Genomic DNA, 72,089 nt, shown 5'->3' on the forward strand with positions numbered 1-72,089 from the left:
CTTAGAACAAAAGAAGAATTTAGGTAAATAGAAAATGAAAATCGAGTTTGTTGTATCCCCTCTCTCTTAGGTCTGATCTGAGTTAAATAGCAGAGGAGAGAAGGACACCAACGGACAGAAACAAACGATCTATTAATGGGCAAAAATCAACAGTCACAAACCCAACGATTGCAATTCGAATGGTCCATCAATGATAAAAAATAAACAACCAACAAAATAATAATAAACAGAGTTAATAATAATTTTATTAAAAAAATAAAAAGATAATTAATAAAAAATTAGTTCTTTTTCGTGCAAGTGCAGCTATCCAAACCTGACTGTCTGACTAGACGAACGACGATATACGTGTGGTGAAAGAGTTATACTTCCACTATCAACACAGTTTGGATTCTCAACTATAATGCCTTGAGCCTAAACCTTTAGGCAATTCTAAATCTATCTATGTGGGACAGAACTTCCCTCCCTTCTTAACTTTTCCTATGGGCCTAAGCTCAAAAGTCATTCCAACATAAAGTAAATTGTCTACTTTTTTTACATGGTTTTTTTTAATCAAAATATTTAAATGTAAAAAAATTTAATTTAAGAACATGCCATATTTATACAAAATTGGACTCTAAATGCAAGAATAAAAGTGTCACATTTTAAAACTTATGGGGTGTTTGAGGCATTGATTTAAGTCGAGTTGAGTTGGATTTGTAACTCAACTCAACGTTTAGTCCATCAACTAGGGGTGGTCATTCAAATCGCAAAAAGCGAACTGAATCGAATCGAAAACTTAGTGAAACTGAAAAATGTGGTTCTATCCGGTTTGAAGAAATTTTGAAACTGAATTAATTCGGTTCGGTTCGGTTTCACTTTCGAAAATCGAATTTGAAACTGAACCAAACGGCTTTTAACGTATATATATATATACTAAAAAGAAGAGTAAAACCGAATTTAAAACCGAATCGAACCGTTTTGAATTAAAAAAAATATATAACATGGTTTTTTTTATAAAAAAAATGCCAAAACTGAATTTGAAATCAAACCGAATCGCATGACCAATAAATCGGTTCGGTTCAGTTTCACATTTCAAAAAATTTTGTTCGGTTTGGTTTGGTGGTTCCACCCCTACCATCAATATTGAAGTTTACACATTAATCGAGAAACTCAATCTTTTCCTCTTCTTTCTCTTTCCTTTCATGCATTGTTTTCAATAACTCCACCCACTGCCCACTATCGACAACCAACTCTATGACAATCATTATCGATGATATGCTCCGACAACCACATCCAATGACCAACTCCTCGCGATCATCAGCATCTTCGACGATCAACTCCATGCCATTAGCATCTCCAACGACCACCTCTGACGCCCAACTTCATCAACAAACCACCGTGCCCATCATGCTTCTGTTGGGGTTGATGCCCTAAGTCTTGTAGGGTCCTGTAATTTGTAATTGTATTGTACAAACATTTTATTTATTGAATAAAATATGAGATATTTTATTTGATATTTAGTAGCATTAAACATACAAACCAATAAACTGTAAGAGTATATTAATGTGCAACGGAGGAAAACCATAATCAATAAGCACTCTAATCATATTTAATTTGAGTTTAAACATGCTTCAAAGTAACCTTTATAGAAGAGAGTTTGCTGAACACAATACCTTTGAAGTATCCTATTCTCTTGCAAGGACTGTGTGGTGGAAATACTAAACTGAACTGGAAGTATATAAGATATGAAGAGGATTGGTGATTTCTGCAGAGTTTCAATTGAAGTTCTTAGTGAGCATGAATCTTAATTCATTTCAGCACTTCAATTTATAGAGCTTAGACCATGCAAATGCATAGTTTGCACGAGGGGCGACTCCTACTTGATTGAGAAAATGGAGAAATGAATAAGGTAATTAATTGCATAGTGCACTTTGAAAACCAATTTCAAATTGATTTTCATAAAATGTTTTCCAAAAACAAATTTTGTAAATTAAACTTATTTAATTTTATTCATTAGTTTTATAAAATTAATTCAATTAATTAATTTTTAAATATAATTAATTAATTAATTAATTAAACCTTTTAATTAAAAAATAATTTAATATATAATATTAAATTAATAAAAACCAATTTCATCAAAATGAAATTAATTTAATTAGTGTTTAAATCATATTTAAACATTAATCATTTCTCCAATTTCTTTTAATTTCGATAAAATTAGACTTTTAATTGTATCGAATACAATAAATAGAAATCCTAATTGAATTTGAACATATCAAATTCTAAACCCTGATTTCATATCTTATCAAGATTACTCAATTTACTAATCCAAATTACGAGCTAGTAGAGGGACCGTATGGATCTACAGATCATGAGCTCCAACGACTTGTAATTAATTTGTTAATCTTTTTAACTGAATTAATCACTATTCGTTAACTATCAAGACATTCTACTATAGCTCGATAGTTTCACTCTCCTCACTGTAGATATATTTCTATCCATTTTAACCATAATCGGTAAGTCAATCCTTCACAGGTTGTTCGTATTTACAGATGGGTCAAAGATTACCGTTTTACCCACGTAAATACATCTTGCTCTCTAAGCTCCCACTGATCCTCCATTGAACAATTGATTTATAGTCCAACTTATAAATCATAACCCTCTTTTCCAAGAGAGGGCGGGGCCCCTTTGTTCAAGACAAGACATCAACGCTTAAGAGAACAACCCATCTGCTAACCCTAAATTGGGTAGAAGTGAATTCCATATTGCAAGGCTATGTCCTCAACTATCTATTCGGTCTTATCCCCAAAACAGGAGGCTTATTGAGCAATGTTGTTGGACTACTCTAACCTATGCAGATCAAAGGATACTCCCAAATAAACAGGAGTTCATAGTTAGCTCAGAATTAAGATTGAGTTACCTTAGGTCATTCAGTTTGAGATAGTCAGTTTTAACAGTAAACGGTTGTTATAAAGAAAAGTGATTATTTCGAGGTCCGGTCTTATGCAAACTCATTGCATAAGATGCCACCACTCACATGTCTCTACGTGAATGAGTTTTAGATCACATCATTTGTATTAGTATATAAAATGGGTCGCATCCAATAGTGTCATCAGGATGAGGTACCCATTCTCATCCGTATACTTATAAACAATTTTGGCTACATACTAAAATTTGATCCATTTTTATGTCACCACATAATAGTTAAAGTATTCATGTTATAGTCATGGATTCGTTTATTGGATTTTCGTTGAAGGATGCAATATCAATAGTAATTTATTGAATAAAAACTCAACAACATTTTTATTGATAAATAGAACATGTTAACAACATTTACGAACTGCGAGTTTAGGCCATTCCTAACATAAACTAACATTCAAGGTTATCATCTGCAACTTGAACATGTATGTAGAGACATACAGGTGGATCATGTTTAAGTGATAACCTAAATGGTCTGTAGTAGATGGATAAAGCTGGATACCTTATCCTAGTGACACTACAAGTACAAACCACTGTGTAGATATTATAATTGTTATAAAGTGCTACAAATGATCTGATCCTGATCATTCATGTGGAGACATGTGAGTGAAGGTATTCTATACAAAGGAATTTGTATAAGACTGGACCACGAAATGACTAGTCTCCTTATATAACGTCGTCCATAATAGAGACTTACATTTCACCAAGATGACCATAGGTGATATGACTTGAATCCTGAGAGAGTTGTAAACTCTTGTCTATGAAGGCAGTCATTTGATTTGTATGGGTAAGAGTGGCCAGATCACCTACTCAATAAGCCTACCATTTTAGGAATTTGTCTAATTGGGGAGCTAGGAACACAGTTACACAAGACAAAATTCACTCATTCCCCAATATCGGGCTAAGTAGATAAATTGCTCTCTTAAGAACTGATTCCGGGGCTTGAACAATGTGACGCCACACCCTCTCCTGGCCTAAGAGGGGTTTGGTCATAGTTGGACTATAACTTATTGTTCATTAGAGGGATTAGTGGTACTTAAGAAGTTAGATATAACTACAGGAGCAAAACGGTAATTTTGGCCTAGTTGTACTTACGAGCAATTTGCGAAAGGGTCATCATACTGTTGACTGATTATATTCGATAGACACAAAAATATATCTGTAGTGCAAAAAGTGCAACTGTTGGTCTTTAGTTGAATGCCCAGTAGTTAATGGATGTTGAATAATTTAATTAAAGGAGTTTAATTAATTATTCAAGTACAATTGGAGTTTTAAGCTACAGGTCCATGAGTCTCTTCTGTAGTTCAACAAGGATTTATGAAAACCAATTTTTTGAATTGTTCAAATTAAATGAGGGAATTAATTATATATGATATAATTAACTTAATTTAATTATATATGATATAATTAATATAATGTATTTGATACATTATAATATAAAGTTTATTTGAGAGGAAATAAATATTTGAATATGATTCAAATATTAATTATGTGAATTGGATTCATATAATTGAATTTAATATAAATGGGATTTATATTAAATACCATCAATGGGAGAATTAAAACTTTAACTCAAAATTAGAAATTATATAGTGACACATTTTTTTATTATTTTGATTCTAGAATTTCTAAGGTTATATTATATATGATACAATATTAAACCATAGGTTATATGATATATATATATATATATATATATATATATATAATATATATATATATATGTATGTATGTATGTATGTATGTATGTATATGTGTATGTATGTATGTATGTATGTATATTAAAATTAATTTATTTTTAGTTTGAATATTAAAGGAAGGGAAATAAGTTCCCTCCCCTTAATTCACAATTTAATCTCACGATCAAGGTGGGGGTTGAGAGGGATACGGTTCTTCTTCTTCTTCTTGGTTTTACGGAAAATAGAAAAAAAGTTCTCTGAGTGAACTCTCTGTAATTTTTCCTCTCAGTAAATTCTTCTCCTCTTAATCCCTCCCTTTCTTCCATATATCCAAGAGCCCAGAAACTCTTTAGTAATTCTCATCCCAATAGAGGATACAAGAGGTAGTCTCCTTCTCTAATCATTTTCTCAAATTTTTGGCATGTTGTAAATTTTAATTGAATTGCATAATTATTTATGTAATTTGTGTTCTATGAAAAGCCAAAAATTGGGACGATCTCCACGTTTTTCGCTCAGGACCTTCATATGTTTCTTCAATTGACACCAGAGCGTGGTTTTGGTCCCATTTTTTTTTTTAAATTTTCCAGAATTGAATTAGTTTTGGTGGATGTTCATTATGTAAAATTTATTCATGGGATGAATGTTTTGTTGAATGATAATTTGCAATTTTGGATGTCTGTAGGATTGGACTTTATAGATTTATTATTTATTTTACAAATTGGTTTGTAAGGGCCCTTTGTTTTTTTGGCATAATTTACGATATAGTCTGTATTTGAATGTATTGAATCGCTAATGATTATTCCTGGTGATTTTATGGAGAAAACGAGGCCCAAATTGAAGAAAATTTGATCAAGATCGTGTCTGTACAGTAGGCGACTGTACAACAGCGTTGCAATATTGTGTCCTAGCGTTACAACGATACGAAGGGCAGACAGATTATCTTTTCTATAGCATTGCAATACTAGGTCACAACATTGTAATGCTTCGAGATGGAAAGGATGAACTGGTTCATGCACGGTTCGGTTCGTGGCTCGACTAGTTCACGTCCGGTTTGCTTGGTTCAAGCGTTCGGGTGCTGGACGATTCGATTCGTGCGGTTCAAGACTTGGTTCACTTGTTTCGAACTAGTTTGGCTATTAACTTAATAGTTAACATTTTAATTAATTAATTTAACATAAGTGTTATATTAATTTAATTAATTGTTTATGAGTCTAATCCCGATCCAATAATTGTTATTTAAAATTATGTATTTGATGTATGATTTATTTTATTATTATATATCATAATGTATGCCATATAGTAAAAATCCCACCTTAGATTATGTATAATTCATGCATCATTTATATTATAAATGCTATAATATATAATTGCATGATTTTATTTTTATAGCATGCTCATGCATCATATAATATAAATGTTATAGTATATGCATGAAAAAACTCTTATCAAAGAGTATCTTGGAGCAGAAGTAAGATTGTTCCAAACTCATTGTGACAAAATTACCGCATTCACAATCAAACAAACTAGTTATGCATTAACAACACATTACGGGCATGCTTTGAACTTTAACAACAACAAGAGAACAAGATATACCAATTGAAGAACCTTTCTCCACCGAAATCTCGCTCTCTTCACACAAATTGCACCTCTCTTTCTCGCTGAGATTGTCCAAACCAGTCGTCCACTAAATCACCGTCGTCTACCCACGAACGGACTCCCACGAACAAGGTAGCAAGGAAGACACCACCAATTGGAACCCTCGATATTCTCGAAGTGAGAATCTAGGAGGGGTGGGCTCTGTTGGATTTGGTAGAGAGAATGAGGAAGAGACGATCGTTTACCACGACCAAGCAAGTGGGAGATATCGGGTATCTATCATATAGACGATGCTTGATCGTTTAGATAAAGGTAGACGATCGTGTAGTAAAAGAGGCGAGATCATATAGACGATCATTTAGTAAAATGCTCAGGTGCACGATCGTTTGGAAAGAGCTAGACGATCGTTTAGTAAACTGCTACGTTCGTTTAGAAACTTTGAGCTGTCGTGTATGCTTTCGCTTGCTATGCGATAGGCAATATACACAACTCAGTGAACGAATGTTTGATCACTTGTAAAATGAAAAAAAAAATTCATTTTATCCTTCAGTTATGAAAACTGAATGCAACCTCCCACTATCTCATTCGGTTACGGAGAAAAAACCAGCACAATTATCCCATAATTGTTAAATTAAAAAATAAATATAATCTCATTATATTTATAACCTATGGTTTAATATCACATCAAATGCAATATATGAACCATAATCTTTTTCTCCTCTACTAGATATAAATAATATTTATATTATTTTTCTCCAATTAATGTGTCTCATACATCATGTCAACTATATCATATATAATTGACCCGTTCAATCATATCATATATAATCGAACTCCCTCTTGTCAATTTGAACACTTCAAACTAACCAAAAAACTGATTCTCAACTTGAATCCATTGAGCTACCAAGGGGACCTTATAGACCTATGGCTCGAAGCTCCAACGGTACGTGAATAGCTGCCTAAACTCTTTAGCCATAAGACCCACCATCCGTTAATTGTCAGACATTCTACTAAAGACTGACAGTTGTACTATTCTCACCACAGATGTAATTCTGTGTCCATCGAATATAACCAATCAACACTACGATAACCCTTCACAAATGCTCGTAAGTACAACTAGGCCAATTTACCGTTTTGCCCCTATAGTTACATCTAACTCCTTAAGTACCACTGATCCCTCTAATGAACAATACAACATAGTCCTACTATGTGTGGACACCTCTCGGGACATGAGAAGATGTGTGGTGTCACATCATTCAAGTCCCGGAATCAGCCCTCAAGGGAGCAATCTATCTATTTACCCCTGCTTCGGAGAAGGAGTGAATTCCATCTTATCTAGTTGAGTTCCCAGCTCCAAAATTAGACGAATCCTCAAAGTGGTAGGTTTGAGTCGCCGATCTGGCCACTCGCACCCGTGCAAATCAAAGGACTTCCCTCAAAGGCAGAAGTTCCTAACTTACTCAAGATTGAGGTCATGTTACCTATGGTCATCCTAGTGAAATGAAGTCTCTGTCATGAACGACGTTATATAACAAGACTATAACACTTTGTGGTCCGATCTTATACAAACTCCTTTATATAGGATACCTCCACTCGCATGTTTCCACATGAATGATCAAAATCAGACCATCTGTAGCAAGTCACAACACTTGTAACTATTTTACAAAGTGGGCCGCATTCGTAGCGTTATCAGGATAAGGTTTCCCTCCTATATCCATATACTACAGACATTTTGGTTATCATTTAAGGTATAATCCACATGTATGTCTCCACATACATACTTAAGTTACAATGACAACCAGGGATCTTAGTTTACTGGTTTGTGGTAAAGTAATTAAAACATCAAATGTTCCATAGACAATAGTGAAGAAAAATATCATATATTATTACATCACAAGCGTTTGTTAAAAACTGTGTTTACAAACTACAGGACCCAACGAGAGTTTAGGGCATTATCCCCAACAATGTATGCATTAATAATATATCCATGTATCATTTATATTGTAAGAGTTATAATGTATAGTATGTATGTATGGATGGTTATATGTTATTAATTATTTCATTACTTTAATATATAAGTATTATGTATGTTTAGTAATGAAATAGAATTGCATGAGCCATGACACTATTTTAGGTAATTTTATAATTGTTATATTGTTACTAAGTGTGTCAATGAATGCAATAGTATGGTTTTAATTTATTTAATTTATTTTATAAAAGTTATAATTAAATGAAATTAGAAATTAAAATAAGTAATTCAGAATTGCATGTAAACCTTAGGTTAAAATCATCTTTTAAAATAGTTTTAAAATATGATTCACATAGACCTAAGATCACATTTCTAGTAAGATTAAAAATTAAGTTTAATCTTTTAATCAGTTTAATAAGATTAAATTGGATCTTAATTAAAAGATTAAATTGGTTCTTAATTAAAAGATTAAATTTGTAGCAAATGTATCTATAAGGGACCTTTTGTCAAGGCTAGTTCTGTCTAGGTTAGGGTATTTAAGCTAACGGAAACGTAACACCCCTACCTGGGAACTTACCTGGAAAGGTGAATTAGATAGATTTGGTACAAGCATGAAATGATTGATTGAGGTTTATTAAAGTATTTAATAAACACTAATTAAAGTTGTTTAACCATCCAAAGTAAATGTTACTTTTGGGTAAATTTAAATAATCACTTAGTTAAAATCAGTAACCAGATCTTCCTAAGTTTAATAACTAAAAGTAAAACGTTTAGTGGGAGGAAAATGGGGGTGTATGATACTTCATTTTTCCTTTTCACGTTTCTCCCTAAGAGTTCACATAGTGAGATCTACACTCGACCTCGAGACACCTAATTTGCTTGTGTCTCCCTACGGATGGTGTTTGTATAGGTCAATATCAAGGTGAATGGAGAGAGTGTTTATAGTAAGTGGGAGTAGGACGTGTGCCAACACAGCTCACGGTCTCTCTCATTAGTTTGTAGTAAAGTTTCATGCTTGGTCTTCAGGCACTTTTGCTTGTGTCCACCTACGGATGACATTTGCATGATTCTTTACTTCAAACTCCAGAAATGGATAGGGTTGTTTTGGTTTTTGCCCTAATCGATTTTTCCTACGGTTGGCTCATTGGGGTGGAACTCTAGAATCCAAAATGAGGGGTTACATTTACAAGAAAATGTTAAGTGAGTTTAATAATTTTTTGGACCGAACAATGGTGACTGATAGTTACAATAACAATGAGTTGTTCTGTCTATTAGTTGAGACAGTCTCATTTCAGTGAAAGGGGCACTCGATCACCCTACGGTGGCTTTTGTCCTATCTCATTGAAACATCCTTGCAAAATAGATGTCACTTAGGGTGCATTAGATTGTTTTGCTAAATTGGATTGGTTTTTGCAAACGAGTTAATGCATAGAGTACTAATATAAATAAATTGTATGGTTTCAGCAAATTTCATTATGCCTTCCGCTATATTGAATTTACTCGCTACCGACAAACTTACTAGCGAAAATTATACAACGTGGAAAAACAAAATCAATACAATTTTAATCATTGATGACTTTAGATTTGTCCTTATGGCGAATAGTCCTCCTGTACCAGCTTAAAATGCCACTCAAAACGTTTGAGAGGCGTATGAGCGTTGAGTATGAGCAAATGAAAAGGATCGAGCGTATATCTTGGCAAGCTTTTCTAAAGTCTTGGCCAAGAAGGATGAGGGGATACAAAATTTCTTCTTCTTCTTGGTTGTACAGAAAATTAAAAAAAAAAGTTCTTTGAATGAAATCTTTGTAATTTTTCCTCTCAATATATTCTTCTCCTCTCAATCTCCCTCTATATTCCAAATATCTAAGAGCCTACAAACTCCTTAGTGATTCTCATCCCAATAGAGAATACAAAAGGTTCTTTTCGTGGTGGTGGTCATTAAGGTTTCGTGTTCGTTGCAATATGTGGCCATTTTGAAGAAAAGGAAATACGCGAAGAAAAAGTTCTTCAAAGATAAGTCTCATTCTCTAATCTTTTTCTCAATTTTTTGACAAGTTGTAAATTTTAATTGAATTGTATAATTGTTTATGGAATTTGTGTTCTGTGAAAAACCAAAAATTGGGACGATCTCCACGTTTTTCGTTCAAGATCTTCACAAGTTCCTTCAACTTCGACAACCACCACCTGTGGCCAACCTACGACAACTACCTCAGCCAACAATCGCTTTTATGCAACTACCTCTAGCAATGACTACTTTCGGCAATAATCTCCAGTGACCACCTTCGACATCCAACTCCATGTGACTACCACCTCCACCGACCAACTTTGATTATCATCTTTGGTTACCAACTTTGACCATTAACTCCACAATCATCTCCAACAACAAACTCTAACAACCAACTCAACCGGTCATATACTCGAGAAAAAAAAACAAAAAACTTGGTCAGTGAAAGTGTTTTTAAATACAATATTGAAATTATTAGTACATAGTATTTAATAATCATCTTATATGGTAATTCATATCTCTGTGACTTTACTTTTGGTTTCACCTAAAAGTCCTCGTATGATTGGTGATAGTTGTTCTTTCTTATATACTCATGATCATTACTTTATCTAGCTAATGTGAGACTTTGATTGCATTATTAGCACCAACATATATGCATAATAAACTATAACTTACAATTCGATATAAGATGCCATAAAAGGCCCAAAAACCACTTGATAAACTACTTTTTGGTACACATTTCACTCATACATCTCACGAATGTGAAACATATTATAATTTTGTTGTTGCCATGAAGTAGTATTTTATCCACCTATAGTACAAATAGTTAAACATAAAAAAAATTATAAAATATAATGTGAAGATTTCAATTGAGTGTTAAAAAAACTGAAAAGATATATGTGCAATTTAAGGGTTAAACAAAAAGTTAAAACAAATATAACTACAAAGAAAATTATACTTTTTTATATTATAAAAAAAATGCACCAGATATCCTAATTTCGAGCCTTGGGATTACTTTTCCAATGGTAAAAGCTATTATATGAGAATCTTAACGGTCTAGATTATTTGGTAAAACAACTTGTTTATTAATCTACTTGAATCACTTTTAAATTTATTCTAACATGCTATATTCAATGGAGTTTCTAAATTTTAGCTTTCCTAAAAATTTGGTATCTTGTCTCAAATTTATCATTTCATTAATTTATTGTCTCACATTTTATTCCAAATTTTAATCGGTTTAGTTTCTTCTAAAGAAATGTTCAATTTCTTATAACAATTATTTTTTAAAAAATTCTTTTATAAAAAATTAGATCAAACAAAATTAATTGAAATTCAAATAATATATATTTTCAAATAATTATATTATAGTAAATTATAAATTAAATATGAATATAAAAATAATTTAATGATGATCTACTTTTGTTTATATAGCTACATTACACGAATTTAGCATTAAACTTTACCAAACTGTTATTCTCACAATTGATTTTTATAAAAGCGTAACAATTATTTTAAAAGCTACAATAATATCAAACTAAGTCTTAGTTTCATGACGGTTTAAATACTAGGGGTGAACATCGGTCAATCGAAGTCGATTTTTTGACCAAATCCCCATCGAACCAACTATGGTCGGTTTAGTAAATGTTCAAACACTATGGAGGAGTAAAAGTTGATTGGTTGATTTTGGTATGTTTTGTTCTATAATTTTTTCTTTTTGACATTAGTTTCAAATCGCACCAACTGACTCCCTCCTTATCCGATCGATCAAGCGATCAATTTTTTAATCTATCATGCTCATCCCTACTAAATACCTAATTAAAAACTAAGAGTAAAATATTTTGGGAGTAGAAGGGTAATAATGGTTTGTTTATTTATTTATTTTTGTAGATTATAGATTTAAAGATAAACAAATAAAACCCTAGATAATTCCCCACCTTCTTCTTTTCTTCTCCCTTCCAACTCCGGTGCAGCCCTTTGAAGTGTAGTTTTTTGCAAACAATCGAAGGAGACGAGCGAAGAATTGGTTTATCGGAGTTGCAGAGCAGCACGGCAAAGCTCGCGACGCTCAGAATGAGCAGAAAGCAGGGCCCTCCCAAGCACCAAAACAGATACGCTTGGAAACCCAACGCCGGCCAGAAAATCAACGAAACGGTACTCTGATTTCATCATTTTTCTTTTTTCTTTTCTGTAATCTAAGTGTTTACCTCCTTTTTACTTTGAAAATTTTAGTACAGGAGGTTGGAGGTAGGTTCCGCCCCTATTCTGATATCACCGGAGTTTGTCTCCGCTGCAAGGACCAAATTGATTGGAAACGCCGTTACGGCAAGTATAAACCCCTTTCTGAACCTGCCAAATGGTATACTCCTTTTGCTTTTTCTTCCATTTTAAATTTGTTTCTCTCTTTCTGAGTTTGGATTGGTAAATTTGTGTTGAATGTATTGCAGTCAACTGTGTTCGAAGCGGAATGTTCGTCAAGCCTATCATAATCTCTGTCCCGGTTAGTTTAAATTATCAGTATCTCAATTCAATTTCTGTGGATACTCCACCTTGTTCTGAAGAAATAAATTTCTAGGGGAAAATATGTCATTAAGAACAATGAGTTCAGCCGTAAGAGCTAAGAGTAACTTTAATGTTCATATAGGTTGTGCCAAGGAGCAAGGTGTATGTGCAAAGTGTCGGTGTCGGGTAGATCAAACTGTTGGAAGGTTTGTTTTATATTCATTGCTGAAGATTCATGTGTGATTATTGTGGACTAGGATTTTCTAAAGAATGAAATTCTAAAAAAAATGCAAAAGTTGCGATACCCAAGATGCCTTTGGGCGATAAGTTTTTGAAATTCTAAGGCTTTTCCATCTACCCTTTCTAGGGATTTGTCTGAAGTGGAGGCTGAGCAAAAGACGCTTCAAGAGGTATGATTCACCCGCATGTCAGAGTGATAAATTTTCAAATGTAGCTTACAGGTTTGGTGATTGCTGCAGGCCATAAAGAATGCTCGAGAAAGGGATCGCAGGACTCTATTACGTGCTGTAAGCTTCTGTTTTTTGTTTTTGTTTATTTTATTTATTATTTATTATTTTGTTTATTTGCATATTGAATGAAACGATGAAATATATTTGGCGAATAAAATAGAATTTTGGAAGTTATAGAGCGTTTGTCTAGTACTTGAGAATTGAGAGCATTATGTTCACTCTTTTGCCTCAATTGTTTTCTGTTTAGGGAATCTTTTTTCAACATTGCCTAACAAATATTTTCCATTCCAAGAGTTAGTCGTATTCATAAATAAAGTTAACCTTAGAAGTTGGGTGAGTTGTGTTGGTTGTAATTTGTAAATAAGCTAAGGAGTAATTACAAAAAGCTCCACGTTGAGCACTCCAACTAGAGGTTGTAAGCTGTGCAAGTTCACCAAAGAATAAAGAGAAGAGGACTTATCAACGAAAATCCTCAAGTTTCTTTCTTTCCAAAGGAGCCGTGGAATGACTCTAAATGACGTTTCTCCATAAAACTCTAGGCTTCTCCTTCAAAGGCTAACTCATGAGAGCTTCATCCATCCGCAAGCGCATCGAGACCGACATGCACCCTTGATCTTGAAGACCAAAAATCTTCCTAAAGCAACTCCAAACTTGAGCAGTAAATTCACAATGTTGGAGCAAATGGTTGATAGATTCACTACTTTTGCAGCACATAACACACATATTAGAGGAGCAACTTTAGGTAGGGAATCCTCTTTGAACCAAACCCATTGTATTGATACTATTTAACGCCATGGTCCACAAAAAGAATTTCACTCTTAGGGACAAGGCCAACCAAAATCCGCAAAGGTCTTCACTGGTCACTCTTCTTTTCTGAAGAACAACTTCCATATCTGATTTAATAGAAAACAATCCATAACTATCCACCTTCCAGACCAGCATGTCGTCCCTTTGGGGAGGAACAAAAATCTTGAATATTGAAGCCAATTGGAAGAATTTTATGGTGTAGTTTTCCTCTGGGGAGGGTTTTCTCTACCCCGACCCTTACGATGTTTTTGTTTTCTTTATGACATCAGGTCATAGTAAGTTTGTGTTGCATTCCAACTGTAGGAATTGAATTTATAGTGATTCAGGGACCTCTAGATTCTTTGGAAAGAAATCTCAAAATGTTTTCGCACTTCTTGTTTGTTATGTATTCTCTCAGTGGTGGCTGGAAGGATCCTTGGCTTTTGATAGTTCTATCCCATTGTTAATCTTAAGTTAGTATTATTTGTTCTCACAAAGAATCTTTTCTTATTTTGTTGATGGGCCATTTCTCGTCATTTTGGGATATGTTGAACCGTTTTCAATATGTGATGTATTACCAAAGAATTGCATTTGAATGAATGTAATTCTCTTCCTCAAAATGAGAGGAGATGCTTTATTTATAGATGAAATGATTACAAGCTTGTAGAATAACAAACAAACTAACTACCTATTTTAACTAGCTCACTCTTAGCTCACTTACAAACTCCCAGTACACCATATTCTACCCCCAAAATCAGACTCGACCTCGAGGATGACAATTAGGATGCCAACTGGTAGTCATTGGGGGGAAAATAAAGTTTGAGATCGACAATATTAAATATTGGATTAATATGTAGGTCAGGTAACTCAATGCGGTAACTTGGTTTGGCCATCAGTCTGCGAATGAGTAGGGCTTAAATGCAGTCTTCCACTCATCCCTCGACCTCATTTGAATCTGGTGGTATTCACTCTTCAAATCCTCTTTTGAAAAAAATCAAGGCTCCTCCAAGTTGATCTATTCTGGGGATTGGGAAGCTATACATCTAGTTTATCAACGTACATCCTCCAACTACCATCTTTTTTAGGGGTTAGTAGAGTTAGCACTACACATGTGCTAAGGCTTGGTTGAATGTGCCCCCTTTATTCTTCAATATGTTGGTGGAGGATCTCATACTCCTTATGACTCATCCTATGGTTAGGAAGATGAGGGGTTGTAGCACCCGGAACCAAGTCAATATGGTGCTGAATGTCTTCGTTCTTTTTTGTATTTTTTGCTTTTTTAACAACTACAAGACACAATATATCAGTCTCTCTCTCTTTAACAAACATTTTGCAATGTATTTGAGGATTGAAATCTCCTTTAGGAGCAATCGACACTGTTTGGAGAACACAAGACACTCTATCACCTTCATCCATGTCAATATAATTGGCTTCTTCCTCATTATCTTCATTGCATCCAACCAATGAACCCTCATCTTCATCCACATATGCTGCTGTTTTTTGTTGGGGACACTCATTAGATAAGTGTCCCTCTTGGCCACGCCTAAAACATTTTTCCAATGTAGGCAAGTTATAAGGATTTTGAACTTTCTGGTTGTAAACAACCTTTGTTTCCTTCTCACCAATCTTTTCTTGCTTTTCTTTATACTTTTCTTTGGATGAAATTGGTGGAGTAGGATGGTACAAGGTACTGTTTGCTATTATACTTACAGAAGCATCCCAAGGAGCTTTTCTTGAAGTTTTCTTGGAGTGTAAATCATTCAACTCCTCTATCGTTTCAACATAACAAATTGCACCATCCAAAAAATGAAAGTGTTGTAATTTTACCTTCTCTTTGATGTCCACTCGTAAGCCGTCAATGAATCTTGTAATTAGATGTTCATTCTCCACTAAATTTGTTTTTACTGCCAATTGGTGGAATTCTTCCACATAATCTGCCACTTGTCGAGGCCCTTGTCTACAGGTTTGGTATTGATTGTAAAGGGTTTGCTCATGATTGACGGGAAAGAACCTCTGTTTCATCAACCGCTTCATTTTTTCCCATGTTCGAATTGACCTCTTGCCTTGCCATTGTCGATTGATCTCTAATTGATCCCACCAAGTGGAAGCTCCCCCTTTCAACTTGAAGGCTACAAAACATATCTTTTTGTGATCCTGTGTATTCATATAATAAAAAAAATTGTTTGTTCTTGATCTAATTGAGGAATGTATCGATGTCATGCTTCCCATTGAAAGTCGGCAAGTCAATCTTCATTTTGTAATCATACGAGTCACCTTTTTCTCCATACCTCTCTTCTCGTCGCCTCCTTGGAGCATATAACTCTTCTTCTTGATCATACTCACTCGAAGAATCCCAATCTTGGAATTCTTGCTGCCATTCTTGCCTATTCAAACGTCTTCTTGGATCTTCTTGGAGCTGCCTATGCAATCTTGGAGCTCTTTCTTGATGAATTTCTTGCTGAAATTGGAAATTTCTTGGCTGTCCGACACCACTCTTACCTCTTCCCCATTCTTGCACGAATGATTGAGCGATCTCTCAATTTTGAGGTGCTGCTGTCAATCTCTCAACCCTATGAGTGAGGGTTCCCATACTTTCTTGAATGCTAGTCACCGTTCCATGAATTCCCTCTAGAGAGTTCTCAGCGGACAACAAGCGTCATGTTGTAGTTCTTGGAGAGAGGGTGGGGGTTTCTTCCACCTTTTGATCTTGCCACAAGTTGTCTCCTCCTCCTCTCGGGTGGGCAGCCCTTCTTCCTATCATCAGTTCAGATTCCTGGAGTGCTTTGATACCAATTTGATGTAATAACAAAGGACTGAATTTGAATGAATGTAATTCTCTTCCTCAAAATGAGGGGAGATGCTTTATTTATAGATGAAATGATTACAAACTTGTAGAATTGCTCACTCTTAGCTCACTCACAAACTCTCAGTACACCAATATGGTTAGATCGTGGACTTTTTTGGTGTGTGATTTTTCACATGTTTTCACCGATCTTAGAAAAAATTGGTTTTTTTTCCTCTCTTAATTTTCCCTGGGATTAGTTCCCACTTCTTGTGTATTTACATGACAATGCTTATGAAATTTCTACACCAGCTGCCTAATGAAATGACTGTCTGCCCGATTCAATATTAATTTCTTTGATTGAAACAGATGGAGAAAGGGAAAAGTAAGAGTTCAAATGAAAACAAATCATCAGTTAAAGAAGAAACCAAGGTTGGGGATTCAATTCCTTCATCAACAGAAGAGCAAGCTGAATCAGGTAAAAATGAGGATGACAACGAAATTACCGATGGCACAGATGACGATAATTACGAAGACGAAGAGGAATTTGAAAATGAAGAAAATGATGAAGATGAAGATTAGAAAGAATAGTAAATTAATCCTCGTTAGGGGCATGTTTTTCACAAGTTGATTATGTTTTTCACAAGTTGATCTGCACGAGTCGTATGAGGATGACCAATTGACCATAGAAGTTGTAACACTATTTTCTTCTCGAGAGGTTAAATTTTGATGAGTTCATTTGTTTAGTTCTTAAGGGGTGCTTCAATTACTGTGTAATAGAAATTTAGTTAATTTAGTTAAAATATCATTTTGGTTCTTACATTTTAATCCCTATATTTTTTAGGTATTTAGACTAAGATTTTATTGTTAAATCACACCATCACACCAATAACTTGAGGCATCTCATGGCAAGAAGACAGAGTATTAAATCTCAAAAGCTTTGTGTAAAACATAAAGCCTCATGTATGGAAATGATTCACTAAGATTAATATTTAGTTTTAGTTTTAGGATCAATAAAATTGTGTTTTGTAGTCAATATATAAAATGCTTCATCGGCAATACCTATAAGCAAATGAACCTGTAAGGTTCAAATTAGGGAAAATAAAAGTGAAATGAAATCATGACAATATATAAAATAGTACAATGGGTAATAATTTTCTCTCTTTTTCCAAATTTTATTTTAGGTTAAAAAACATTTTGGTTCTTAAATTAACAATTTAGTTGGTGACGATTTAGTCTCTTTATTATCAAATTTGCAACGATTCAGTCATTAAACTTTAATAATTAACAATTTAATTTCTATACTTTGAAATTTGTAACAATTTAGCTCATTTTATAAAAACTTCTCATCGAGATTAAGTATCCATATATAGCGTATAATTTTTTTTTTAATCTTGGATCAATTTTCGTTACGGATCGTAAAATAAATGAGTTAAGTCGTTATTTATTAAAGTTTGGAGACTAAGTTGTTTCAAATTTGAAAATATATGAACTAAATCGTTAGAGATTATAGATGCCCGACACCTTTAGATTACCATGTTTATTTTATAGGAATATTTTTATAGATACTTGGAAATATTTTACTTGGAAATGTTTTAAATTTATATAATGTTCCAAAAATGCCCTTATGACTATTTATTAATTTGTAATTAATTTGATATGATTTGAACTTATATAACATATTTGTTTTTATCGGTTTGAATTTCTTTTAAAATTAATACAATTTCTATTATTTTTGTATGTTATTTTTCTCAACAAATTAATATATCATAATTTAAGATTTTTTATAAAATAAATATTCATTTAAATTTAAAAATAAATATATTGCCAAAAAATAATAAAAATTAAGATATAGCTAAAATTATATGATATATGTGGTTGACAATATTTATTTTAATTATATAACGCAAATGAATATACATATATATATAATAAAAAGGAAGGACAAAAATGGAAAATGGGGATGTCTTCAACTCGGGAATCTAGAAAGCCCATTTTTTAGGAGGGCATCCAAAACTCTGTAAATGCCTTCCATCCAAGCATCCTAAGATACTCAGGAAGCTTCAGATGCTAGGACATCATACAATACCGCAAAACAAACACGGTAAGCCAGATGTCCACTCCATGGGAATCTATGATGCCCGTGAAACAAACTACCCTTGATTGTTGTCAACTATGCTTTATGAAAATCAGCGATGAAAATAAGTAAAATAGTGTTTGGTAAAATTTTAATTTTAAATTTGAAAAACTAATTATGGTGTTAGATAAATTAATACTGAATTGGTGTAATTCAATTATATGAACAAAAGTGGGTTTATTATTTTAATTATTTTCACTTTGAGAATTAATTATAATTTTTTTTAGTGTATATAGCATCTTACAATATCGCAAAACAAATATGGTAACCTAGATGGTCACTCCATGAGAATCTAAGATGTCCAGAAAACAAACGACCCAATTGTTGTCAGCTTTGCTTTATGGAAATTAGCGTTGAAAATAAGTAAAGTAGTGTTGGTAAAATTTTAATTTTAAATTGAAAAACTAATCATGGTGTTAGATAAGTTAGTACTCAATTGGTGTAATTCAATTATATGAACCAAAGTGAGCTTATTATTTTAATTATTTTAACATTGATAATTAATTTATAATTTATTAGGGTGTATATATATATATATATATATATATATATGTTGATTTATAATTTTATATAATTTGAATTTCAACTAATTTTGTTCCATCTAAATTATTTGATAAAAATTAAATAAAAGTAATTGTTATAAAATTGTAATTTCTTTCGGTTTTTGAAATCCCTAATAACCGGTAAATCCTCACCATCTCGATTTCTTGAAACTAAATCGAATTGCATTAGCTCGGAGTCGAAAGTTTGTCTTGTGTCACCTTCGTCATTGAGTTGGCCCAACCTTAAAAAGTGAAGACCCAAGTTCGACCTTGATCCAAGACCAAGGGTCTAATACATTGTTTGGGCTTGGATCAAATCGACCCAATGTTTAATAGCCAAGCCCATGACCCAACCCTTGTACTTGACTCTTTGGATCAAAGTTTGGGTCAAGCTTAGATTGGGTTTGGGTCGGCCCATTGAATATTGATAATTTAATCATTTAAAAATGTATATATGCATATTTTAGATTTTCTTAATGAAATATTATTAAATTTTATTGAACTTGTATTTGTATTTATTTTATTTTATTATTTTGTTTATAAAACTTTTGTAATAAATTTGTTATTATTTTATTGGCACGTAAATTTTCTTTTATTTGAATGATAGATCTCTTCCGATCAACTTTAGGTTAGACTGTTTGGTTTTGCTTTTGGAATGTTTCGTATGCTTACCTTTTTTGTATTGATGTTGGTTACCTTGTCTATCTCATCCTTTTAGATGTTGTTATAAAAGAAGTTTTAAAAATAGATTGAAGGTAGGTTTTTGGTCGATAGATATTGTAACTTTGTGTGCGGCTGTTGTAGAAAGAAGAAGAAAGAAACACTGTCCATTTTTAATAGATTGTGTATGATTCTTGAAAAGAAGCATTAAATTTGGGGGAGCCTAAACGTACAAGATCAAATAAGCTAAAAGCTTCTGACTCAGGGGGAGCCTGAGTTGTTAGAAGATCTTGAGATAGGTGATATCAAGTTTAGTAGTTTTATCAGACAAGTGGACATTTTTGTAAACCTTTTAATATTATTATCTCCTTTTCAGTTAGGTCCTGAGCCTCCTAGATGTAGGTAAAGTTATACCGAACCAGATTAACATATTGTGTGTTATTTCTTTCTCTACTTATCTCTATGTTGATCACATTGTTAGCATCATTGTGTTCATCAACAATCCTTTTATTTTGCCTGTATGTACATCTTTTTCAGAATTGGTATGTATTCTTGTAGTTAACTGTTGTTTTTAAGTATTTAGTTCAAATTTAAAATTTGTTTATTGTTGATATAGTCTTCTCCAAACTTCCCATGTCACATTTCCCCACCTGCAAGCTTGTTTGTCAAATTTGGAATATCTACTTTTAGATTACCTCTTCTTTTCTTTTCCTTGTTTATTCCAAACGTTTTCTCTCTCTACGTCTAATAAACTTCCAATTGCATTCGTTCTGAATCAATTGATCTATGCAATCCTAAGATCCAGTCTATCCAATGACTTCTGTCGTATTGTCACACTTGATCTGATGATGATTGGTTGTTTATCTCAATTCTCAATTCGTGCAATGGCGTGTTTCTTTACAAATCCACTTTTAACTCTGTATGAGAAGACATGTCTAATCCAATGACTAATGAGTTCTTCGAAGTTATTCACGACTTCAGATTTAGTTTCAGTCCTAAGACAAAACAATACAAATTATTCAGAGTTGCCTTGAAGACCCTCACGAACGAACACATGTAGTTACATAATGGAGATTTTCTCGTTTGGTAGAAGTGGAATCAATGGTAACCAATGATGATATTTTGAGTGTTTGCTTTTTATGGTATTCGATCATGGTTCTTACTTGAATGGAGTAATATACTAGATTGGAAAGAAAATGAGATTGTGATATATGCTCGAGAAAGGGACCTTTAAACTCTTTCATTACACCCTATAAAAGTCTTTTTATGTTGTTTGTTTGCCTATTTAATGAAAACATGAATGATATTTGGTGCATAAAATAGAATGTTGGAAGTTTTAGTACTTGTGTCTAGTATCTTTCTAGCCTTGATTGTTATTCATTTGGGGAAGTCTTTTTTCAACGACCTTACCTACACCTTACATTCTTTCAAGTAGATGTGAGGAGTCCATGTAAAATAAGGTTAAATTTAGAAGTAGACAATTCTTTTATTGATAGTTTCCCTTGAATTGTCAAGCTCTATGGCATCAGATCATACTACAGTTTGTGCTGCATTTCAATGCAGGAATTGGATTTTAAGTGATTTGGGCACCTCTATAATTCATTGGATAGGAATCTCATACGGTATTAAATAATTCGAACTCCACTAACTTCAATAATGTTTACTCTTGAAGAGTTTGTAAGTTCATCAATAAATTTTATCTTTCTATTGTCTTTCTTTTGCATATTTATCGAGAAACTTTATCTTCACAACTCTACACCTTAAATATAGATTTTCCAACTCGAACATATTCATTAATTCAATTTAGCGCTCCAAACACCCTCTAAAAATCTTTTTCATATATTATTTTGTTGATGACATTTTCATTTTGGGATCTGTTGAGCCAAATATAGTTAGATCATGGTCAATTAATTTCACAAAACGAAAACTAGCCCAATAAAAAATGAGTTTTAGAGGATTTTAAGTAAATAGTATATTGGGATATTCCTAAATTCGTCATATATTTTCAATAAATTAATATAGGAAAATTATATAATTTTTTGAGTTTGAGATATAACTAAAAGTTCTACTCAGAATCAAGTTTTAGATATAACTAAAACTTAATTAAATGTGATATAACTAAACCTGTAATTAAATGTAATTACAAAAATAAGGAAAAATTTGTATTTATACTGATAGACTTTAATATTTTGTTATGTTTGTAAATATTTTGGTTCATCTTACTATATTTGAAAATAACATTATTTTGAAAATAATGTTGTCTAAGAATCTAAATTAATTTATTTATGAAAATTTAGAGGTTTAATAAAATATAATCATAAGTTTGACACAAGATTTTTTTCAAACGGAATATAATAGATGGTGTAAGTTAGGTTTAAATCGATACAATTATTAGTGATCTAAACCGATACAATCTCCAAAATTTAAAATATAAATTTGAATTTTCCTTAACTGAAATTCTATTCAAAATGGTTAGCTAACGTGAGTTTAGCTCAATAATAATTGGCATATCCTTCCATCTTAAAGATGGGAGGTTCGCTCCCATCCCAAAAAATAACTGGAGAAGCTAGAAAATAAGAGGATTATGAACATTAATCTTTTGCCCTTACCTGAGGGAGATTTATTCAACTATTTTCTTCACGGGTATGCTATCTTGTCATGGAAAATTCATGGATTATAGAATATAGTATTGATGACGCACCAGTTGGTTGAATGAATCTATCATTTCGCCTCATTAAAACCTTTGAAGATGGAGAGATATCATTTCTGATTTGTGGTGAGTTACTTTATTTGGATGCAGATGGGAGGAAGAATTGAATTCAAAGGAGAAACCAGCTACAACATTTTAGCCGGAATCAACTAGAGTCGTTTTTCTTTGTTTTGAAGATGAGAAGATTATGCTTTGTTTTCTACCTGGGTTGGTCTAGAGCTCCTCCAAGGGACTTGGGACTGGATTAGAATGTTATTGATTCACCACTCCTTCAAATCTACTAAGATGCTTGTGGTTTTGTAGAAGATTTGAGAAGAAAGAAATGCAGAGACTTTTCATAGCAAAGATAGATCCTTCAAAGAAGTCTTAGAGATCTCAATTTTCATGCTCTTATGTTGGTGTCAAAATGTATACTAATAGTTTACAAGGTATGTTCGGTTTAACTTTTCAAGTGTTTAATTATGAAAATAAGCCATTTTAGAAAGAATTGAAGTGTTTGACAACCCATCAAAATAGTTTTTGAAACACTTTTAAATTGTATTTTCAATAACTTTTCTCAAAATAGTTTAAATGATACTATATTATTTGAAAAACACTTTTTTCTCTAGTTAATCCAAACGAGCCTATAGTTTTGGTTTCCTTTGTTGTAAATTGAAAACATCTTTTGTAATCCTTTAATGGGTCTTTTTTGTACCTATTTGATAATTCCATTCAATCAATGAAATAGTTTCAATTTATTCTCTCATGAGTTAATGTTGGCTAGAAAGGGATTAGGATCGGAAAGACGGATTTTAAATGCACAGTTACTTATTCCTTTATGAGCTTCTACCTTTCAGATTTTTTTTGGAAGAAAAAAGGATTGCAAACTTGGATTTTTAACACATAGTTCTTATGTTGTTGAGTGTTTTAGGTTATTATTTTGATTCTTATATCTGATTTCATTTTAGCAGTTTGATAGTCTTTCAATTGGGTTTAAATATTAAATCACATATAATAATTAAGAGGACGTTTGGTAGGTAGGTTTAGAATCTTAAACCTAGAATGTTAAGCTTGGAAAATTAAGCTGGGAGATTTAAGTAGCCTGATTTAAGACAACTGTGGTTAGAGAACAAGTTTTGGAAGTCTACAAAAATTAATAAATCTTAAAAGGCTAGTAAAAAAAATTAGACTCAATGTTGTGTACTGAAATGATTCATCAAGAATAATATATGTTAGTTTAAATACAACGTGAGAATACTAAGCTTACATTCTCTATTTTGATGATCTGAGTTTATTGTGATGAAATACTAAACATGTCTGTCTCAAAAATTAAGGAGCTATTCGAATTCTCCCAAAAAATGAATGTGGTTTTAGGATGAATGAAATTCTGCTCTGTAGTCAATACACAAATGCTTCAACACCAATATCTATCTGCAACCGAATCTGGCCTTGTTGTGTGGGCAAAAAAAAAGTTGACTAAGCTGCTTTGGTTCTAAAATCTTTGATGAGCTCAAGTCTGTTCATCTTTTGCACACAAGCGCTCTAAATTTTGAACAACAACAACATCAAATGAGAAGGGAAAAATATTCACAAAATACGAATAGAATGCAGGATAGTATTGTGAGAAGTCCATACTCAAGTACTCGTAAGCCAATATCATCGAGGTTCCCCAGGCCGACATGCTGAAGAACCGAGGACCCAGCCCCCTATAAAAACCTTTCCATCCATCCTCAGCAATTAAGCTTTCGACAATTTGTCTTGCCGTCTTCCCTTTATCACCCATCACCTATGAACAACCACAACTCATCAAAATATAGAACTCTAATGTAGTACCAGCAACAACTAGGGTCAGACACAAGTGACAGAGTCTGAGTCAGAAAGTCATGACATGGATGAAGTTAAGGCAGTACTAAGACCAGATAAGACCTTCCGATATTTACTTAGAATCTTTTATTTTATTTTATAAAACAAAAGGTTTCAGAACTTAAGTTCTAAATTTATGGCTATTTGATGTTTTATTAATAAAATATATATGCGGTCATCTCATCATGCTAACTTATGTGTATTTCGACTAATCTTACATAACGGCCAATTTTTATAATATTTTGTGGTCAAGATACTCAAATAACTTAAATAGGTGCTTACCTTGAGATTTTAGAGACTTTAGAATAATCATTACTCTATCAGCCTTCACAAAATCATATATAAAAGGTATTGTCTTTGACAATTAGGGAAGTTTTTGCATCTATAATTCCCTAGCCCCAAGGGGACTTTGCCTTTGTCAAAGCCAAATGGTTTTGGATTGAAGGCAAGGCCAAAGCTAAATGCTGACATTCAGACCTTTGCAGGATAATTTCAAGTTTCTCCATAGGCCGATCTACATGTACAACACGAAAAAGGTATGCAACAGTTTGCCAAACTTGAGTACAGCTTCTTTCATATAGTGAAAGAAATACACGACCATGGCTAATCATCAACAAACCCACCAATCCTCCCATTCTAAGATATATATAAAACTATAAAAGTTTACTTAATGATGGATCTTCATCAAATACCTAAAACACCTTACCTATATAAAGTAATAAAATTTTACAATATCCTATTTTAAATATCACTGCTCCCATGAGACTATTAGACTGAACTAACAATCAGGTGGGTGCCATGTACAATTTGCTTTTGAGATAGTCAAATAATAATGGGGACTTGACTTTCCTAGACTAATGAATTGAGGAAAGTTTACAAAATACAGAAATGGCTATTTCATAATTTTTAAGGAATGGTTTAGCCAATAGGGCAAAGAGTTTTAAGTTGGACAAGTAGTTTCAGTGGCAGTGTCAAATGATCAAAGTGTTAAAAGACAGCTACTTTCGAGAAATGAGAAGAGAAGTTAGTTACATTGGTGAAAAAAGAAACTTTTATCCCTGGATCATCAAACTTGGAACTCTTTGAGAAAGATTATTCTAACCCTTATCCTCAGGACTCTTGGTTCACTTGGGATTAGGAACATCAGAAGGGAATAATGAAGCTCTTTGGCTGAATGGGTATAGAGGTTTTTCACATGAAACTGGGGAGTTGTGGCAAAAAAAAATTTGTAGTGGAAAGAAAAGGTGGTTTTCAAACAAGAGTACGTTTGGTAGTTGTAGCACTGCTTGTCCTGAATACCCAAACTAAGAGCAGCTTTGATTTGGTACAGGTGATTTTTTTTTCTTTAACTGTTTTTTTTTAAAGGAAAATATGTTTTTCATTGAAATAAATGCTAAAAAATACAAAGAAACAAACAAAGCGGAGAAAAATTCAAAAGCAAGACAAAAGACATAATAACTAGGCTGGAAAAACAAAAGCATTCCTAATTAAACATAAAACTTAAATGGAGAAGGCAGCAATGAGCTTAGAAAACCAAGAGGAGGCAATAATCCAAACAACTTTGAAACGATTTTGAATAAGTGAATGAAAGTAGAATATGTGTTAATTCAAAGAAGAGGCTTGTTTCCATTAATAAATAATAATAATAATAATAATAATAATAAAAAGGGTAGAACAATATGTGCCACAAGAAACCCCCGAAATTTTTGGGGACCTCGGGTTGTTAAGCATAAAAAACATTGATTAATTACAAAAAAGCTCAGTCATAAACGCCCAAAAGGAAGGTAATAAAATATGTTCGAACTCCACATGTCAATCCGAAGACCTTCCTACACTATTTTAAGAACCTTCCAAGTTCCAAGTACTCCAAGGGTAAGAAACAATGGTCTATCAAAGGATTTCTCATTTATCACGAAACGGAAAGTGTAAAAGGACCTTCTCCACTCTTCTAGGATGTGTTCAAGATAGGTTTCTAACATTTTGTTCGGCAGATCAAAAACCAGCCAACATGGCAGTGTTAAAGCTCAAGGTTTCAACAAAATTTCAAGATGTCAAAATTTCAGACAGGAAATAGAGGCTCTCTCTCATAAGGTCCTGCCTTTGGAGCAGCATTCTCGACGCAATAAAAAAAAAGGACAACAGAGAATTTTAAATAATGTAACAAAGAGCATCTGCAGAATTTTCAATTATGGTTTGATAGCACAACTGAGCTGACAGTAGAAACAGAATATAATATTCGGTATCTGTTGAAATACGTTGAATTAGCCCTGAGGGCATTTTTGTAATTTTTGCTATATTTGCTAAATTAGGATTTCACCTCATTCTATTTATATTTGAGGTTGGGTCTATTGTAAATATGACATTAAATAATAAGTCCTTTTCTACCGTGGTTTTTCTTCCCTGAATTAGGGTTTTCCACGTAAACTCCTTGTGTCGTCTTCTTTTCTTCTATTTCAATATGGTATCAAAGCAAGGTGATGAAACCCTAGCCTTGATAGAAGAAACTCAGTCATCAAACTTGATAGGTGAAGGTACGCTGACTAATGATGAGGCTGTGATTCAAGCAGGGGTTGATCGCTATCTCCGAACCATCATCCCAAGTGGCTCAGCCGAACAGCAGGTGGTGGGCTTGCTCCAACCGGCGTGCCGATTAGCTTCCAGTCTCAGCCGTTCCAACCGAACACCATGAGGAAGGTCACGCTTTCCAGCCGGTGCACACGAGCGGGTCACAACCGATCGGACCCTCGACTTCGCTTCAGCCGGCGCACGCGAACGGGTCACAACCGATCGGACCCTCAACTTCGCATGCAATCGTCTCAGCCTCGCACGTTCCCCAGCCAGCGCACGCGATTGATCTACAGCCGATCGGTACCTCGGCGTTGCACAGAACCGGATCTGCACCAGACAGTCATGGGTTTGCTCCAGCTGCTGGGTCGGGTCAGATCGGCGCGATTTCTTCAACCTCGCAGCCGATCGCCGAGCCTTCTGTCTGTTACCCACCACCACAACCGTCTGGGAGCAGCGCCGGTCACGGGTTGCCGAACTTTGCCGCCGGTGAACTTCCGGCAGTAGCTTCTTCACAGTACCATGGTGGACAGCTTCTTCCTCATGTATATCCAGTTCAGCCCCAGTTTCAAATGGGTGATTCCATTGAAGAAAATCCCATGGTTTTTAGACAGAAAAATTCTAGATCTGAATCTCATGGGGAACTCCAACAACAATTGGTTAGTCTCCAGCAACAGATGGTCGCCCTGGGAGCCAGATTGAATGGCCATGATTCTTCCCCGATGTATTCAGAAAATCCGGTATCAATGTTTCCTACTCTTCCAACTTCTAATTTTTTATCTGGAACAATTGGAAATTCTGTAGGAATGATCACGGGAGAAAAGTTGAATGGGAAAATTACTTCTCTTGGTCCCAAACAATTAAAATGGTTCTTGAGGGACGCCATAAGTTCGGATATTTAACTGGAGAGATACCACGACCGAATCCTGGGGATCCTCAAGAGCGTGTCTGGAAGGCAGAGGATTCTTTGCTCCGCTCAATGTTAATCAGTAGCATGGAACCACAAATCGGGAAACCTTTACTCTATTCAGCCACGGCCCGAGATATTTGGGATGCAGTCCGACGGTTATATTCGAGGCGTCAGAACGCATCCTGCCTGTATACTCTACGTAAACAGGTTCACGAATGCAAACAAGGGAGCATGGATGTAACGTCATGCTTCAGCAAGATGTCATTGTTATGGCAAGAAATGGATCTACGTCGGGAGATCATCTGGAACTGCCCACAAGATGGAATTCAATACTCCAAGATAGAAGAGGTTGAGCGTGTGTATGATTTTCTTGCCAGGCTGCATCCCAAATTTGATACAGTTCGTAGTAGAATACTAGGCAGAAACCAATTCCGTCTCTGATGGAGATCTGTTCAGCGGTTAGATTGGAAGAAGATAGATCGAGTGCAATGAACGGGCCGGGTGTTACCACTGTAGAGTCAGCTGCCTTCGGGGTAAAGTCCGCTGGAGCTGATGGTGACAAGCAGAATAGTAAAACACCCTCAGTTTGTGAGCATTGCAAAAAACAGTGGCACACGAAGGATCAGTGCTGGAAATTGCATGGTCGCCCTCCAAATGACAAGTCGAAATCTGGGTGTGCTCTAGTGGGTGAATCAGTTGAGGGGGCTGCACAACCTCAGACACAGCCTCCAGTGACCAATCCTGGTGATTCAGGTACCATAGGGATCGGAACAGTTGCTCAATCAGGTAACCCTCAATCTTTTAGTTTCCTTGTTGAAGGGAATGAGCTATGGATTCTAGATTCAGGAGCGACCGATCACTTGACTGGCTCATCCGATCGGTTTCTCTCATACTATCCAAGTGCTGGAAATGAGAGGATTCGAATTGCGGATGGGTCCTTCGCTCCTGTTGCTGGAAAAGGTAGACTGTCACCATTTCAGGGATTAACTCTGCAAAATGTCTTACATGTGCCCAAAATTTCTTACAACTTATTATCAATAAGCAAAATAACAAAAGATTTGAACTATAGAGTTGTCTTCTCACCAGATACTGCTTTGTTTCAGGACTTGAGTTCGGGGAAGACGATTGGCACTGCCCGATATGACAGAGGCCTATATTTCCTTTCTGTAGATGCTTCCTCCAAAAGCTTGTTTAGGACTAGTCTTTTATCTTCGTTTACTATATCTGAAACAAATTATTTATTGTGGCATTTTCGTCTTGGACATCCTAGTTTTCAATATATGCGATATTTATTTCCTCATTTGTTCCATAATGTGAATGTTTCTTCATTATCTTGTGATGTCTGTATACGTGCTAAACAACCTCGTGTGTCGTTTGTTTCTTAGCCCTATAAACCTACCCAGCCTTTTCACCTGGTCCACAGTGATGTTTGGGGTCCCTCAAGCATCTCTACCTTGTCTGGTAAACAGTGGTTTATAACTTTCATCGATGACCATACCCGACTTACATGGGTATATCTCCTTGCTGATAAGTCCGAGGTTTTATCTACCTTCAAACAGTTCTATACCACTGTATTAACACAGTTCAACACAAAGATTGCCATCCTTCGAAGTGACAATGGTCGTGAGTTTGTCAACCACACCTTCCAGGAATTCCTAGTGTCAAAAGGGATCATCCATCAAAACTCGTGTGCATATACTCCACAACAAAATGGGGTGACTGAACAGAAAAATCGCCATCCCATTGAAGTTGCTCGTTCCTTGATAATTCCAGCGTCTCTCCCTTCGTACCTGTGGGGAGATGCGGTTCTTACCGCAACTCATCTAATTAATAGAATGCCTTCACGAGTTCTAAAGTTTCAAACCCCTCTTGAGTGCTTCAAAGAGTCCTATCAGTCTACCCATCTTATTCCTGAGGTTCCTCTTCGTGTGTTTGGGTGTACAACTTTTGTTCATACTCATGGTCCACACCGGACTAAGTTTGCTCCACGAGCTAAAACATGTGTGTTTGTCGGGTATCCCCTTCATCAGCGAGGCTATAAATGCTTTCATCCATCTTCCAGAAAATATTTTGTCACTATGGATGTCACGTTCCTTGAAGATAAACCGTTCTTTCTCGTTAGTCATCTTCAGGGGGAGACCACGAATGAAGAGACTAACAGTTCCACGTACTCCGTACCCATTAGCCTCAATCTTGAGCCTAGTCCTAATTTTCCTGAACCTGAGCCTAGCCCCAATGTTCCTGGACCTAGTCTACCTAGTCTTGAACCTAACTCTGCTCCTGTTGTTCCTAGTCTACCTAGTCTTGAACCTAATTCTGCTCCTGTTGTTCCCGTGTCGGTTCTTCCTACTAGACAAGTGCCCTGGATAACATACTATAGGAGGAATCTCAGAAAGGAAATTCAGGAAACCTCTGGTGTTCCATCGGAAAGTGTCTAAGCGTCGGAACCAGCTCAGGTTCAAGATCCCATTGTTTCAAAGGAGAGTCTTGAAGAAAAGTCTGGGAACATAGAAAATGATGAAATGAGCTCAGAGAAGGTTGAAACTTCAGGAAGTAATGAGATGTTGAAAGATCCTCAAGAAGATGCAGAATTGTCTCAAAAGTCTGATACTGAAGAGGGACAGACGAAAACTGACAACTATGATACCACTCTGGATATGCCAATTGCTCTGAGAAAGGGAACCAGGTCATGTACAAAATACCCTTTGCATAGTTTTCTGACCTATAGTAACTTATCTCCTGGTTTTAAGGCTTTTACCACTCAGCTGGATGCTCTAACAATACCTACCAGTGTACATGCGGCCATGGAAGTTCCCGAGTGGAAAGCAGCAGTAATGGAGGAAATGAGAGCTCTTGAGGCAAATAAGACTTGGGAGTTAGTAGCTCTCCCTAGAGGTCACAAAACAGTTGGTTGCAAATGGGTGTTCACAGTGAAGTATAAGTTTGACAGAACACTCGAGAGGTATAAAGCTAGGTTAGTTGCTAAAGGGTTCACTCAGACGTATGAGATTGATTATTCAGAAAATTTTTCCCCAGGGCTAAGTTAAACACGATTCGTGTTCTTTTGTCTGTCGTCGTGAATAAAGATTGGCCCCTACATCAACTAGATGTAAAGAACGCATTCCTAAATGGTGAGTTGGAAGAGGAAGTTTATATGAGTCCACCTTCAGGTTTCGAAGCTAAGTTTGGGAATCATGTTTGCAAACTCAGGAAGTCTTTATATGGGTTGAAGCAGTCTCCTAGGGCATGGTTTGACAGGTTCACCGTGTTTGTTAAGTCCCAAGGGTTTGTTCAGGGGCATTCTGATCATACCTTGTTTACCAAAAAATCACCCTTAGGAAAGATTGTTGTGTTGGTAGTGTATGTTGATGACATCATCCTATCAGGGGATGACACGGCAGAAATTGCTAAGCTAAAACAAAGGATGGCAAGTGAATTTGAAATCAAGGATCTTGGTAGTTTAAGGTATTTTCTAGGGATGGAAGTGGCAAGATCAAAAACAGGAATATCTGTATCTCAGCGGAAGTACACTTTGGACTTGTTAAAGGAAACAGGAATGACCGGATGCAAACCTATTGACACTCCTATTGAGGTCAGTAGCAAACTGAAAAGTATTTCGGAAGGAGTTCCTGTGAATAAGGAGAGGTATCAATGCTTAGTAGGAAAACTGATTTACTTGTCTCATACTAGGCCCGACATCTCCTATGCTGTGAGTGTAGTAAGTCAGTTCATGCAGAGTCCATATGAGGAGCACATGGAAGTTGTGACTCGAATTTTAAATTTTGAGATATCTAAAGTCCACCCCTGGGAAGGGCTTGGTTTTCAGGAAACATGACACATGAAGCATCGAGGCATATACTGACTCAGATTGGGCCGGATATGTGACTGATAGAAGGTCAACCTCAGGGTACTGTACCTTTGTATAGGGAAATTTGGTAACTTGGCGGAGTAAAAAAACAAGGTGTAGTGGCCAGAAGTAGTGCTGAGGCAGAGTATAAAGCTATGAATCTAGGAGTGTGTGAAGAAATCTGGTTGCAGAAAGTTTTATCTGATCTTCACGAGAGTAGTCCGGGGCCCATGAAGCTGTATTGTGATAATAAGGCTGCCATCAGTATTGCGAATAATCCTGTGTAACATGATAGAACCAAACATGTGGAAATTGACAGGCACTTTATTAAAGAAAAGTTAGACCGCGGAGCTATTTGTATTCCCTATGTACCTTCAGTCCAACAGGTTGCAGATGTTTTTACGAAAGGGTTATCGAGACAGATGTTTGAAGCTTGTATTAGCAAGTTGGGTCTTGCCGATATCTATGTCCCAACTTGAGGGGGAGTGTTGAAATACGTTGAATTAGCCCTAAGGGCATTTTTGTAATTTTTGCTATATTTGCTAAATTAGGGTTTCACCTCATTCTATTTATATCTGAGGTTGGGTCTATTGTAAATATGACATTAAATAATAAGTCCTTTTCTACCGTGGTTTTTCTTCCCTGAATTAGGGTTTTCCACGTAAACTCCTTGTGTCGTCTTCTTTTCTTCTATTTCAATAGTATCAAATAAAAGCTAATGACAAATGTATAGTGAGTCAATGAGAAGAATGGTTTGACATCGATTGAGCTGACCAGTAAGTACCTGTAAGCGAGTCTTTATGGTGTCCAATGGTGTGGTAATGCAGGAAGCTGTTGCACCTGCAATTATTCCACCCGCAGCTTGAACTGAAATAAGTTGGGTATGGCTAGGAGCAAATTTCTCAGAAGCAGAGTTTTGACCTAAGAACCTTCAATACCACAACACAAATATAATAATTCCAACATCAAAAAAGAGAAACCAATTTAAACAGAAAAAACCGCCACATTATGTATTTGTTCAAATAACAATTGTCCAGTTGGACCCTCTGCAATCTAAATATTAATACCTCTAAGATATAAATGGAAACAAAAAAACCTTATCCGATAAATTCCTATCATACGAGTAGCATTTCCATATTGCATCCTTTTGCCAGTATAGCCGTGCTTGTGCACTTATATATAAAGCTGAACAAATCCATACAGGGATGCACTTTACAGTGCCTAAACTACCGGAAGGAGAATAGTTCAAAACACAGTAATCAAGAAGCAAACTACAACCAAGGTATATAGTAAAGGACAATGTAAATTAACGTGAGACAAAAATAATATCGCAGTATCTATCCGGAATGTACTTCAGTGACAGAAATATTACTATTTACCATCAAGAGATAAATAATTTCTTTCATTCATTGTTTCTTGTCCAAAAGAGAAGAAAAAAAATCTTTCATTCAGGACCAAAGAAAGTGAAGATGAAAATTCTAACGTTTACTAGTTGAAGTGCATGTTATGCAATGACCCAAACTCAACGCTTAAACACAAATGAAGGGAAATTACCATGTCTCACCTCCAGATGACGCGTTGACTTGCACCATAACTTGCCCACCATACAGCACTAGATGGAGAGTAGGTCATAACAGATAACCCAAAACCTTTATACAATCCCCGGATCCCATTAGACTTTATCAGTTTACGAGCAACATCTAAACCCCCATTATATCTTGTATTTCCCGAGTATCCTTGAACCATTAGCTTTTGACTAATCTGTGTGACATGAAATATTCAAGCTTTTAAGTGAACAATAGATAAACAAAAACAAAATTTTATCAAAAACTAAACCAAGCCTACATACCACATCAATTGGAACGAACACAGCTTGAGAAAAAAGTGATGCAGTCATGCCAGCTAACCCATTTGCCAAAGCAGCCTGTGTAGGTTCAGAAAATTTAAATGGCTCAACCAGTTTATAGGCTCCCACTTTGGTCGTCTCCAAAGCAGTAAGAAAGATGATCCTTGCAGGAATTGCACCAGTGATTACTGTACCAAACCCTCTGTAAAGACCAGGAACCCCATCATTCTTCAGTAAGCCTTTAATAACAGACATGGCATTTTTCTCGGTCGAATCCTTAACAGCAACTTGCATCCTCGTTTTTACAACAGAAACAGGGTACAGTGCAACTGTAATCCCAGTAAAGAGACCAGCTCCTATGCCATAAAATTTTGCTTTATCGAGCCTGCAGGATGTGGCAGGACTGATAAATAAAAGTATCATACTAGATATTTCAACTTCTAGTTTGGACAAGCTCAAAAACTAAAAAGCACAGCTACGGGTATGCGAGACAGAGTTTGATGTATTTTGCACTCAAAATTTATATTTTTTTTCCCTCTATGTGTCTAATTAGAATACTTAACAAGTGTTTGATGCATGTCCAACAAATGTTTGCCCTACTTTGACTGTGTACAACTAGTGTCAAACACATCTATTGCATCAAAAAGTATCCGATATGTGTCTAACAAGTGTTTAAGCGTCCGACACAGACACACTAGCCAAACTAAAGTGTCTATGCTTCTTAGCTCATAAGTAATATACTTATTTGCAAAACCTTACAATTATGTGCTAATGCATAAACACAAGTATCCAGCCAATTCCATAGAGAATTTAGGTCAAAGAATATATGTAAATTATAATGCACCGAATGTTGAGAAAGAAAGGCACAAATATTGCAACTAGAATACTAAAAATCTCAATTTTCGATAACAAGTCAGTGTATACTTTAAAAGAAAAGGACCTAGTTTCAAAAGCATGAGCGACCACCAGAGGCTTTAAAATATCATCTAGTAGATTAGTAATGACTACAGAGAATATGAGTGAAACCTATGCATGGGTAATTGTCAGAAATAGCACATAAAGTTTTTCACAGATGACACTCTTTGTGCCAATTGTTTTAATGGGTAATCCTGGTGCTATCTTGGCTAGGAATTGACAGCGAGACCAAAACAAAATTTTTAACTTGTCATGATTAAACCACCATTTCCTTTCCTCGTGGGGGCTGTCTCCTTTGTCAAATGCTAAAGAACTTGTAACAATTTGGCTCACTCACTTGCAAGGGCTGCCATTTATTAGGTTTTCGATCACCCTCCCTCTTCCACTTCGGAGGAAGAGAATAGTGCCTTTTAGGCTTCCAAGTACTGCACTGATGGCATGTATTTTGGACAAACAAATACTGCATTTTTGTCATCCTCCAAAGAAAAGTGAAGGCAATTTCATATTTCCCCATCAGCTTAGTGGAAACCATCAGGAATTACCTGGAGAATATTGTGATCTCTGTTCTCATGAAACATTCATCTAATGAGTACCAGGTCCAACTCTCCACCAAAAGAAAGTGAGCACCGAAAAAGTAAACGAGGAGAAAAAAAAAACATCACACTTGCTCGCACTCATTCAAGTTTTTTTGTTCTTTCTGCTCTTCATCCTGGTCATGATTGCCACCAAGAAAGCATGGTTAAATGTGCCATAAAAAGAAGTTCAAGAAATTGTTTTGGTTTCGAGATGGCGCCCGGACGACCAATTAAAACTTGGCCAAATAGAGTCTTATTTGTGAAAGGTAAAAAACTTCCTGTGCTGTTTCTAACAATTACCCAAACCTATTCTCCATCATTTTCACAAACCAGGGTAAAGCATCAAACTGCCATGAGTATGTCAAAGCCAGAACCATCCCAAATTTCAAGTCCTATTTTAAACCCCAGGTTAATTCTTCAAGTATTTCAGAGATTTTTTTCCCCCAAGTCCTAATGGTGGATCTCTCTCTCTCTCTCACACACACACATTAAATACAACACAGTTACAAACTTCTATCTTCCCTCGATATTTCTTCTCTTGTATATCATCAATAACCAAAATAGAGCGCCCAATAACTCCCCGATCTACGCATGCATCAAAGTCATGCATAGGGAGAGAACAAACAACATAGCCAGAACGGTCAATTAATACTAGAGAGAGTCAGCAATATTTATCATTCAACAAATCAAAGTGCAGATATGATAGGCAAATACAAAAGAGACATGAAATGAAACGAATCGAAAGAAGTGGAAAATTTCCCAGAAAAGCAGAGGAAAGAAAAGGGAAGATGAAAATACTTGTCCCAGTTAATCTCAGTTTGACCAAACGATTGAAATCGCGAACTATTCGCATTCATGGCCTCCCTTATATGAATCGAACAAACAAGGTGGGCAAAGCAAATCAAGAACGCATTGATGATTCCAACTTCCAATAAGTGGGGAAACCAATTGATGTCGCCGAGAACGATGGGTGGCGTTCCGACGAGGTGAATCTTGTCGAGAAAAGCGAAAAACGATTTGAAAACGGAAGTGGGTCAGCGAGTTCTTCAGGATTCGCAGAGCTGTTGTTGGTTTTCTTTCAAATTGATTGCTTGGAGAGAAAACAATTTGGTGGGGAAGGGGCTGTTTTGGGTTTTCTCTCTCTTAATCGAAATTCTTCGTTGTTCCTCTTTGTTCGTCAAATAGAAAGCGCCTGCCCCCGGTTGGCACTGAAGAAAGGCGGCCTTTTGTATACAAATTCGGCCTTTGGTTGCAGTTGCAGTTGGCTGCTCCCAAATCACGCGGCGCTTTGTCTTTCTCTTCACGTTCTTACTTCATCTCACATATACATACATATACACATATATATCCATACATATACATGTACTTCCCCTTGAAACATTATGGGAGCCTTTTGAGCATGGAGTTATTATAATTCTAAGTTATAATAGTTTGTAAAAACACTATAATAACCACATTTTGCTACAGTAAATACTATTTTGTATTTTCCAATTAATTACAATCAACACAATTTCAAGACCCTCAATTTGCTACAGTTTTTACTATTCAATATTCATCATTTTTTTATTCTTTGCTATAGTATTTACTATTTCCTCCTCGAACTAAAATAGTTTACACTTTAAACACATACTATTATAACACAAACTAAAATAATCTACATCCCAAACACAAACTATTATAACTCAATTATAATAATCTATGACTATAATAACCAACTTCTTGCCCCCAAACGCCCCTAGTAGTTTATTCTTGTTTGAAGATTGGAAATTCATATTCCTAACGTGAGGATATTTTTATTAGCATAAAAGTATATATCTTTCGAAAAAAAGAAAGGTAGAAATTCAAACTTACCTTTTGAATAATCATTTGGCTAAATCTCAACACTTTATAAGGGACAATGGCATAAATTACTAGATACTTAATAGTCGTTGTGGTAACAAGAATAGAAATCAAATAATTTTTTTTATGGTATAGCGATAAATTGGTGGATTAGTTGACACTTACAATAGAACAAACTAAAGTACTATCAATACTAAGTAGAGGTGTTCAGGTTTGATTTAATTTAGGGTCACCAAATTGAACCAAAATTTTAAAAATTGTGTATATGAAACCAAATTGAATATATTTAGTTCGAATATCAGTTTAGTTGTCTAAGATCCGAGAGAGGGGAAGTGAGAGGTCATGAGAAGAGAATAAGAGGGGGAGATCAGAATTGATTAAATAGACAAAAACGAGGGAGATGAGTTAGAGAGAGAGATCAAAACTAATCAAAGAGATGAGTCGGGGAGGCAGATCATAGCTAAGGTGGTTGGTAGTGAGGTCTGAGAGCTGAGAGAAAGAGAAACATGGAATAAAGGAAGACGAGTCAGAGCGAGACATCTGATGTTGCCATGACTGGTCTTGAGATTTGAAAGTTGAAAGAGGATGACGAGGGACAGAGAGTGATGAAAAAAGCGGCAGCAATAGAAGCCCTTGAAAATTAATAATTAACATGCGCGTGCACACACAATTTTAGTTAACATCCATTATTAGGGAAGGTAATAGGGTAGGGCGATGCTAGGAAAGTGATGTTTATAAGCTTAATTTACAAAAACAAATTACCAAAAAAATCAAATGTCTACCAAACAGGCCCTAGTTATCACCCATTGGTCATCGTTCAATGTATAAATCATTATGTGTTCGATCTGAGCTCGTTGGCTCTTTCGCGCTCACACCCTACAGTTGTCACACTCAACTAGGTGTGCACCTATACCTACATGCACCCCATGACTTCCACCCTTGTCTGCCTTTCGTTGCTCAGGCCCACTCGTGTTCATACATCCTATCGTGTCTTCCATCAGTCGCGACTGCACACCATGTTGTGCTATCGATTGTGCCATTACAACAAATATAATTTTTAATTGCATCGATAGCCTTTCTTATAAAATACAATAGAAAGAAAAAAAAAAGAAATGCTAAAATGAAAAGTGTTCAAGGTCCTCTCCTAGAAATAACTTTATGTTTTTTAGGATGTTCCTCTGAGTCTTGAAGAGTGTGCAAGGTTCTCTCTAAAAAATAACATTATATTTTTTAAGATGTTCCTATGAGTCTTGAGCTCATTAGTACTCTCTCCATCTATTTTTCCTTGATTATCTCTCAATTTTCTACTTCATTGCTCTAATCGCTCCCTAGCTCCATATTTAGTCAAATAGAAAACAATCACAGAACATAAATTTCAGAGAAACCCCAACATCAAAGATGATTGAAAAAAAAATGTAAAGGATGTCCGAAGAAGCGGCAACTAAAGGGGGTTATTGCTCTCAATAGCACCCACAGAACAACCAATTCAAAGTTGAAAACTATAGGGCAGGAGAAAGGGTTGTATCTTGCAAAGGGAAGGCGGAAGAGGAAAAAGGTGAGGATATAGGTGAGGGTGGGCATGACTGGAGGTGGAAGGAAGGAGGTCTAGTTGCGACATTATTGAGGTGGTTGGATTATATGGGGGAACAGATGAGAACCCACATCCTTATGATTTTAGGTGTTGGGTTTTGGCAAAATATTAGAAGTGTAGTTGTCTCACATTGGAAAAGTTTAAGAAAGTCATTGACTCTGGACACTATAATAGGAGCCTATGTCTTTGATTTCAATTTGTCCTAATTAGAAAAACTTTAAGCTTAAATGTGCTTACTCTATTTAAATTTTCTTTCCTATACTCTAGTTTGAGAGTTGAGAAAAGGATGCGAGTAGTCAAAAACTTAGAGAGAGTGATTTTGCAATTGGTATTGGGGAGTGATTTATGTGTGATTGTAATAATTTTCATATAGTGGAATTTTTCTAGTTCGTGGTATTTTTCTTCAGTTTGGAGTTTTTCTTAGTTAATTCTTGTGTTTCTAGTTTTATTGCTTTATTTTAATTTCATGGTTATTTTTCTACTTATCCCTATTGATAGATGTCAAAAAGTGCATGTTTTTACCTTTTATTTTATTAATTTTCTCTAATAAACAGACACTTTTTGTGATATTTTGACCCAAGATAACCTAAATTGGGTAAAATGAGCAAGCACATGTCTTTGAACTCTCTAAAGTTAGATTTTCCTATTTTTAATTGATTTTATAGGTTTTTACTAAGGTCTTTTTACTGTCTTATAAAAATTTGTCTTGATGCGCTCACATTAATTTGGATGATGCAATCTCATAAAAAAATCTTAATTTACCAAATCATGCCCAGTCATTCAGGGATCTTCCTTTTTAGTCCAAAGTCGTTTTTAACGTCGAGATTTCTTGGGAGATGTTTAGAATGTGATTTTCAGCTATCCCTAGAAAGATTGCAGAAAATCACAGAAAAAGAAAGGTGCCACTGATGATAAGACAAGACAATTACTAAAGGAGGGGAAAAAACTTGTCATTAGCTATATTTAATATCATTCATACTTTCTCATTACCTTTTGTAGTTTCTATATATATATATATATATATATATATATATATATATATATATCAGTTTAAACCCAATGAAGGTAAAGAACAAAGAATAATAAAGGAATGGTAGGTACGATATACAAGGCCCAAAGCAAATAGGTAACTGGGCCAACCAAGAAATAATACCTCAAGTGAATATTTGTAAATGAAATTATTTCCTTATTGACACTACTTCAGCTGCTAACTTATCCACGTTGGATAATTCCTTTACATCCCCCCTCAAGCGAGAGGGTAGAATAGACACCCTGAGTTAGGACCTTAGATAGATAAATTGAGAGTGAGACAAGAGCTTAGTAAGGCAGTTAACAAGTTGATCAGTTGAGGGAATGTATTGAACTTCAAGAGCCCCTTGGAGAACTTAATCACGTACAAAATGTGCATCAATTTCGATGTGTTTCGTGCGAGCATGGAAGATAGGGTTGTAGCTAGTGCACTAACATTAGTGTTATCACATTAAACGACGGGTTTGACAAATGAAATGACACCAACTGTTGCTAATAGTTGTTGAACCTACTTTATCTTAGTAGAAGTATGTGCTAAGGCACGATATTCAGACTTGGTACTGGATCGTGCAACGACGGTTTATTTCTTGGAGGACTATGAGACTAAATTAGTACCGAGAAAAATATTATAACCAATAACTGATATTCTATCATCGATGTTAGAGGCCCAATCAGCATCGGTTGAAGGAAATCAGATTCGAGATTTCCATGAGCAGTAGAAGAAAGATAATTCCAAATCACAATCATGAATGAACAATACATTTACAGTCGACTTCAAACAAGCGGTTCTACAATTCATACAAAAATTACAGCATGAAAAACTCAAATGCACAAAGGGAAAAACTATACGAATAAATGCAGAAGTGTCTCCACGTTCCGTTGCACACGAACGCTCGAACAATAGCAACCTCGAATGCTCGATCTACACGACCGTAGCACATCACGAACTCTTCGCACTCATCCTATGATCGCCTTGACTACGAACTCCTCAACAACAACACGAACGACCTCCAGAAAACCTCGATGGTGTCTAGTTGAGTATGACACCACCAACAAGGCTACCTTTGTATTCTTGGTGTGAGAATCCAGAGGGTGGACTCTGTTCGGACTTGGTATGAGGCAGAAAAAGGAGGAAACACTGATCGTGTACAAGACTGGGCAAGTGGGAGATGGCTGAGACCTATCGTATAGGTTGATGCCCAATCATTTAGATAAAGCTAAGTCATCATCTAGCAAAAGCTATTTGATCGTTTAATTCATCGTTTAGCTCGGTCTCGCCTACAAACACTACACAATTGTTTACTTAGGGCAAACGATCGTCTAGCAAAACTATGCGATCGTTTGGTAAATATTGCACGATCATTTAACTCGTCACTGCACTATCGTTTAGCTCGTCCAACCATCATTTAGTAAATCCGTATTTACTTGACGACTACCGTGAGTTTCTTTACGCGAGAGAGAAAGCTCAAAAAACTTTTTATGAAAACTTTTCAGCGTTTGTAAATCATCTTTTTGAAAATAGGAAAAGCATTTTTCTTTTAAACTCACAGTTACCATGAATTCAATAATCACCCACTCACTTGGTTATTAGAGAAAAAGAATTAATTATCCAATAATTAATATTATTATAAATATAAATGATAACTAACTTATCATACTATATTTATAACCTATAGTTTCAATATTTCATCTCATGAAACATATAAACCATAGTTTTTTTTCTATTCTATGGTACTTAATGTAAATCTCATTTACATCAATTCTCCACTAGATATATCTTATACATCATACCGATTATATCATATATAATCAAAGTACCTCTTGTCAATTTGAACATTTCAAATCAACACCAAGAACTGATCCTTAACTGAATCCATTGAGCTATCAAGGAGACCTCATGAACCTGTAGCTCAAAGCTCCAATGGTACGTGAATAACTGACTAAACTCTTTAGTCACGGGATCCATCATTCGTTAACTTCCAGACACTCCACTAAAGATCAACGGCTAAACTCTCCTTACCACAGATATATTATGTGTCCATCTTAACCAATCAGCAGTGCGGCAACCCTTCGCAGATCGCTCTTAAGTACAGTTGGGCCAATAACCGTTATGCCCCTGTAGTTACATCTATCTTCTTAAGTATCACTGATCCCTCTAATGAACATAAGTCATAGTCCTACTATGACTGAGTCTTCTCTTCCAAAGAGAAGTTGTGGCCACTATGTTCAAGCCCCGAAATCAGCCCTTAAGAGAGCAATCTCTCTATTTATCCCTGCTTCGAGAAAGGAGTGGATTCCATCTTGTGGATTGAATTCCCAACTCCCAGATCAGACAAGTCCCCAAAAAGGTAGGCATGTTGAGTTGGCAATCTGGCCACTCTCACCCATACTAATTAAAAGACCGCCCTCAAAGGCAGGAGTTTCCAAAACACTCAGGATTGAGGTCGTATCACATATGGTCATTTAGATGAGATGCAAGTCTCTAGTATCAACGTAGTTATATACAGAGTCTAGTCATCTCGTGGTCCAGGTCTTATACAAACTTTTTGTATAGGACACCCCCGCTGGCACGTCTCCACATGAATGGTCAGGATCTACATCTGTAGGAGTTTACAACACTTGCAAACGTCTACAAAGCGGGCCGTATTCTTAATGTCACCAGGATCAGGTATCCCACCTTAATCCTTATATTACAGACCTATTTAGGTTATCACTTAAGTCATGATCCACTTGTATATCACATATACATGCTTTCACATAAGATAACAAAGAAGCTTTGTTTATTGGATATGAGTAAATGTCAGAATTAAATAACACTTATTCATTGAACAATGTGTATCTTTACAAAACAACGAGACTCTGGGAGAATTAGGACATCAATCCCAACAATCTCCCATTTGTCCTAATGACGCGGGAGAATAATGTACAATAGAATATAAAAATGTACAATATACAATAAACTAGGGCATACCCCAGTATCATCTCCCACTTGCCCTAGACAAGATACCGGCTATCCCGCAGACCCAAACTCTTCAGATGACCCTCGAACACTTTAGCCGTGAGGGCCTTTGTAAAGGGATCAACAATGTTGTACTCCAATACGATCTTCGTAACTATCACATCACCGTGATGTATAATCTCCCTGATTAGGTGATATTTCTGTTCTATGTGCTTACCCCGACGATGACTCCGAGGCTCCTTCGAATTGTCACAGCCCCGCTATTATCATAATACCGTGTGATTGACAAATCGATATTTGGAACAACTTCCAAATCTGAAAGGAACTTCCTCAGCTAAACAGCCTTCTTAGCTGCTTCACAAGTCACTACGTATTCGGCTTCTATAGTGGAGTCCGCGATGCATCCTTGTTTGATGCTTCGCTAGACTATAGCCCCTCCATTCAGAGTAAACACTGACCCCGATGTCAATTTCGAGAATCTCTATTGGTCTGAAAGTCAGAGTTCGTGTATCCTGTAAGGATCAAATCCTTATCTCCATACACAATCATGTAGTCCTTCGTTCTCCGAAGATCCTTAAGGATCATCTTGACCGCCGTCCAATGATCAAATCCTGGATTGGACTGATACCGACTGACAATCTCTACTGCATAGCAAAAATGTCAGGTCTGGTACACAACATTGAATACATCAAGCTTCCTACAGCAGAAGCATAGGGAATCCGTCTCATCTCCTCAACTTCTTGAGGTGTCTTAGGACATTGATCCTCAGACAGAATGATTCCATGCCTGAAGGATAACAAACCCCTCTTGGAATCCTGCATCCTGTACCTGATCAACATTTGATCAATGTACGATGCCTAAGACAGAGCTAACCGTTTGTTCTTGCAATCCCGAATAATCTGGATCCCTAGAACATACTGTGCCTCACCCAAATCTTTCATTTGGAATTGGGCAACTAGCCACTCCTTAATGTCAGTCAGTTACCCTACATCATTCCCAATGAGTAGGATATAATCCACATACAGTACCAGGAAAGCTACTGAGTTGTTGATGATCTTCTTGTAAACACAAGGCTCATCAACATTCTGGTCAAAGCCAAAAGACTTGATAGCAGTGTCAAATCTGATGTTCCAAGATCTAGATGCTTGTTTTAGCCCATAAATGGACCTATTAAGCTTACAAACTCTTTGCTCTTGATCTAGAACTATGAACCCTTCTGGTTGAGTCACATAGATGGTCACCTTAAGATTACCATTAAGAAAGGCAGTCTTGACGTCCATTTACCATATTTCATAATCATAAAATGTGGCTATGGATAGGAGAATCCTGATAGACTTCAGCATAACAACAAATGATAAAGTTTCCTCATAGTCAACTCTTTCAACTTGGGAATAACCCTTTGCCACAGAATGCAAAAAACACCAGTAAGTCTATCTCTAGCTGTACTAGGCGTTCTATTTGATGCAGCTTAGTTATTCTTTCGAACAATCTACGTGAAAGATGCTTTTACCAAGTTGTCAAGTTGGCTTAAGCGTTAGAATAAAATTATGCATAAAGTATTAATGTGTTCAACATAAACAAGAGATAAACAATAGTAAGTATGAAGGATCAAATATATGAATTTTATAAAGAACCAAGGAGTCTTTACAAACACAATATTCAATTGAATGGAATGAAAGCGATAAATAAGAGTGAAACTGAGTCAAGCCAAAGAATACAATCTCTTGTAGTTCTTTGGCTCAATCTCGTTGTGTACAATCACTTGTATAGGCAGTGGACAGAGTATCTTTCTCAAGAGTAGCTTCCTCCGCTCCCTGACCGACGGTGGTGGTGGTTCTCAACCCTTTTGATCGTCTCACACCACAGCACAGCTTCTACAGAACAAAGACTATAACTACAATTTACAGAGAGTAAGGATCTTGATGATTTTTCGAACTCTTTAACTTTGGAGGGACTCCATCTATTTATAGGCTTTGGTCATGTCCACTTGGTGAATGGGGACCATTAAAGTCCATGCCCTGGTCAACCGCCTGACTCTCGGAAGTTTTTCAGACGCCCCCTGCTGCTTGGAAGCTTTTCAGACGCCGCCTGCTGTAAGTGCCCATACTTGCAAGTGGTGATGTGATACAATCAGCCTGAAGCAATGAATCTTCTCTGCGTTGAACTCCCTCCGACGCATGGCTCATGCGTTAGAGCTTTTTCTGCAGCATTTGTCTAATGCGTTAATGTTAATTCTTGTGTTTAAATCTTGCAATACAGTGCGTTAGTGCCGCGATATTTAATAATAAAACTTCTTTTGCATAAGTTTGCTGATGTTTGAATAAATCCATGCGTTTCTACTAAAAATGAGGAGAGTTTATCATTAAAAACCTTAGTTGTTCCAACTTAAGAACAAAAATAACTTGTATTTCTACAAGTTATCAATGGGATCAAGATCAAGGTGAATGAAGGGAAGTTGTTCAATGTAAAATCAAATATACGATATATTAATTTCAACTCTCGAGATTCTTATGTTGCGCCTGTTTGTCGTCTTTATGTCGGCCTTGCTAGTCGTTTAACGACGGCTATCCCCTTGGAGGGTTGTAACATAGGATTCAGAACAACTCAAACTCCAAAAATGGATAGGATTTCTTAGGTCGTTTTCCAACCTTGACTTTCCAATTCAGTAGCATCGTTGGTGTCGACCTCTGAGGTTTGATAATGGAGGGTTATATTTACAAAATTACTAAAGTGTTAGTAAGTTCTGACAAAAAAATGGTAGCTAAATGACTATTAGAACATGAGTTATTCTGGAGATAGTATTTAGTCAAGAATGTCTTGCTTTAGTGAAGGAGTATTTGACTGCCCCTCAGTAGCACTTATTCTGAGTCACTATAGTATCGTTACAAAAATAATAAATTTTGGGTACATTATTACTTTACTAAAACGTTATTGGGTTTAAAAGTAATTCACTAATAAAATTTGTTTATATTTTCATAACGACAAGTTCTTGAGTATAACTATTGGCTTTTGATAAACTTATCGGGAATAACTATGCTACGTGAAAATCAAACTTAAATACAATACTAGTGATAGATGACCCGAGGTTCGTTTTAACAGAGGAATGTTGATGACATCAGTGGTTATGTGTTTGTTCTCATGCGTCAGTGGTCATGTGTTGGAATGGAAAGTATGCATTAATCTCATATGCAATGACCATGCATTCCTGTCACAAGTTTTCCTGTGCTCTCGGCAAGTATAACGAGATCGCAAGTTTCTTGAGTGATCCAAGGTCGAACTCAGGGACTTGTTGCTAAATGGTATGCGGTAACGTGTTTACAGTGAATAAATAAAAGAATGATAATAGTTATGGGCTATGCACTACTGCTACTCCTAACTAATAGATTAAGCGATGGAAGTATGACTGAGAGGTAGAGACACGACAACTATTAACGTGTAGTAAAATGTATGGAAAAATAGATGAAAAGGCGAGGATGTCTTCACTGCAACACTAACCTTGACTGCAAGGGTAACCCCAGCAAGTGTAAGCTATGCGATCATGCTATACACACGCTTGACAAAGACTCTCTCAAGCTATGCGATCATGCTATACACCCTAAGTTTCCATTCTTGCTTATGTGATTCTAATCCAGCTTTCTCAAGCCTAGATTCTAATCTAGCTCTCTCAAGTCTTAAGTTCTTTTAACCTAGCTCTTTTAAGTCTTAGGTTCTTTCTTTAGTCTCTCTCTCGAGTAGCTCTAAAGGGGTGATGGACGCATATATAAGATAAGGTAATCACATAAACCTTGTTGACATAAGATTATTCCTATCTCTAGTGAACACTTGTTTACATTGCTTAATGCGACCAACTACTTACCCTCCCGGGTAGTTAGTTGCTGCTGATTCTACTCATAGACAAGCATTGCATCTGCTTATAAACAAGCGTTGCTACAGCTTCACACTAAGCAAATAAGATTTTCTTACAACACTCGCGCAACGCATACCTCCCGGTGGTTTGCTATATGCTTCATATCCCTATGCCTCATGATTAAGTATGCGATACTCTAGCAGTATTACTTAGTGATGCAATGAAAGTAAAGGATGCTTGTAAATGAAGATGGAGATGAAATCGAAGGAAAATATAGAAATACATTGATCACAAAATGTATTAATTCCTTAAGCCAAATGTAATAAATTACAAGGATAGAAGAGATATGGGGGGCCAGATGGAAGCTATATCTTGCTTCCATCAGATGTGTGTCAAGGCTACCGGTGGTGCCATGGATGGGCGGTGGAGTAGAATCTCTTGAACTCTAACTCCGGTGAAGGCTCCGATTGTAACTCAGAATGGTTGAAGGGATAAAGAACTCTCAAGACTATCTTCTCACACTTTGATCTGGATCACAAGGATCCACCTGAAAGTAGAGAACCTTGGATGGAAAACCCTGGATCACGAGGACCTGCCCTCAGGTAATAAACCCTGAATCATTTGAAGTTCTGCTCAACAGCCTCTATTTATAAAGCTTGATCGCCGATAGCATTAATGGACCTACTCTGAATTTGACACTCGCGGTATTATGGTCATTTTCTGAATCTCGTCTACTAACAGCGTAGTAGGTGAAATGTCAACATCATCTTTTTGATAATCCCAGTGTATGCGTTCATGCTTGCATTCCATCAATCTTGCGATCACCCTTCTATTATGGTAATTATCTGTAGCCGCAATCTCCCTGCGATGATCGCATTCACTCGACAGCCACAACTTTTATGCGATGGACGCATGCAGTTAATAGCTGCAACATCCATGCGTCAAACGTATGCGTTTGCTTCTCCGATGGAGAGATTCCCCACATGCGATCATCTTTGCGATAGCCTGGCTTTTGCGAATGCGATTGCTTTCTGCGGTTGCTACAAAAATAAACAATTGAACGAATAATAACGCATAATAGTGGGTTAGCTGAGATTCTTAATATCGATAGACGCAAGCTTATTTTCTCATGAATTATAAGTATAATCGCCGCATCTTCTATTTAACAGCCCTCAAAATTCTAAATAAAAGGCCTATAATGACGTGCATTTCTGCCCGCCATCAAATGTTCTCCCATTCCTAGCTCAAATGCAAACCGAAATGTTCGGGATACATACGACAGATGGATCAGGCTAACGAGAAAGCTCGTGCCTATATTCTTGCCAGCATATCTGATGTATTGGCCAAAACATGACAGCATGAGTACTGCAAGGCAGATTATGAAATCGCTGCATGAAATGTTTGGACAACCGTCCTTCTCCCTGAGGCATGATGCAATCAAATATGTTTACAACTGCCGTATGAAAGAAGAGGCCTCTGTAAGAGAACATGTCCTGGATGATGTTCCATTTCAACGTGGCAGGAGTAAATGGTGTTGTCATTGATGAGAAAAGTCAAGTTGGTTTTATTCTTGAATTTCTTGAAAGAGTTTCTTGCAGTTTTGTACAAACACACTGATGAATAAAATAGAGTATGACTACACTTCTAAATGAGCTACATGCTTACCAAACCATGATGAGAGCAAAAGGACTAGAACCAGAGGTAAATGTTACTACTGCAGAAAAAAAAAAAGAGGATTTTCCTCTAAAAGGCTTGACAATTCTTCTTCTTCAAAGAATAAGAGTATTCTAGTAAAGAAAAACAAAGGAAAATGGAAAAAGAAACCTACTGGCAAAAAGGCAAGGCACAAGCTGTAGATAAAAGAAAATGTTTCCACTGCGGTGAAGAAGGGCACTGGAAATAGAACTACCCATAGTATCTTGCGAGAAAAGAGCAGAGAAAGCAAGACAAGGGAACTAGTTCCTTATAAACTCCAAGTTTTGAACAGAGGAGAATTTCTTAGAACAATCAGTGGGAGATACAGTTGCTATTGAAAGATAAACTTGTTTACTTTTATAATTGAAATGAAAGTTATTTTATCTTTTATAAAGAACATATTGTATAAACCTTTTGTTATAAATGAAATGTTCATTAGCAAAAGTTGTATATGTTCTACCCTATAGCAACTTCTATTAGTACCAACCAAGTGAAAAACATTTGCAAATATTTAGATATTTAAAAACGACTAGAAATCAATAAAGGCAAATAGTTATTTAACCTAAGTAATAAGTTTAGAACACTTGAATAGTTCAAGGTGTATAAAACTTATTAGGTAAATAGAATCCAAAAATACTTCGATTGGATCAAAGTAAAGAATATAGAGAGTTTGAGATTTCTAAGGCTATTTTGATAGAACATGAAATCCAGTGAAAAACTCTCTACACCTAGTTGCCTTAAATTTTTTGAACATCATTCCAGTTTTAAGGCTTTTTCTTAAACAACATATAAGTTGTGGAGAGCTCATAAAAGTTTTTTAATGATATGTAAAAGATGTTTACATAGTTAAGAAATCTTAAATAGATCGGCACAAGTATCGGAATACCGTTCAAAAGGCATGCTTATTTGTAGGCAATCCAAAAGTAGTATACTTTTCATGTAAAAGAAAATCAAGTATGTGTGTTGACAAATGCTAAAGTTTTCCTAGAAAAGTATACGAGATCACCATGTATTATTTAGTTTCCATAAAAAGCAAAATGTATATCAATAAAGAGTTATTGATTAAAGTTGAAACTGCAACAAAAGTTGTTTGGATAGGTCAATTGCATCTTACTTAAAGAATTGAGAGTACCTCGATGTAGTGGGAGGAATGTATGACAACCTAGCCATTATTTAGGTTTAGTGGAAACTCAAGTTATCAAGTCTTGGTGACAGTATGGAGAAACAAGAAGTTGTGGAAATAAGATGCATTCCCTATATTGTTTTGAATCGAAGTCCGATGTATACTAATATGTTTACAGAGATCCTCTCGGCTAAAGTATTTGATGATCACCTAGTGAGACTAGAACTACGGGTTGTATACCCTAGGGCAAGTGGGAGAAAAACCAATGGATATGTGATACCTAAGTTTGGGTATGTGATACCTAAACGAAAAACCATGGGTATGTGATGCCCTAGTTAATTGTATTTCTCCGTAAAACTCAAAACTCAGCATTATATATTCATATGTACGTTACCACTGAAGTTTTAGTTCAAGTGGGAGGTGTTGGGTTTTATGTCCTAAAACTCTTGGTTTGTAAACAATAAACTCATTCTGTAAATCAATAAAGTTGTTATTGAAGTTTGATTCAATAAAGTTGTATTGAATATATGAATTGCTTATTTTGTTTTAGAAATAAATCCAATAAACTAAAAGATCCTTGACTATTACATGAGTGTTGAAATTGGTGTCCTAAATCTCCTTGTAATCTTGTAATTTGTAAGCTTTGTATAAATATATTTTTGTTAATAAAATAAGTGTTATTTTATAAACATATACTCAATCTAATAAACTAAGGTCCGAGGTTATTTAATTTAAACAAGTATGTATAGATAAACAAGTGGATCTTGTTTAAATAATAACCTAAACGGTCTGTAGTAGATGGATAAGGCTGGGTACCTTATCCTGATGATAATATGGATACGGCTCGCTTTGTAGGTGTTACAAGTGTTGTAAAGTGCTACAAATGATCTGATCCTGATTATTCATGTGGAGACATGTGAGCAGGGATATCTTATACAAAGAGTTTGTATAAGATCGGAACACAAAATGACTAGACTCTTTATATAACGCCATTAAAAATAGAGACTTACATTTCACTAGAACGACCATAGGTAATATGACTTGAATCCTGAGTTAGTTGTGAACTCCTGCCCATAAAGGCAGTCCTTTGATTTGTATGAGTGAAAGTGGCCAGATTGTCAACTCAACAAGCCTACCATTTTGGGGATTTGTTTGACTGGGGAGCTGGGAGCATAGCTACACAAGACAGAATTCACACCTTCCTCGATGCAGGACAAATAGATAAATTGCTCTCTTAAGGGCTGATTGGACTATGACTTATTGTTCATTAGAGGAATTAGTGATACTTAAGGAGTTAGATGTAACTACAAGAGCAAACCGGTATTTTTGCTCCGCTGTACTTATGAGGAATTTGTGAAGGGTCATCGCGCTGTAAATTGGTTATATCCAATTGTCATAGAAATTTATTTGTAGTGCCATGAATGTAATTGTCGGTCTTTAATGGAGTGACCGATAATTAATAGATGTTAGATAATTTAACTAAAGAGTTTAATTAATTATCCGAGTGTCATTGGAGCTTCAATCTACAGGTCCATAAGGTCCTTCTGTAGCTCAACAGGGATTTGGTTGAGATGGGTTAATTTGAAGTGTTTAAATTAATTGAGGGAATTAATTATATATGATAAAATTAATTAAATTTGATATATATGTGATATAAAATAATGTATTTGATACATTATAATTTAAGGTAATATGAGAGAAATTTGAATATGATTCAATACTAATTATATGAATGAGATTCATGTAATTAAATTTAATATAAATATGATTTATATTGAGAGGAATTAAATATTTGGATATGATACAAATAAAAATTATATGGATGAGATTCATATAAGTGAACTTAATATAAATGTGATTTATATTAAATGTCATGTATTGTTGAGAAAAAATAAAATCTATACGTTATGTTGGATTTTATGCAATATAAAACTATAGGCTATATGTGTTGGGATTAGTGTCCTAATTCTCCCAAAGTCTCGTAGTTTGTAATTTGTACACATTGTTATGAATAAAATAAGAATTATTTTATTTTGGCATTTACTCATATCCAGATACATCAAATGAAGGATTAATGTAAATGTGATTTACATTAAGTAGCATAAAATAGAAAAAGAGCTATGGTTTATATGTTTCATGAGATGAAATATTAAAACTATAGGTTATAAATATAATATGGTAAGTTGGTTATCATATATATTTATAATAATATTAATTATTGGATAATTATCTCTTTTTCTCTAGTAACCAATTGAGTGAGAGGTTGTTGATGGTTTTATGGTAACCGTGAGATAAAAGAAAAAAATGTTTTCTTGGCCTTTTGGGATGGACCTCTAGGGCTTAAAATGGCGGGTCACACTTACAGGAGATTGTTAAGTAAGTTAATGATCTCTTGGCCTCATCAATGATAGCTAGTCGTTATAGGAGCAAGAGTTATTTTGAATTAATGACTAGTTGAGAACTTCTCAATTTAGGGGAGGGATAACTGACCTCCCTTAAGCGGTTTTTGTCTTAAACCTTTGAAGCTTCATTAGGAAACTAGATGTCATACGGGGTTCATGTTAGTTTTGCTAAAACCTTATTGGATGTTGTTTTGTTTTACAACGGGTATTTGCTTAAAACCTAATGTAGGTCAATGTGTTTTTCTTTTTAGTAACTCGTTAGTATTTCCATTTAAAGCTTTTAAAAATGACTGATTACTTACAGTGGAAAGAATCGTGTGAAACAAATTTAGTGGCAAACGACCTCCATCCCACTACTCTCCAAAAGAGGAGACAAGACAGTAAATATGATTTATTGGTCTTGGAGACATGTCTGGTAGAGAATGATGATTTTGCCTGGATCCTCAATTCAAGTGCTACCAATCATATCAGTTCCTCTTACCAAGGATTCAGTTCTTGGAAAACGTTGCCACAGGAAGAGATGACTTTTCGAGTCGATACTGATAAGGTTGTTTCAGTTATTGTTGTAGGCAGACTGAAGTTATTTGTTGACAAGAAACATTATCTGTTACTAGATAATGTTTTTGTAGTTCCTCATATTAAGAGGAACTTAATCTCGGTTTTTGTCTCATTGAACAAGGCTACACCATCTCGTTTTCTGAGAATAAAGTGTTTATTTTCAAGAATAGAATGGAGATTGGCTATAGTTCATTGAAAAATAACTTATATGTACTAAGGTCATTAGTCATAAAAGCCTTGTTTAACACTGAAATGTTCAGTACGACAACAACAGCTAAAAGATCAAAGGTTTCTCCAAAGAAAAACACCCATATTTGGGATCTTAGGTTAGGTCACATCAACCTCAATAGGATTGAGAAGTTGGTGCAAAGTAGACTTCTAAAGAGTTTAGAAGAAAACTCTTTGTCGATATGTGAATCATGCCTCGTAGGCAAGATGACCAAACGACCTTTTACTGGAAAAGGTTGTAGAGCCAAAGAAGCCTTGGAGCTTGTACATTCAAACATCTGTGGTCTGATGAAAGTTAGAGCTCGAGATGGGTATGAATATTTCATCTCTTCTATAGATGATTATTCAAGGTTTGGGTATCTCTTCCTAATGCAACGTAAGTCGGAAACCCTTGACAAGTTCAAGAAGTATAAGGTTGAAGTTGAAAATTTGTTAAGTAAAAAGATAAAAACACTACAATCTGATCGTGGTGGAGAGTATATGGACCTCAAATTCCAGAATTATATGATAGAACATGGGATTGCGTCCCAACTCTTGACCCCGGGTACACCTCAGCAGAATGATGTATCAAAAAGGAGAAACATAACCTAGTTGGACATGGTTCGGTTTATGATGAGTTATGCTCATCTTCCAGTCTCGTTTTGGGGTTATGTAATGCAGACTGCATGTTATATCCTGAACAACGTTCCCTCGAAAAGTGTTTCTGAAACACCTTTTGAGTTATGGAGAGGCCGTAAAGGTAGTTTACGCCATTTCAAGATTTGGGGCTGTCCGGCACATGTGCTAGCGACTAACCTAAAGAAGTTGGAACCACATTCGAAGGTTTTCCTCTTTGTAGGTAAATTAACCAAGGAAACGAGAGGAGGATACTTCTATGATCCAATTGAGAACAAAGTGTTTGTTTCCACTAATGCTATCTTCTTGGAAGAAGACCACATGAGGGATCACAAGCCACGAAGTAAGCTCGTTTTACATGAGACCTTAAGTGAGACTGAAATTGCTGAGGGTTCAACAAGAATTGTTGAACAGGCCGACATATCAACAAAAGTTGTTGAGGTCGGAACGTCTAGTCAACCAGCTCAAGAGTTGAGACTGCCTCAACGTAGTGAGAGGGTTATGAACCCATCGGATCGCTACATGGGTTTGACTGAAGCCCATACCATCATTACAAATGATGGGGTCGAGGATCCGTTGTCTTTTAAGAAAGCAATAGAGGATGTTGACAGAGATGAATGGGTTAAGGCCATGAACCAGTAAATAGAGTCTATGTACTTCAATAACATCTAGGAGCTTGTTGATCCACCTGATGGGGTAAGACCTATTGGGTGTAAGCGGATCTTTAAGCGAAAGAGAGGTGTAGATGGAAAGGTGCAATCCTTTAAGGCTAGAAGGGAAAAAATTCTATTAGGGAAAAACCTAAAGCGACCCTATCCATTTCTGGAGTTCACCTTAATATCGATCAACTGCACAAAACCCATCCGAAGAGGGACGCTCCGAAGGTGACACGAGGGCGTACAGAATGATCTCACGGTGTGAACCAATGACAGAAACCATAGGACGTGTTGACACACAACCTTCACCCACTTACTATAAACATTCTCTCCGTTCACCTTGATATTGACTCATGCAAACACCATCCGAAGGGGGATGCATCCTGGGCACCACGAGGCTAAGCATGAATCTCACGGTGTGAATATATAGGGAGAAACATGAATGGAATCATAGACATATCTGATACATCTCTTCCTCCCACTGAGTATTTTATAATCTAGGGTTTTGCTTACTTAGAAAAAACATGGCTAAGGATTTTAACTAAGTGACTTTTAGGTTTGCCCAAGAGTAACTTTTACCTTGGATAGTGAAATAACTTTCGATCATCATCCATTAAACTCTTAATGAAATCTTTGACCAAATCGTCGCATGCTTGTTGAATCTAATTCACCTTTCCAGGTAGGTTCCCAGGTAGGGGTGTTACGTTTCTGTCAACTTAAGAACCCCAGCCTAGCCAGAACCCGCCTTAGACAAAAGGCTCTTATAGATAGGTTTACAAAAAATTTAATCTTTTATTTCAACCAGTTTAATCCTATTAAATCGATTTTAAAAGATTAATCTAGTTAAACTCTTTAGAACCACTTGAACTTAGGTCTATCTCAATCCAATTTTAAAAACTTGAGTTCACATTAGGTCCGCATGCAACTTTGAATTATTGATTTTAGGTCTAATTTCCTTTATAACACTTATAAACGGGAACAACCACCATAATGCAAAGCTAACGCATGCAAGGCAATCATAACACTTATAAACAACCTAAGTATCATGCTCAATGCATTATCCATTCATTGCTACTTCTTTTATATAAAACTTATACAAAACGACAATGAAACAAGCAAACATGCTTCCATTCACCCTTAAACTATAACATTTATAATAAAAGGATGATGCATGATAATGCTTATTGCATGCAAAATATAACTCTTATATTTCATGATGCATGTGCATGCTTTCAAGTAATTTCTTCATGATCGATTATAACATTTATAATACATGATGCATGAATAATTGCACAACCTAAGGTGGGTTTTAACTATATGACAAACACTTTGGCATATAAGTACCATACATCACATGTATAAGCAATAAAAGTTGATGAACCGAGTGAAATTGCCTTAAAAACACAAAAGGAAAGCTAACTATTACAAAGACAAGGAGTCTCCGGTTCAAACAGGCGAACCGGGTCTTGAATCGCTTGGGGAAAGCATCGTTTCTCCAACCAACCTTCGTGTACTAAGCACCCTGCGATGTTCTACACGACAAAACAAACTCTTTGCTCTATTGCTTACCAACGCTCACAGAGCTAAACGATCGATTAGAATTTACTATACAATCGTCTAGAAAAATCCAAATGATCGTTTAGCTATTACTACACGATTGTGTACCTTTACTAAGCGATGAAGCCTGAAGTACGATCGCTTAGTGTGCTCCGCACAATGCCCGCCTTTCGCGATCATCTAAGCGACTACGATGCCGCAAAGCACCATGGCCTAAGCGATCTCTTAGTTAGTGCCTCTGTATCACATACGTGCAATCGCGTAGGTAGTAACTAGGCGATGAAGCTTGCTAACTACACGATCGTCTAGCACGCGCCTTCTACTAAACGACGAGCATCGCATGCTCCCACTACGATCGTCTACCTCTAGCGCCTACGTGATGGCGCAACCAATGCCATGCGATATGGTAAACGATTTACCTTATCGCTTAGCATTAGCTTAACGATCGTTTAGAATATACTATACGATCGTCTAGAAAAAAAATCTAAACGATTGCTTAGTTAAATCCCAACGATCGTTTACCTGAGGCTACACGATCCGACCAACGCTTGGTCTTCTTCTTCGTTGAGAACCGCATCGCCATGCGCCAAAGGTTCATCACGAATGACTCGATGAACTCAAACTTTTTGAATTACAGACTCGATTGTGATGTTAACTTTGCCCAAAAACATAGGGGCCCTTACAATTAACACTTTGTAATACCGAAAGCTTTAACAAAAAGGCAATTCAAACCTGAAATGTTCACCAATTCATCCACAAATGCGGAAAACGGTTAACCACAAATGCAGAAACCCACCGCGACTGAAAAATGCGTTCAATTCAGATCTTGAATTTGGAATATCAGAGAATCTGGCTCTGATATCAATTGAAGGAAATCAGATTCGATATTTTCATAAGCAACGGAAGAAAGATAATTCCAAATCATAATCATGAATGAACAATACATTTATAGTCGACTTCAAACAAGCGGTTCTACAATTCATACAAAAATTACAGCATGAAAAACTCAAATGCACAAAGGGAAAAACTGTACAAATAAATGCAGAAATGTCTCCACGCTCCGTTGCACATGAATGCTCGAACAATAGCAACCTCGAATGCTTGATCTACAAGGCCGCAACACAGCACGAACTCTTCGCACTCGTCCTCAACGATCCTCTCAGCCACGAACTCCTTAGCAACAACATGAACGACCTCTAGAAAACCTCGACGGCGTCGAGTTGAGTATGACACCACCAACAAGGCTACCTTGGTATTTTCAGTGTGAGAATCTAGAGGTTGGACTCTGTTTGGACTTGATATGAGGTAGATGAAGGAGGAAACACCGATCGTGTACATGATTAGGAGAGTGGGAGATGGTTGAGACCTATCGTATAGATCGATGCCCAATCATTTAGATAAAGCTAAGCGATTGTCTAGCAAAATCTATGCGATTTCTTAGCTCATCGTTTAGCTCGGTCTGTCGCCTACATACATTACACGATCGTTTACTTAGGATAAGAGATCGTCTAGCAAAACTTTTCGATCGTCTGGTAAATACTGTACGATCGTTTAGCTCACCACTGTACGATCGTTTAGCTCACCTAACCGTCGTTTAGTAAATTCATATTTACTTGACGACTACCGTGAGTTTCTTTGCGTGAGAGAGAAAACTCAAAAAACTTTTTACGAAAACTTTTCAGCGTTTGTAAATCATCTTTTTGAAAATAGGAAAACCATTTTCATTTTAAACTCACTGTTACCATGAATTCAATAACCACCCATTCACTTGGTTATTAAAGAAAAAGAATTAATTATCCAATAATTAATATTATTATAAATATAAATGATAACCAACTTATCATAGTATATTTATACCTATAGTTTTTGTTGAATATGGAAAATCTCCTCCTACCTTATACATATGATTTTATTCCCTGTAATTAGGTTTTATTTTTATTCTTACCATATGTACAATTTTTTACTGTTATAGGTTTTTCCATACTTAGCTATCATAGTTGTATATATAAGGGGTGCTCTCTCTTGTAAAATTATCACAAGAAATAAAAAGAAAGAGTTATGTATTTCAACATGGTATCAGAGCCATCTCTTTGAATCTTTTCTATTGGTTTCACGTCCGAAACCCTAGAAAAAAAAAAAACAGAATGTTGAAATCTCAAAAATACCGTTTTCCTTGAAGCAGTACATTAGATTCTTTGGAGCTTCACGTCCAAAGAAAATTCGTACTCCAACTCTCACAAACGACCAGTACTAATCGAAGCATTCCTGGCCGAAAACACATTCTTCGATCGATGACCATGAAGCTCGTTCATCAACTGTGGCTTAAAGTCGTCGACTGTGGGTGCCAATTCTCGTAAGCGTCATCTCCGATCGTGGGTCGCCGCTGATCGTGGATGCAAAGTGGCGATCGACTGCTGAACCGGGTCGGATCGTATTAAGGAAGACCGTGACGAGTCGAGCAGGCTTTAAACCTAATCGGGTCGGTAAGTTTTTGTCAACCTGATTGGGTCGGGTCTAGAGCAGAGTTTTTCGGGTTTGTCGGGTCGATAAACTGGGTCTGAAGCAATATTTGACAGAAACCGGGTCTGGAGAGGTTTTTTTTTATAAGTTTTCCTTTTTATTTTCCCTTATTTCATCCTTAATTTCTTGTTTTTCCAATCATCTATTTTTCTATGGCATCCATAAATTCTAACAATACTGAAGGGACCATTCTTCCAATCACTAATCACAAATTAAATGGAAGGAATTATCTACATTGGTCATAATCAGTCACGATGTTCATATGTGGAAAAGGAAAGGAAGACTACCTGTCAAGAATAATTCCTATCCCATACCAAACTGCTCAAAGATACAAGACATAGAAAGCAGAAAATAATATGGTTATGTCATGGCTAATCAACTCCATGACAATAGAGATTGGTGAAGGATTTTTATTCTTCTCAACTGCAAGCGAAATTTGGGAAGCAGCCCGTGAAACTTATTTTGACCAATAAAATACTGCAGAGTCATTTGAAATTGAAGGAAAAATCCATGAGCTACGGTAAAGGGATATGCAAGTCACTCACTATTTCACTCAACTATCTCGCCTTTGGCAGCAACTGGATGCTTTTGAAAGCCATAAGTGGGAGTGCACTGCAGATGAAGCTACATTCAAAAAGATAGTTGAAAAGAAACGAATGTTTAAATTCCTGCTTGGCCTTAATAAAAAACTCGATGAGGTACGTGGTAGAATCTTAGCTATTAAATGTTAGGAGTGACTGCAAGTTCTGAATCTGAAGGATCAACCTTACTTGCTCGAAACCTTGGTGATAAAGTACGTACAAATACTCATGATAACCGTTACAATCGAAACCAGAACTACACAGGAACTGAAAATTGGCAACGAAAACCAAGACCATGGTGTGAACACTGTAAAAAATCATGACACACTAAAGAAGTGTGTTGGGATATTCATGGAAAACCTCCAGATAGGAAGCCCAACAAAGGTACAGGAGACAGACGTGGAAAGGCATATCAAGCAAGTACATCATCAGAAGGTAACGTCAACCCTGAATATAATGTGTTTACTAAGAAGCAGTTGGACCTTCTCCAAAAATTATTCAGCTAACTGAAACCTACTTAAGACATCAGAAACCAGCGTAGCAACAATGGCACAATCAGGTAACTTTCTTTGGGCCCTTAATGCAACCAAAGAAAATTGTAGTACTTGGATTATTGACTCTGGTGCATCAGATCACATGATAGGTGACATCTCACTTTTAACTAACTACACACTGTAACAGTCAAATTACTGTAAAGATTGCCGATGGTACCTATTCTAAAGTAATGGGAATTGGCAATGTGTTTATATCTAAAGATCTAGTATTAGAGAATGTGTTGCATTTCCCAAATCTTAAATGCAAACTTCTTTCTATAAGCAAACTAACGTCTATGAAAAACTACAGTGCAACTTTCTACTCTCATAATTGCATATTTCAGGATTTGAATTCGAGGAAATGATTGGTAATGCTAAGGAAACCTCCGGTCTCTACATACTAAATGCTCTTAAGCCACAAGTCAAGGAGTTAAGTCTTAGCAAATCTCGTTTTATTTCTAAAGACTATTATGATAGTGCATCTAGTACATCTAACTTTGTTGTCTCTAAAGATAATTATGTTAGTACATCTACTTTTGTTGCTTCTAAAGAAAATTATGATAGTACAATAATGTTATGGCATAATTGTTTAGGACATCCCAATTTTCTATATTTGAAACGAATGTTTCCAGATGTTTTCAATAAAAGTTCTCAGGTGTTTCAATGTGAGTCTTGTGAAATGGCAAAGTTGGCTCGATCCTCATATCCGGTAAGCGCATATAAACCCTCTTATCCCTTTTCTATGATGCATAGTGATGTTTGGGTACCTAGTAGAGTTCAGAATGTAACAGGAGCTAAATTGTTTGTTTCATTTATCGATGATCACACTAGACTTACTTGGGTATTTTTAATGAAAGAAAAATCTGAAGTTACTTCTATATTCCAGAATCTGTTTGCTGTGATTCTCAATCTCTTTAACACAAAAATCCAAATCCTTCACACCGACAATGCTAAGGGTTATTTTAACACTTTCTTAAAAAAAAATTTTAAATGAAAAAGGTATTGCCCACCTGAATACATGTCCTTACACTCCCCAGCAAAATGGAATTGCGGAGAGAAAAAACAGACATCTCCTAGAAGTTTCTAGAGCTTTAATGTGTCACGCTAACACCCCCCATTTTTTTTTTGGGAGAAGCAGTTCTAACATCCACCTACCTTATTTATAGAATGCCTTCTCGAATATTAGGCTTCAAAACCCCCTTACAAAAACAAGGAAGTATTTCCTCATGATAGATTAGTTTCTCAAGTCCCTTTAAAAATATTTGGTTGCACAGTTTTTGTCCAAGATCATAGACCCAATAGGAGTAAGTTAGATCCTAAGGCAATAAAATGCATCTTTCTCGGTTATGCTCCAAGCCAAAAGGGATACAAATGCTATTCACCAACTACAAAAAGGTTCTATACATCCATGGATGTAACCTTCTTTGAAACCCAACCTTACTTCAAAAAACAATGTCAATCTGACCATACTCTCTTCGTCAAACATTCTTGCACAAGTAAAATAGCAATTATCATTGTCTATGTAAATGACATTATTCTTACAGGAGACCATGAAGAAGAAATAAGAAATCTAAAACTTCTCTTAGCCAAGGAATTCGAAGTAAAAGACTTAGGCAACCTTAAATGCTTCCTAGGAATGGAAGTAGCCCGCTCAAAAGCAGGCTTGAGCATTTCTCAAAGAAAATATGTCCTTGACTTGTTAAAGGAAACTGGAATGCTTGGATGCAAGCTTGCTAATACTCCAATTGACACAAATAATCACATAATCAAAGAAAACAAATGGTTAACAAAAATCAGTATCAAAGGCTAGTTTGAAAATTGATTTACCTAACTCACGCAAGACCTGATATCTGCTTTGCAGTTAGCTTTGTAAGTCAATTTATGAACAGTTCAACAGAAGACAATATGCAAGCTGTATACAGAATACTCCGGTACTTGAAAGGAAATCCAGGAGAGGGATTATTCTTCAAGAAATCTAAGAGAAGAAACATCGAAATCTTCACAGATGTTGATTGGGCAAGCTAAAAAATAGATAGAAGGTCAACTTCCGGATATTGCACCTTTGTTTAAGGGAATTTAGTCACCTGGTGAAGTAAGAAACAATTTGTAGTATCCACGAGCAATGCCGAAGCAGAACTAAGAGCTCTAGCTCAAAGAATATGTAAAGGAATGTGGCTCAAAAGCATTCTATCTGAACTTAAAATCAAATCAGAAGAACCAATAGAGGTACACTGTGATAATCAAGCTGCTATCAGTATCGCCAAAGACCCTGTCCATCATGATCACATAAAGCATGTGGACATTGATCGACACTTTATTAAAGAAAAAATTGAAAACAAAAGCATCTCACTCAACTACATACCTACCAAGAAGCAAATTGCTAACATACTAACAAAAGCCCTATTCAAGAATATGTTTAAAGACTTAAAAACCAAGCTGGACCTAATCAATATATATCGCCCAGCTTGAGGGGGAGTGTTGAATATGGAAAATCTCCTCCTACCTTATACATATGATTTTATTCCCTGTAATTAGGTTTTATTTTTATTCTTACCATATGTACAATTTTTTACTGTTATAGGTTTTTCCATACTTAGCTATCATAGTTGTATATATAAGGGGTGCTCCTTCTTGTAAAATTATCACAAGAAATAAAAAGAAAGAGTTATGTATTTCAACAGTTTTAATAGTTCATCTCATGAAACATATAAACTATAGTTCTTTTTCTATTCCATGGTACTTATAGGGTAAAACGATAATTTTGACCCAGCTGTAATTTTGAACAATTTGTGAATGATCGACTTACTATTATGACTAAATCAAGTGGACAAAAATATATCTATAGTGAGGAGAGTGCAACTATTGGACTTGAATGGAGTGTCCCTGTAGTTAATGAATATTGGTAAATTAGGTTAAAGAGTTTAGCCGGTTAATCTTAGATTGTTGAAGCTCATGATCTATAGGTCCATTAGGTCTCTCTGCTAGCTCATAACGGATTAAACCTTAGGACAGTGTGATGAGAGAATATGAAATGTTCAAATTCAATTTAGGGAATTATTATGAATTATATGTGATAAAATTGACGTTATCATAGTTTAATTATTGAATTAAAAATTTTAGAGAGTTGAAAAAAGGAAAAACTTAATGCAAGTTGAAAAATTTTAAAGAAGAAATTGTCCTTCCAAAATTTTACACCAAAAACCACTTTCAAACTCAAAATTCCCTTTAATCTCACCATAAATTTTCCGTTCTAGGGCCGAAGAATAGCGGGGAAGACTTTAGTGGTGGTCCACGACGAGACCATGATAAGAAATTGACCAAAAATTGCTGAAATTTTGAGATTCTTCAAAAGTTGTATCTCAAACCCTAATTTCTTTTATCAACATGAGCTTTAATCCTAAAATTAACGTAGTTAGAGTGCTTAGTATCCTAATTTCTTCCACGTACTTGTAGTTAACTCTTACAATTGGTATTAGAGCATGATTTAAACACTCAATTTGTAATAATTTTAGCTTGGTGGGTGTTAATTCACGTGACAAATGTTGTGGAGCTGAAGTGGATATATTATAGTTTTAGCATCTAGATTTACCTTCAATTATGTAGTAATAGTTGTAATTGGTCCATTGTTTATGGGCTTTAATGTGTGAAAAAGGGTCTTTAAATTTGCTAGAGTCATTAGAGTTGAGATTAGGTTGTAATTGGAAGAAATCGGAGCAAAGCACAACAAAGAAAACTAGCTGGAGCAGCTTCTGTCAAGAAGTGTTGTGATGCTCCTTCAACAACGTTGCGAAGCTATTCTTTAGCAAGCCCAAAAAAGCGTGCATGCGAGGGAGGCGGTCTAGCTAAATCGATTTGATCCAGTTTAGCTTTTCTGGTTCGATTCAACTCTTTTTCAACCCATTTGGACCAGTTCGAAGCATTTAGAGCAGTTCGAAGCAATTTCTGAGTTATTATTGTAATAATTTAGCTATTTGCTTACTTAGGATGCCAAAACCGATCCACTTCAGTGCATATTTAATTAATTATGCATTATAAATGTATGTTTAATTAAATTAAATCTTGTTTGTGCATAAAGTATGTCATGTAGATTTAAAATCCCACTATAGGAAAGCATGTTGCATGCATTGGAAGTATGTTATGAGTTTTCATATAAGTTGTTATATTAAATTATGAAATGTATGAAGTATGTTATGGAGAATATCTAAGTTATAAGCGTTATAAAATGATTTTGACACTTAAAATTTATAAAAAAGATAAATGCATGCTCACTTAGGATTAACAATGACAACTTGTTTTAATAGTTAAAATAGGTCATTATCTTATAAGACTTCGGTTATAAACTCATCTGGCAAGATCCTATCTAAGGCTGGAGGTACTTAGATTGATGGTTTATGAAACATCTTCTACCTGGGGATCAATCTTGTTCTTGAGTTTTGTTAACTTGGTTTTATGAGCATGCATGAGCGATGAGGTAATAAATGGTTTATCAATTAGACATCGTAGGTTAAATCCAGTATAAAAGTTATACTCGGATAAACAATTAAACTTAGGTTGCATTTAATTAGCCAAAATATACTTGAGTAAAAGTATACCCAAACCGTATAGAATACTTTAGTGGGAGAAAAATTATTTTTAGCTCTCATATCCCTAGATTCATGCTCGACTTCGTGTCGATTTTAGGCGACCGTTTCATTCAAAAAGTGTTTGCATGGGTCAATAGCAAGGTGAATAGGTGAAGTTGTTCATAGTAACTGGGAGAAGGAAGTGTGTCAACACATCTTACAGTCTTCTCCATTAGGTTGTACCGTGAGATTCCCATGTTTCGCCTGCGTGTCTTTTGTAGGCGATCACCCATTCAGAGGGTTGTGACTTGGGGATCGGAATAACGTGAACTTCAGAAATGGATAGAGTCGTCTCTTAAATCCATGTTCAACATTGTCTCCCCCTTAGTAGCTTGTTGATACCAAACCCTGGTATCTGAAAAATGGCGGGTTAAACTGACAAGAATTACTAAGTGTTAGTAAATTCTTGACCAAAAGGCGATAACTAAATGTTATAGGAAGAGATATTCTTATATAAGTATTTAGTCAAGAATGTCTTAATTCAGTAAAGGAGTAATTGACTGTCCCTTGGTAGTGGTTATTTTGACTCACTAAAGTATCGTTGCAAATTAATGAGACATGGATACTTTATTACTTTTGCTAAAACTTGATTGGATTTAATATGCTTTTCACTAATAGATTTTTTTTTTTTTTTTTTTTTATATTTTCAGCATGTCTAACTCAATAATCCAACTCCTCGCTTGGATAAGTTTAACAATGTCAATTACTCAACATGAAAATCAAATATAAATACGATACTAGTAATTGATGTTCTAAGGTTCATTTTAATAGAGGAATGTCCTCCAGTTCCTGACTCGTCAACAAACTAAAATGTTCGGGATGCCTATGACAAATGGGTAAGGGTAAACGAAAAGGCCCAAGCCTATATTTTAGTAAGTATAGATGATGTCTTGACTAAAAAATACGAGAACATGGTCACTGCTAAGACAATCGTGCATTCGTTGCAGGCGATGTTCGAATAACCGTCCATATCTATCAGGCATGATACTCTTAAATATGTTTACAACTTCTGCATGAAGGAAGGAACGTCTATTAGACAACATGTTTTGGATATGATGGTCTACTTCAATGTGGTGCAAGCAAACGATGCTATTATAAATGAAAAGAGTCAAGTCAGTTTCATCTTGGAATCTCTTCCAAAGAGTTTCATGTAATTCCGTACAAATGCAATGATGAATAAAATTGAATGTAATCTGTGTTGGGTTTTATGTCCTAAAACTCATTATTTGTAAACAATAAACTCATTCTGTAAATCAATAAAGTTGTTGTTGAAGTTTGATTCAATAAAGTTTTATTGAATATATGAATTGCTTATTTCGTTTTAGAAATAAATCTAATAAAGTAAAAGATCCTTGACTATTACATGAATACTTGAACTTTATGTGGAGATATAAGAGTGGATCAGATTCGAGTAAATAGTCTAAATGATCTATAGTATATGAATAAGATTGGGTTCTTTATTCTGGTAATACTATTGCATACGACCCACTCTGTAGTTGTTACAAGGAGTTGTAAAGTGCTACAGACGAAGTGATTCTAATTCGTACATGTAGTGACATGAGGAGTGGGGGCGTCCTGTGCACTGAGTTTGTGAAAGATTGGACCAAGAAATAAGTCATTCTTATTTTATAACGTTGTTTACGGTTTAAGAATGACTATTTTAAAACGATGACCTAGGTAACTTGAACTTAATCCTCAACTAACTATGAACTCTTGTTTATTCGAGATTATCATTAGATTTGTATAGGTAAGGGTTCGCTCAACAGTGCCGGCTCAATAGGCCTCCCATTTTAGGGTAAGATCGGGTAGATAGCTGGGGACATAGGGTGCAAGATGGAATTCACTCCTACCCACTTTCAAGGACAGTAGAGAGGTTGTTCCATTAAGTGCTGACTTCGGGTCTTGAACAAGGGGCCCCACACTCTCATTGGCCCGAGAAGGACTCGGTTTGATGATCCGATCACAAACCAATTGTTTCATTAGAGGATCAGTAGAACTTAAGGAACAAGAGGTAATCTCGGGGGTAAAACAACCATTTGACCCAACCGTTATTATACATCCTGTGAAGGGTTAACTTACTAATCATGGTTATATCGAGTGGACACAATATATTTACAGTGAGGTGAGTGCAACTACAGGTTTTAGTGGAGTGACCTGATAGTTAACGAATGAGGGTTAGTCGGTGTAAAGAGTTTAGCCAATTAATCTGGGATTATTAGAGCCCATCATCTATAGGTCCATTAGGTCCCCCTACTAGCTCACAAACGGATTAGCCTTAGAATAGCATGATAAGTTGATTTTAATAGTTCAAACACGAATTAAGAGAATTAGTAATTATATGTGTAATTACACGTTTAATTTTGGAATTAATCAAAATTGGAGACTTGGTTAATATTTAGATATGATTTAAATATCCATGAATAGGGATTCATGATAGTGGAATTGATGATTAATTAATTTGATATTTGGTATTAAATTAATTAGAATTAATTAAATTGTTTAATTAATTATTAATTGTTAGTTTTATTAGAAAAAAATTAATTATTGAGCTATTTTTTTTTGTAAATTAATAAAAACTCAATTTTAATTAAAGAATTAAAATTGAAAAGTTAATTTTTAATTTTAATTTTGGAAAAGTCTCAAAATTGAAATAAAAACTGAAAAATTAGAAAATTGGAAAAATGGGAATTTCTCACTTCTTTAACCTAGCAGCTCATTCATGGTTCCACCATGTTTATAGCTCAAATTCTCAAGCATGAGCTGGAATTCATGCAAGATGTTGATTTGCATGAAAGTCATGCAATATAACAATGAGATCTGAGTGGAAATGAGGATGCAATTGGTTGCAATTTGTTGAAAAAAAGTGGTTGAAGAAGTGTTCTTCACACGGCCAAAAAATCAGTTCTTCACCTTTAATTTCCCTAATTCAAACTTGTTTTGAGTCCCAAAACTCAATCTAAGGCTCCAAGAGAATAGTAGGGAAGACCTTATGGTGGTTCACAACCAAAAGAAAAGAGATTGCAGCTGGAAATTGTGATTTAAAGGTATCTTCAAAGGTTAGTGTTGAAACTCTGTTTTTAGTTTATGAGCATGCTGAATTTGAAGCCAAAACTAATGAATTAGAAAGCTTAATGATCCTGTTTTCTTCTACTACTTGCTTTCTATATTCTAACAATTGGTATCATAGCATCGTTTAATCATTCAATTCGGTTTAATTTTGGCTTAGTGGGTGCATTTCATTTGTTGTATGAAAAAGATGAACTGATATGGTTTTTTCTGAGTTTTGGCATTGTTTTCTCTTCAATTATGTTGTCATTCTTGTAATTGACTCTTGTTTGATGGGCCTTAATATGTGCTTAAGTGTTTGTAATTCGTTTGAGTCATTAGAGTTACAATTAGGATGTAATTGAAGAAAGAAGGGAAGAAGGTCGAGCAGCAGGAATTGGATTTTCGGGCATTACCTAATACTCGATGTTTTTTTTTTTTTTTTTTTTTTTTTTTTTTGTGAAAAACTCGATGAGCAACTTGATGGTATTTTGTGAAATACTCGATGCAGATGCCATACTCGATGGTACTCGATGGCACTTTGTGAAATACTCGATGCACGACGACATACTCGATGGTACTCGATGCTTATACTCGATGGTATTTTGTGAAATACTCGATGCATGATGCCATATTAGATGGTACTCAATGGCATACTCGATGATATTTAAGGAAATACTCGATGCTTAAGGGCATACTCGATGATTAATGACATATTCGATGTTTGATGGTACTCAATGATTTTTTCCTGGTTCAGCACAGTTTTGAGCATTGGAGGTCTAGTTCGAGAGGTTCGGGTCCGGTTCAAGGAGATTCGAGCAATCATAAGTGTTTTGGAGCCGGGTTATGTTGAATTTTGTAATAATTAAGCCTTTGCTTGCTTGAAAATGCTAAAACTAAAACCATATCAGTTTGTGTTTAATTATTTATGCATGTGATTTATGTTATAATTAGATAAATCTTGTATGTGCATAAAGTATACCATGTAGATTTAAAAGCCCACCATAGGAAGCATGTTACATGCATTGAAAATATGTTATAAAGTGTCATAAAATATAGTATGCATGTATAAGGTTTCAAATGTTTTAATTATATGTTGAATACCTTTGATGTATGTTATGGATGCTTAGCATGTCTAAAATTTTGTAAGTTGTAATAAAATTAGATTAGACATTTAAAATACATAACAAAGATAAGTAGCATGCTCACGTAGGTTAACCACTTGTTTTAATAGTTAAAATAGGTTGTTATCTTGTAAAACTAAGGTTACACACTCAATCGGTATATAATCTTGTCTAAGGCTGGGGGTATTTAAGTTGACAGTCTACGGAACACCTCCTACCTGGGGATTATGGCTGAATGATTGAGCGTTGTTAACCAGTTTTATGAGAAATACGTGATGGTGTAAGGTTTTAAAACTAGTTTATCACCTAGACATTGTAGGTTAAATCCAAATATAAACGTTATACTTGGATAAACACCTAGACTTAAGTTGTTTAATTAGCCGGAACATTCCTAAGTAAATATATACCAAAAAAAAAAAAATATTAGGACACTTCAGTGGGAATTTAATAACATATATGATATCTCTAGGGTGAATGATGGATCATGTGAAAATGGAATTTAAGGTAGGTGGACGCGTCGGTCTAAGATGAATATACACAACTAAGATGTGATATGGATGAGATGGGATGATTTGCTTATCTTTTTGTTTATACGTTAAACCTTATTCAACACTTCTCAATGCGAATAACATACAAAGCCTATCTCTAGGGTGCATGCGTCTAACACAGAATGCAAAAAACACCAATAAGTCTATCTCTAGCTGTACTAGGCATTCTACTTGATGCAGCTTAGTTATTCTTTCGAACAATCTAAGTGAAAGATACTTTTACCAAGTTGTCAAGTTGGCTTAAGCGTTAGAATAAAATTATGCATAAAGTATTACTGCGTTCAACATAAACAAAAGATAAATAATTGTAAGTATGAGGGATAAAATATATGAATTTTATAAAGAACCAAGGAGTCTTTACAAACACAATATTCAATCGAATGGAATGAAAGCGATAAATAAGAGGGAAACTGAGTCAAGCCAAAGAATACAATCTCTTGTAGTTCTTTGGCTCAATCTCGTTATGTACAATCACTTGTATAGGCAGTGGACAGAGTATCTTTCTCAAGAGTAGCTTCCTCTGCTCCCTGACCGGTGGTGGTGGTGGTTCTCAACCCTTTTGATCGTCTCACACCACAACATAGCTTCTACAGAACTAAGACTATAACTACAATTTACAGAGAGTAAAGATCTTGATGATTTTTCAAACTTCTTAACTTTGGAGGGACTCCATCTATTTATAGGCATTGGTCATGTCCATTTGGTGAATGGGCAGCATTAAAGTCCAGACCCTGGTCAGCCGCCTGACTCTCGGAAGCTTTTCAGACACCGTCTGCTGGTTGGAAGCTTTTCAGACGCCGCCTGCTGTAGGTGCCCATACTTGCAAGTGGTAATGTGATACAATCAGTCTGAAGCAATGAATCTTCTCTGCGTTGAACTCCCTCCGACGCATGGCCCATGCATTAGAGCTTTTCCTGCGGCACTTGTCTAATGCGTTAATGTTAATTCTTGTGTTTAAATCCTGCAATACAATGCGTTAGTGCCGCGATATTTAGTAATAAAACTTCTTTTGCATGAGTTTGCTAATGTTTGAATAAATCCATACGTTTCTACTAAAAATGAGGAGAGTTTATCATTATCCAATATGTTTGAATAAACTCATATCTAATATTCGTGCGTTTCAAGATAATTTTTTTTCCAGATTAGATAGAGGAGTTATATGGGACACGTTGGTCTAGGAGACTTAACTTCGTTTTGACTTGCCCCCACGGGTGTAATGCGAGCATCCAACTACGGCTAAGTGCCTGTTCCAATCTAAATTCAGGCCATTTAAGGTTTTCTTTTTCTTTCGATGTAATGACAGAGGAGTTGCGTTTAACATTCTTCTTATTTTGTTCCCTTTTTCTTTATGATGTATTCGTTTGATGCGTCTTAACTCGGATTTTCCTTATCCCCAAATTTGGAGTTGAGCTATGCTCATCCCAAATTTGGAGACGAGCTAAATCCTCATTGCTAAAAGAGAAACAAAATTTCAAAAGGCTTTGAGAATCTGAAAGGAGTTTAAGACTTAAAGCTTGCACGCATTAGAAGGTAAACTTAATCTTTTTAGAGAAGTTCAGGCCTTGTTGATTTTCCTAACGCCCACTCTATGCTTATTGATTTCATATAGTTGATATCCTTGAAGTTAGGCCAAGCACAAGACTTGGAAAATATTCAAAGAACAAAAATCAAGCATGCCAAGGTCAAACATAAAGAGCAAAATGATAAGGAATTCCTATTCATTTTCATAATTTCACATTAATTGAACAAACAAGGCAAGTAGATGCAAAAGAACAATTAAATCAAAATACAAAAAAAAAAAAAAAAAACCCAACACCCCAAAACTCTACTGCACTGGCGCATCGTATCTGCGTTCTTCCTCAGGGTTTTCATCCATGAAGCGTAAGGGGTCCCTAAGATGAGCAGGTAGTGGAGGAAAAGCAAACATTCCCACCAAGACCTGATTGATGTATTGCGTTGTGTAAACAAACTGGTCTTGCATCCATCTTGTTTGTTGCCTTAATTAATCCCTTAGTACCCGATTTTGCTGCCGGAGGCCTTCTATAGACGCGGCCAGTGGTCTGAGTTGATCACTGATAAACGTTTTCAACTCTTCCAAATCTGTGCTGCGTTGAGGTGTTAGTTCATTTCTTCCAACTGGGTCTTCAAAAGTTGCTACGTTGCTAGACCCTAGCCCAGTTGGCTCAAAAATTATTGGAGGAGGCACGAAGTTGGGAATTAGACTTGGTTGAGGCGAAGGAAAAGAATAACGGATGTCCTGATCCATAAGTGTTGGTTCTTGGTGCGTCTGATCAGGACTCCCTTCTAGCGGGGCCAATGGTGAGTCATGGGAAGTAAAATCATGGGCTAGTTGTGCTTCTTCAGCCAAAAGTTCAAGCTCAGCTTCATGTTCTTCATGCTCTGAAGCTTCATTGCTATGTTCAACAATCAGGATACTGGGGGCGCGTTTTGATGGTCAAGGCTTGGGTGCCACTTCTTTGGCAGGTAAGGCAGGTTGATGCAGTGAGCCATGAAGTAGACGCCTTACTAACTTTATGTCTATAAAGCCATCGACATCTTCATGGTCATCCCCATAGGGATGCCCCCGCATTCGCACAATGCACAGATCAGCCATGGAAAGTAGAGTTGCCCTCGTTGTTTGGTCTTGATGACTTTGATCTGATCCCTTATGATTTTTCCAATGTCTAGAGGGATGCACTGCATAACGCAATAAGTAGCCAAGACGCGTTCCTTTGGTAATGTCTCATCATGCGTTGTAGGCACGATGCTACGTTTGATCAGGTAATACCACAAATTCGCGTTTGGAGTTAGATTCCTGGAAGCCAACATTTTTGACCTATTTCTTGATGTTTGCCATTTGCTTCCAGGCTTGGCTACTGTCCTTAACGCATCTTCTAGCTGACTTGATGTAGGCTACTCTAAGATGCGATTTCCCTCCGTGTTTGGGTTACTGTCGATGTTGAATACTTCATTTATTTTATCAGCTGAGAAGTGCACTAACACTCCTTCAACAAAAGCAGTGCTCTTCTCCATATCAAATTCACTATTGTAAAACATATAAACCATAGCTCTTTTTTTATTTCATGGTACTTAACGTAAATCTCATTTACATTAATCCTCCACTTGACGTATCTCACACATCACCCTGATCATATCATATAGAATCGAATTACCTCTTGTCAATTGAACATTTCAAATCAATACCAAGAATTGATTCTCAACTTGAATCCATTGAGCTACCAAGGGGACCTTATGGACTTGTAGCTCGAAGCTCCAACGGTACGTGAATAACTAACTAAACTTTTTAGTCACGGGATCCACCATTCGTTAATTGCCAGGCACTCCATTAAAGACCTACAGCTGAACTTTCCTTATTATAGATATATTATGTGTCCATATCAACCAATCAACAGTGCGATAACCCTTCACAGATCGTTCGTAAGTACAGCTGGGCCAATAACCGTTATGCCCTTGTAGCTACTTCTAACTTCTTAAGTACCACTGAATGGTCAAGATCTACCATTTGTAGGTTCACAACACTTGCAAACCTCTACAAAGCGGGTTGTATCCGTAGTGTCACCAGGAGCAGGTATCCCTTCTTAATCCTTATACTACAAACCTATATAGGTTATCACTTAAGGTATGATCCACTTGTATATCTCATATACATGCTTAAGTTTACATATGATAACCACAAACTATAGGTTATAAATATAATATGGTA

The 72,089-nt window shown here is 35.8% G+C and overlaps 2 protein-coding genes across 2 annotated transcripts; one reads left to right on the plus strand and one right to left on the minus strand.

Annotated features, from left to right (window-relative positions):
* The first annotated feature begins 11,848 nt into the window (after positions 1-11,848).
* Positions 11,849-17,564, plus strand: LOC120079072 (small acidic-like protein). The gene is made up of 8 exons (XM_090314299.1): positions 11,849-11,893; positions 12,193-12,358; positions 12,437-12,563; positions 12,652-12,704; positions 12,849-12,912; positions 13,074-13,116; positions 13,186-13,233; positions 17,114-17,564. The coding sequence occupies exons 1-8, from the start codon at positions 11,849-11,851 to the stop codon at positions 17,324-17,326; spliced, it is 759 nt and encodes a 252-aa protein (XP_090170425.1). The 3' UTR covers positions 17,327-17,564.
* A 6,407-nt stretch (positions 17,565-23,971) lies between these two features.
* LOC120080462 (Mitochondrial substrate carrier family protein) lies at positions 23,972-36,613 on the minus strand. The gene is made up of 6 exons (XM_039035116.2): positions 36,092-36,613; positions 33,807-34,188; positions 33,522-33,718; positions 32,742-32,886; positions 24,408-24,558; positions 23,972-24,314 (listed from the first exon to the last, which is right to left on the minus strand). The coding sequence occupies exons 1-6, from the start codon at positions 36,148-36,150 to the stop codon at positions 24,283-24,285; spliced, it is 966 nt and encodes a 321-aa protein (XP_038891044.1). The 5' UTR covers positions 36,151-36,613; the 3' UTR covers positions 23,972-24,282.
* Between the last annotated feature and the right edge of the window lie 35,476 nt (positions 36,614-72,089).

Source organism: Benincasa hispida, chromosome 6 (genome assembly GCF_027475165.1).
Source record: "Benincasa hispida cultivar pf3 chromosome 6, pf3_genome.v1.1, whole genome shotgun sequence".
Classification (NCBI taxonomy): Eukaryota; Viridiplantae; Streptophyta; class Magnoliopsida; order Cucurbitales; family Cucurbitaceae; genus Benincasa; species Benincasa hispida.

Bases quoted from the DNA above. Each gene is read 5' to 3' on its own strand.
- LOC120080462 (XM_039035116.2), bottom strand. From the start codon at position 36,150: ATGAATGCGAATAGTTCGCGATTTCAATCGTTTGGTCAAACTGAGATT. The intron at 33,719-33,806 runs GTATGTAGGCTT...CATGTCACACAG, and splicing joins TGTTCGTTCCAATTGATGTG to ATTAGTCAAAAGCTAATGGT. The intron at 32,887-33,521 runs GTGAGACATGGT...GTGGTATTGAAG, and splicing joins AGTCAACGCGTCATCTGGAG to GTTCTTAGGTCAAAACTCTG.
- LOC120079072 (XM_090314299.1), top strand. From the start codon at position 11,849: ATGTTCAAACACTATGGAGGAGTAAAAGTTGATTGGTTGATTTTG. The intron at 12,705-12,848 runs GTTAGTTTAAAT...ATGTTCATATAG, and splicing joins CTATCATAATCTCTGTCCCG to GTTGTGCCAAGGAGCAAGGT. The intron at 12,913-13,073 runs GTTTGTTTTATA...TACCCTTTCTAG, and splicing joins GTAGATCAAACTGTTGGAAG to GGATTTGTCTGAAGTGGAGG.